We start from the raw sequence: 72,089 nt of genomic DNA, 5'->3' as shown, positions 1-72,089 counted from the left end.
CCGCGTCGAAATCATCTACCCACCGTCATCAAATAGATACCATCCAGATGTACACATTCTCATTTAAATCTTCAGTTCTCTATTTTCCCGTGTCGAAATCATCTACCCATCGTAATGAAATAGATACCCTCCAGATGTACACATTCTCATTTAAATCTTCAGTTATCTATTTTCCCGCGTCGAAATCATCTACCCACCGTCATCAAATAGATACCATCCAGATGTACACATTCTCATTTAAATCTTCAGTTCTCTATTTTCCCGTGTCGAAATCATCTACCCATCGTAATGAAATAGATACCCTCCAGATGTACACATTCTCATTTAAATCTTCAGTTCTCTATTTTCCCGCGTCGAAATCATCTACCCACCGTCATCAAATAGATACCATCCAGATGTACACATTCTCATTTAAATCTTCAGTTCTCTATTTTCCCGTGTCGAAATCATCTACCCATCGTAATGAAATAGATACCCTCCAGATGTACACATTCTCATTTAAATCTTCAGTTATCTATTTTCCCGTGTCGAAATCATCTACCCATCGTCATGAAATAGATACCCTCCAGATGTACACATTCTCATTTAAATCTTCAGTTCTCTATTTTCCCGCGTCGAAATCATCTACCCACCGTCATCAAATAGATACCATCCAGATGTACACATTCTCATTTAAATCTTCAGTTCTCTATTTCCCCGTGTCGAAATCATCTACCCACCGTCATCAAATAGATACCCTCCAGATGTACACCTTCTCATTTAAATCTTCAGTTCTCTATTTTCCCGCGTCGAAATCATCTACCCACCGTCATCAAATAGATACCAATTATTCTCTTTATACATGAAAACGAGACATTCAGCTCTTATTTCCATTCCCAAGCGTAAAGCAAGGCAATTATTACAGTTCCCTTTTTTTGGGTACATATTTCTTTTTTTTTTCACTACTCTGATGACCACTGACGTGCAAATAATAAATATAATGTGTCCAAATGCTATTTCGAATATATCTTATCGTCTTTATTCCCTTAAAAATTGCATTTTAATTATCTGCCAATAGTCCCTGTAATATGGTTAGATGTGTTGTACATGAAATTTTATTATGTTCTGTAAAAATATGTACTAATTAGCGTAGGCCTATATGTTATATTTGACCATATATTGTATCCATTAGTAGAATAGATATTACAATATAACCGAGGCAGGCTGAAAACGAGTAGTGTTAGTGGATAAGATATTGAAGATTTAACACTCAGGTTATAGAACCCGGTAATGAGATATCTCGTGTGTGTGTGTGTGCGTGCGTGTGTGTGTTTTTTTTTTCCAGGCGTAGATTACATTATTACAGATGGCATTCAATTACTTCAAGATTATAGTAAATACGCTTCCAAGCATTTATGACAATATTTGCAAAACACATTACTTGTAGGTCAAAATATCGTATTCTATTCTGGATGTAAATATCATTATTAAAACGTGTATATTTCCATGCTGTGGTTATATTGGAAGGTAGTTTTAAATTATATTATTAGTTTATAGTGGTTGTTGATTAGGAAGAATATAGGAATTCCGGTTATGATTATCAACAATATGTAAATCCATAACTTTAAGTAAAATGTTTCATCGTTTGTAATAGTCTCGTTTGAAAATATCTCTATTCTAAAAATAGTCTTGTTTTGGTCGTTTCATTTCAAAATTGATCCAAAGTCTTACTACCCACTTTGGTCTCTATTCTTAAAAGTGGCTCTTCATTGCCAATTTTCTTATATTTTGTTGCTTGGTTTAAAATGGTTCTGTAAAAAATTCCTGCGTCTTCACAGCTTAATACAGAAATTAATTTTGTAGAGCTTAAGTTTTTTTTATATTTCCGCTCGAAAACCTACTACAACTGTAATAGTTTCATTTTATTTTCACGTCCTGGAGGACCCTCATTCTTAATTGTAATGTTTTGGTCTTTGTAAGTTTATGAGATCCACAACTAATGTTAAACTTTTCGTTTTTTCTCTTACATACCGAATTGTGTTTTGTAGTTTAACTTAGGATAATACGTTTAACCTTTTGTTACAGTTCTTTACTTTGTTTTGTTGCGTATCTCAATTTCCCGTTATCACCCTTACGTCTTTAAAATTAACAACATTCGCTTATTTTTTGTAAAATATTCACTTTTTGTAGTGAACGATAATTCTGACAATTTTGGAAACGAAATTATATTAAACAAACTCATATTATTTCAAGAAATAAATGATTATGATATCTTGATCAGGAGTTTTAAATTTTATAGTGTAATATTGATGTTAAAATAACATAATTATTAAAATTTGGAAAGGTAAAAGGTCTTTAATACTAAGTTATGTATTTGTTTAATTTCATTTAAATAAATCCTAAACTACTGGACATACGAAAATCAATCTTTACTTAAAAACACATTGTTACGAATGTCAGTATGAGTATATATATATATATATATATATATAAAATAAATCAAGTCTCGAGCTTAAAAATATTTAAATTACACATTTCATTTATCGTTTCGCTTCATCTGCATTCTCGTGACTATTTCTTGAGATTGCCTTAAGACATCAAATCTATATCAGTCTTTCAGCAAAATATTTATTTTTTGCTCTTTCTTTGACTTACAACCAGCATCCTCCAGAATTACTAATTCCTCATTCTTATTTAAGTCTTCAGTTCTCTATATTTCCACGTCGAAACCCCCTTCCCAAAGTCATCAAAACGATATCAATTATTTACTACCCAGTATACAATAACAGTAATAATTTCAATTCTGATTTCCATTTTCCACTCGTATTGCAAAAAAATTATTTGCGAAGTCCTTTTTTGTTTTTATATCCATGTTTCCTATTTCTTCAGTACGTGAATGACCACTAACACGCTAATAATGCATCTAAAGTGTCCCAGTGCAATTTTGAACATATGTTATAGTCTGCTAACATTTGCCCAGTGCATCTCTATTATCTGTCCATCGCCCCTGTGATATTGTGAGATATGCCGTACGTGATAGTATTAGGTTCTATATCTGTACATATATCTAGTAAGAAGCCTATGTGTTCTGTTCTCCGTATATTGTGTTCATAATTATAATAAATATTAAAACGCGTCCTACAATACGTAATGACAAGTAGTGTTACTGGATAAGATACTGAAGAGTGTTCAACACTTAGGTTATCGAACCCAGTAATGAGATAGTTCAGTGTGTATGTGTATGTGTGTGTGAGTGCGCAAGCGTGCGCATGTTTCAGTGGTGTGCGTGTGCGTGTGCGTGTGTGTGTGTAAGAGAGAGAGATATTGTATATCCATATGAATGTGTATGTGTCATTAATTAGTTGCAAATAGATTACATTATTATAAAAGACATTCCATTATTTAGAGATTGTTGTAAATACGTTTTCAAGCATTTATTACAAAATTTGCAAACACGTTTTTCTTTTGGGTCCAAATATCGTGGTGTTCTACTCTGGATGTAAATATCATTATTGAAAGCTGTATATTTTCATGCTGTAGTTGTATTGGTAGGTAGTTCTGAATTATATTATTAGTTCTTTGTGGTTGTTCATTAGAAAGAATATAAGAATCCCGATTATGATTATCAAGAATATGTAAATCAACGACTATCAGTTTCTTGTTCCATCGTTTGTAATAGTCTCGTTTGAAAATGTATCTCTATCTTTGATTGTTTTGTTTTTGTTTCATGATTTCAAAATTGAACCCGAAGCCTTATTACCTACTTTGGTTGCTTTTCTTAAAAGTGGCTCTTCATTCTCAATTTTCTTGTATTTTAGTTCGTATTAATATGGATCCTGTAATTAATTACTGCGTCTTCACAGCTTAATATAGAAGTTCATTTCAAAAACCTAAAAAATTTGACAGTTTCGTTTCAAAACTGTAGCTTCACTTTATTTTATCGTCCGGAATGAGATCTCATTCTTAATTGTATGTTTGGTATATTGTAAGTTCACGTCCATCCAAATGTCAAGTTTTTCGTTCTTTCCTCTTAGTCGTCAAGTTACGCATTCTCGTTTTAATTAGGATAATATTTTTAATGTAATGTTGCTGTTCTTTAGCTTCCAAGAATATGTCGGTCACTAATTATTAGTATCAACTTCCTTCTGTAGTGTATCTCAATTTTCAGTTTGCGCACTTACGTCTTTACAACTGACTTCAATTGTTTGATCTTTGACAAAAAATTATATTTTGTAGTGAACAATTGTATCACAAATTTGAACATAAACTTTAATTAAATAGACTCTTATTAGTTCAACAAAAATAATTGTCAACTTTTCAGGAATCTTTAACTATTTATGGTAAAGTATTAATATTAAAATAATAATCTTATTAAAATTTGGGAAGATGAAACGTTTTTAAAAATATGTTAAATATTTTAATCTCATTTAAATAAATCCTCAATTACTGAACACATAAACATCAACCTTTTTTTAAACACATCGTTATATGTGTAGAATAAATCAAGTCTGGAGATTTAAAATATATAAATTAGACATTTCACTCATCACTTGACTTAACCTGCATTCTCCTGGCTATTTCTTTAGACTGTCCAAGCGAACACAACTACACAAGTCTTTCAGCAAGATATTTAAATTTTTCTTTTCCATTTGAATTACGACGTCCTTAATTCTGTGTTGCTATTCTCCAGAATTAATAATTCCTTATTCTTATTGAAATCCTCAGTTCTCTATTTTCCCTCATCGAAATCTTCTTCCCAAGGTCATCAAAACGAAACCATTTTACTAATATATACAGGAAAACAAGAATTTCACCACTGATTTTTCTTCCCACGCGTATTACAAACCAATTATTGCCAGGAATTTTTCTAGTTTCATATTTCCTATTTCTTCAGTGCATGGACGACCATTAACGTGCTAATAATACATCTAAAATGTCGCAATGCAAATTAGAATATATATCTTATAGTCTGCTTTCACTCAAATGCATGTCAGCTATCTTCATTTCGCCCTATGATATGGTGAGATGTAATGTAGTACCTGTCTTTTATTATGTTCTGTAAATATGTGTACTAAAAAGGGTATATGTTATATTTGTCCATATATTATATTCATTACTAGAATAAATATTTAAAAATAGGCAATGCATATTGAAAACGAGTAGTCTTACTGGATAAGATACTGAAGAATATTTAACTCCCAGGATATCGAACCTAGTAATGAGATGTGATTTGTGTTTCTGTGTGTGTGTGCGCGCGCGTGCGTGCGTGTTCTTGTGTGCGTGCGTGCGCGTTCTTGTGTGATTTGTGTTTCTGTGTGTGCGCGCGTGCGTGCGCGTTCTTGTGTGTGTGCGTGCGTGCGCGTTCTTGTGTGATTTGTGTTTCTGTGTGTGCGCGCGTGCGTGCGCGTTCTTGTGTGATTTGTGTTTCTGTGTGTGTGCGTGCGTGCGCGTTCTTGTGTGATTTGTGTTTCTGTGTGTGCGCGCGTGCGTGCGCGTTCTTGTGTGATTTGTGTTTCTGCGCGCGTGCGTGCGTGCGTGTTCTTGTGTGATTTGTGTTTCTGTGTGTGCGCGCGTGCGTGCGCGTTCTTGTGTGATTTGTGTTTCTGTGTGTGTGCGTGCGTGCGCGTTCTTGTGTGATTTGTGTTTCTGTGTGTGCGCGCGTGCGTGCGCGTTCTTGTGTGATTTGTGTTTCTGTGTGTGTGCGTGCGTGCGCGTTCTTGTGTGATTTGTGTTTCTGTGTGTGCGCGCGTGCGTGCGCGTTCTTGTGTGATTTGTGTTTCTGTGTGTGTGCGTGCGTGCGCGTTCTTGTGTGATTTGTGTTTCTGTGTGTGCGCGCGTGCGTGCGCGTTCTTGTGTGTGTGCGTGCGTGCGCGTTCTTGTGTGATTTGTGTTTCTGTGTGTGCGCGCGTGCGTGCGCGTTCTTGTGTGATTTGTGTTTCTGTGTGTGTGCGTGCGTGCGCGTTCTTGTGTGATTTGTGTTTCTGTGTGTGTGCGTGCGTGCGTGTTCTTGTGTGATTTGTGTTTCTGTGTGTGCGTGCGTGCGCGTTCTTGTGTGATTTGTGTTTCTGTGTGTGTGCGTGCGTGCGCGTTCTTGTGTGATTTGTGTTTCTGTGTGTGTGCGTGCGTGCGTGTTCTTGTGTGATTTGTGTTTCTGTGTGTGTGCGTGCGTGCGCGTTCTTGTGTGATTTGTGTTTGTGTGTGTGCGTGCGTGTTCTTGTGTGATTTGTGTTTCTGTGTGTGTGCGTGCGTGCGCGTTCTTGTGTGATTTGTGTTTCTGTGTGTGCGCGCGTGCGTGCGCGTTCTTGTGTGATTTGTGTTTCTGTGTGTGTGCGTGCGTGCGCGTTCTTGTGTGATTTGTGTTTCTGTGTGTGTGCGTGCGTGCGTGTTCTTGTGTGATTTGTGTTTCTGTGTGTGCGTGCGTGCGCGTTCTTGTGTGATTTGTGTTTCTGTGTGTGTGCACGCGTGCGTGCGCGTTCTTGTGTGATTTGTGTTTCTGTGTGTGTGCGTGCGTGCGTGTTCTTGTGTGATTTGTGTTTCTGTGTGTGTGCGTGCGTGCGCGTTCTTGTGTGATTTGTGTTTCTGTGTGTGTGCGTGCGTGTTCTTGTGTGATTTGTGTTTCTGTGTGTGTGCGTGCGTGCGCGTTCTTGTGTGATTTGTGTTTCTGTGTGTGCGTGCGTGCGCGTTCTTGTGTGATTTGTGTTTCTGTGTGCGTGCGTGCGCGTTCTTGTGTGATTTGTGTTTCTGTGTGTGTGCGTGCGTGCGTGCGCGTTCTTGTGTGATTTGTGTTTCTGTGTGTGCGTGCGTGCGCGTTCTTGTGTGATTTGTGTTTCTGTGTGTGTGCACGCGTGCGTGCGCGTTCTTGTGTGATTTGTGTTTCTGTGTGTGTGCGTGCGTGCGTGTTCTTGTGTGATTTGTGTTTCTGTGTGTGTGCGTGCGTGCGCGTTCTTGTGTGATTTGTGTTTCTGTGTGTGTGCGTGCGTGCGTGTTCTTGTGTGATTTGTGTTTCTGTGTGTGTGCGTGCGTGCGCGTTCTTGTGTGATTTGTGTTTCTGTGTGTGCGCGCGTGCGTGCGCGTTCTTGTGTGATTTGTGTTTCTGTGTGTGTGCGTGCGTGCGCGTTCTTGTGTGATTTGTGTTTCTGTGTGTGTGCGTGCGTGCGTGTTCTTGTGTGATTTGTGTTTCTGTGTGTGCGTGCGTGCGCGTTCTTGTGTGATTTGTGTTTCTGTGTGTGTGCACGCGTGCGTGCGCGTTCTTGTGTGATTTGTGTTTCTGTGTGTGTGCGTGCGTGCGTGTTCTTGTGTGATTTGTGTTTCTGTGTGTGTGCGTGCGTGCGCGTTCTTGTGTGATTTGTGTTTCTGTGTGTGTGCGTGCGTGTTCTTGTGTGATTTGTGTTTCTGTGTGTGTGCGTGCGTGCGCGTTCTTGTGTGATTTGTGTTTCTGTGTGTGCGTGCGTGCGCGTTCTTGTGTGATTTGTGTTTCTGTGTGCGTGCGTGCGCGTTCTTGTGTGATTTGTGTTTCTGTGTGTGTGCGTGCGTGCGTGCGCGTTCTTGTGTGATTTGTGTTTCTGTGTGTGCGTGCGTGCGCGTTCTTGTGTGATTTGTGTTTCTGTGTGTGTGCACGCGTGCGTGCGCGTTCTTGTGTGATTTGTGTTTCTGTGTGTGTGCGTGCGTGCGTGTTCTTGTGTGATTTGTGTTTCTGTGTGTGTGCGTGCGTGCGCGTTCTTGTGTGATTTGTGTTTCTGTGTGTGTGCGTGCGTGCGTGTTCTTGTGTGATTTGTGTTTCTGTGTGTGCGTGCGTGCGCGTTCTTGTGTGATTTGTGTTTCTGTGTGTGTGCGTGCGTGCGCGTTCTTGTGTGATTTGTGTTTCTGTGTGTGCGTGCGCGTTCTTGTGTGATTTGTTTCTGTGTGTGCGTGCGTGCGCGTTCTTGTGTGATTTGTGTTTCTGTGTGTGCGTGCGTGCGCGTTCTTGTGTGATTTGTGTTTCTGTGTGTGTGCGCGCGTGCGTGCGCGTTCTTGTGTGATTTGTGTTTCTGTGTGTGTGCGTGCGTGCGTGTTCTTGTGTGATTTGTGTTTCTGTGTGTGTGCGTGCGTGCGCGTTCTTGTGTGATTTGTGTTTCTGTGTGTGTGCGTGCGTGTTCTTGTGTGATTTGTGTTTCTGTGTGTGCGTGCGTGCGCGTTCTTGTGTGATTTGTGTTTCTGTGTGTGTGCGTGCGTGCGCGTTCTTGTGTGATTTGTGTTTCTGTGTGTGCGTGCGTGCGCGTTCTTGTGTGATTTGTGTTTCTGTGTGTGTGCGCGCGTGCGTGCGCGTTCTTGTGTGATTTGTGTTTCTGTGTGTGTGCGTGCGTGTTCTTGTGTGATTTGTGTTTCTGTGTGTGTGCGTGCGTGCGCGTTCTTGTGTGATTTGTGTTTCTGTGTGTGCGTGCGTGCGTGTTCTTGTGTGATTTGTGTTTCTGTGTGTGTGCGTGCGTGCGCGTTCTTGTGTGATTTGTGTTTCTGTGTGTGCGTGCGTGCGCGTTCTTGTGTGATTTGTGTTTCTGTGTGTGTGCGCGCGTGCGTGCGCGTTCTTGTGTGATTTGTGTTTCTGTGTGTGTGCGTGCGTGCGCGTTCTTGTGTGATTTGTGTTTCTGTGTGTGTGCGTGCGCGTTCTTGTGTGATTTGTTTCTGTGTGTGCGTGCGTGCGCGTTCTTGTGTGATTTGTGTTTCTGTGTGTGTGCGTGCGTGCGCGCGCGTTCTTGTGTGATTTGTGTTTGTTTGTGTGTGCGTGCGTGTTCTTGTGTGTGTGTGTGATTTTATTCATATTAATGTGTATGTATCATTAATTAGTTGCAAAAGTAGGTTACATTATTACAGAAGGTACTTCATTATTTTAAGATTGTCGTAAATATGCTCTCAAGCATTTATGACGAAATTTGCAAACAGATTTCTTGTAGGTCCAACTGTCGTTATGTTCTATTCTGCATGTAAATATCATTATCTAAATGTTTATATTGCCATGCTGTAAGTTGTATTGGTAGGTAGTTCTAAATTATATTATTACTTCTTAGTGGTTGTTCATTGGAAAGAATATAGGAATGTCGATTATGATTATCAAGAATGTGTAAATCTACAACTATCAGTTTCTTGTTCCATCGTTTGTAGTAGTCTCGGTTCGAAATACATGTCTATCCCTAATAGTCTAGCTTTGGTTGTTTCATTTCAAAATGGATCCGAAGCCTTATTACCCACTTTGGTTACTATTCTTAAAAGTGGCTCTTCATTCCCAATTTTCTTGTATTTTGTTGTCTGGTTTAAAACAGATCCTGTAATTAATTTTTCCATCTTCATAGCTTAATACAGAAATTCATTTTGGAAACCTTAAGATTTTGATAGTTCCGTTTGAAAACGTACTGCAAATTTAATACATTTTTATTTTACTGTATTTTCTCGTTCGGAACACCTATTCTTAATTGTCATTCTTTGGTATTCTGTAAGTTGACATCAATCCGTAATTAATCTTAAGTTTGTCGTTCTTTTCTCTCACTCATCAAGTTTTATTTTCTCGTTTTAATTAGTATAACATTTTTAATGTTTTGTTACAGTTCTTTCGTTTTCAACAATATTTCAGTCAATATTTAATTATCGAGTTGTAGTTACTTTGTTCCGTAGTGTACCTCAATTTTCAGTTATCACTCTTTCCTGTTTAAAATTGATATCAAATATTTGAACTTTGGCTGCAGAATATTTGTATTTTATAGTGAACAATATTTCTGACAATTTTGAAAATAAAGTCTGATTAAATAGACGCATATTACTTCAAGGAAAAAAATAATTGCAATATCATTCAGGAATCTTTAACTTTTTATAACAGAGTAATAATGTTAAATTGACATTATTATTAAAACTTTAGGATATCAAACACTTTTAAAAATATGTTAATTCTTTCCTTTTTCATTTAAATAAATCCTAAACTACTCAACATATAAACACCCATCTGCACTTAAAGACATCATTATTGATATCAGTAGGAGTTTGTGTATAATAAATCAAGTCTCGAGCTTAAAAATATATAAATTAGACATTTCAGCCAACTCTTGAATTTATCTGCATTCACCTGGCTATTTATTGAGATAACACTACAACAGTCTTTCAGACAAATATTTATATTTTTCTTCCTTTGACTTACGACCTTAATTCTGTATCAGCATTCTCCAGAATTACCAATTCCTCATTCTTATTTAAATGTTCATTTCTCTATTTTCGCGCGTCGAAATGTTCTTGCCCAAGTCATCAAAACGATACCAATTAATTAATTTATACCTTTAAATTAGAATTTCAACTCTGATTTCCCTTCCCACGCGTATTGCAATACAAATATTTATGCCCATGCTTCCCATTTCTTCAGTACGTGGACAGCCACTAACGTGCTAATAATAAATACAACAGTCCCAATGCAATTTGTTAGAGTCTGCTTTCATTTAACAAATGCATCTCAATTCTCTGCCCGTCTCCCCTTTAATATAGTTAGATGTCATGTGTTATAGGTCTACATGATTTTTACTCAGTTCTGTAAATATATATACTAAGAAGTGTATATGTTATATTTGTCGATATATTGTATCCATTATTATAAAAAATATTAAGAGAGAACCCAGGCTGTGTGATTACAAGTAATGTTACTGGATAAGATACTGAAGAGTACTTAGCTTTTAGGTTATCGAACCCTGTAATGAGAGTGAGAGAGAGAGAGTGTGTATGTGTGTTTTTTTTAATGTTCGTCTAAATGTCATTTACTTGTACTATGAAGAATGCAAATAAACTTACTAGAATGTTAACACCACTTAAGTTTAAGTGTTAAAATCATAAATATTTTATATAATACAGATTCTTGTCTCATATTAGGCTAATTAACAGAAAATGTAATTCAAAATTAACTTCCCATATTTGTGTCTGTGTATGGAACGGACACTACGTTAGAAAACTCTTCCATTACGGCATTATACAGAGTGATTTATATAGAACTGACACATTTCTTTCATTAATTGTTTCAAAACGAATTGTGCTAGCGACAACTTATTATACCTAAAATGTAGAGGAGTTTTGGGAGATTATTTATCTCTATAGCAAATGTTGTCCGGCGTTGTCAAATCCGGAGATCTCGGTGGCCACAGGTTCCTGGAAATTATTCGGTCGTCACATAAGCGGATAAATGGAACCATGCTTCACCTGTGAACCATGTGATGGACAATATGGCAGAATTTTTCACAATGAACGTCTGAAACCAACGACAATAATTCAATCTTTTATCCTTATCTGGTTCCTGTAGCTGATGAACAACCGTAACCCTATATGGCTTTAGGCTCTCTGACACATTGAGTAGGTGTACCCTGTCTCCTGCGACAAACGTCTTAATGATTTTTTGGGTGACTGCTCCAGTCGTGCTCTTACGTCAACAACAACCGCGGGAAGCCTAGATGAACGATGCTTGCCCTTTTCACTCACCAGAGATCCAGTTGTTTCCAATTTGTTTACCAGTCCCAGTATTGTGTTTCTTTTGGGAGGATTGCGAACACCAAATTCTCTCTGGTATGCCCTTTGAGTAGCTGTAATTGATGGAGCAGTCACCCAAAAAATCATTAAGTTTGTCGCAGGAGACAGGGTACACCTACTCAATGTGTCAGAGAGCCTAAAGCCATATAGGGTTACGGTTGTTCATCAGCTACAGGAACCAGATAAGGATAAAAGATTGAATTATTGTCGTTGGTTTCAGACGTTCATTGTGAAAAATCCTGCCATATTGTCCATCACATGGTTCAAAGATGAAGCATGGTTCCATTTATCCGGTTATGTGACGACCGAATAATTTCCAGGAACCTGTGGCCACCGAAATCTCCGGATTTGACAACGCCGGACAACATTTGCTATAGAGATAAATAATCTCCCAAAACTCCTCCACATTTTAGGTATAATAAGTTGTCGCTAGCACAATTCTTTTTGAAACAATTAATGAAAGAAATGTGTCAGTTCTATATAAATCACTCTGTAGAATATACCATACTCTATTTCTTGTAGAATATTTCGATTCCTTCCGTTATTTAGAATATTAGCGTCAAATATTACTTCACATTACCACAATAAATAATTGCTAGTTCATAATACAAGGGACATTAAGATTCTCCACAATCAAAACATACCAATTATAGTTGTAAACAAATTGAAATCAAGCACGGTATGTGGATTTCAATTTGAAACAAAGTTCCTGACGTTTCTACAGTACCTGTCAGTGTACTGAGAAGCTCTGCAACCTGAAACGTTTCACTGCCATCTCCTTCAACTTAAGTTAGTTTAAGGTCATTGTATAAAGACTGAGCAAGAAGTTGTAATATAGGATAATTAAGCAAATACTTTTCGTTTCAATTCTTACTTTTAAGTCTAGAAATGCTTATAAGAGTATTAAATTACAAACAATCTGGTTGTGATAAAGATAATCATAGTAATATGAAACATCAGATAATAAGTTCATAGGGTGATTTAATGTAAATAGTATTAAGATGTGTAATTCTTCATCTTCTATTCCGGAATTTTTATTAGAGTATTATATTACTAACAACCAGGATGTGACCAAGATTATTATTGTAACAACAGACTTTAGATAATAAGTGCATGTGGTGAATTAATGTAAATAGCACCCAGACGTGTAATTCTTACTCTTCTCTCCTGCATTGCTTATTACAATATTATCTTACTAACACTCTAGTTGCGATAATCATTGTAATATATAACATTAGATAATGAGTGCATATGGTGATTTAATGTAAGTAGTACGTAGATGTGTAATTCTTGTTCTTCTGTTCCTCAATTATTATTATAGTATTACCTTACTAATAATATGCTTGTGATAAAGATAATAATACCTAGATGTATAATGTACTTTTGTGTTCCGCCATTCTTATTATAGTAATACCTTACTAATAACCTGCTTGTAATAAAGATAATAGTACCTAGATGTATAATGTACTTTTCTGTTCCGCAATTATTATTATAGTATTATCTTACTAATAACCTGCTTGTAATAAAGATAAATAGTACCTAGATGTATAATGTACTTTTCTGTTCCGCAATTATTATTATAGTATTATCTTACTAATAACCTGCTTGTGATAAAGATAAATAGTACCTAGATGTATAATGTACTTTTCTGTTCCGCAATTATTATTATAGTATTATCTTACTAATAACCTGCTTGTGATAAAGATAATAGTACCTAGATGTATAATGTACTTTTCTGTTCCGCAATTATTATTATATTATTACCTTACTAATAATGTGCTTGTGATAAAGATAATAGTACCTAGATGTATAAAATACTTTTCTGTTCCGCAATTCTTATTATGTTATTATCTTACTAATAACCTGCTTGTGATAAAGATAAATAGTACCTAGATGTGTAATGTATTTTTGTGTTCCGCAATTCTTATTATGTTATTACCTTACTAATAACCTGCTTGTGATAAAGATAAATAGTACCTAGATGTATAATGTACTTTTCTGTTCCGCCATTCTTATTATGTTATTACCTTACTAATAATCTGCTTGTGATAAAGATAAATAGTACCTAGATGTATAATGTACTTTTCCGTTCCGCAATTCTTATTATATTATTATCTTACTAATAATCTGCTTGTGTTAAAGATAAATAGTACCTAGATGTATAATGTACTTTTTGTTCCGCAATTTTTATTATAGTATTAACTTACTAATAACCTGCTTGTGATAAAGATAAATAGTACCTAGATGTGTAATGTATTTTTGTGTTCCGCAATTCTTATTATGTTATTACCTTACTAATAACCTGCTTGTGATAAAGATAAATAGTACCTAGATATTGTATAATATACGTTTCTGTTCCGCAATTCTTATTATGTTATTACCTTACTAATAATCTGCTTGTGATAAAGATAAATAGTACCTAGATGTATAATGTACTTTTCTGTTCCGCAATTCTTATTATGTTATTACCTTACTAATAACCTGCTTGTGATAAAGATAAATAGTACCTAGATGTATAATGTACTTTTCTGTTCCGCAATTCTTATTATGTTATTACCTTACTAATAACCTGCTTGTGATAAAGATAAATAGTACCTAGATGTGTAATGTACTTTTCTGTTCCGCAATTCTTATTATGTTATTACCTTACTAATAACCTGCTTGTGATAAAGATAAATAGTACCTAGATGTATAATGTACTTTTCTGTTCCGCAATTCTTATTATGTTATTACCTTACTAATAACCTGCTTGTGATAAAGATAAATAGTACCTAGATGTATAATGTACTTTTCTGTTCCGCAATTCTTATTATGTTATTACCTTACTAATAACCTGCTTGTGATAAAGATAAATAGTACCTAGATGTATAATGTACTTTTCTGTTCCGCAATTCTTATTATGTTATTACCTTACTAATAACCTGCTTGTGATAAAGATAAATAGTACCTAGATGTATAATGTACTTTTCTGTTCCGCAATTCTTATTATGTTATTACCTTACTAATAACCTGCTTGTGATAAAGATAAATAGTACCTAGATATTGTATAATGTACGTTTCTGTTCCGCAATTCTTATTATGTTATTACCTTACTAATAATCTGCTTGTGATAAAGATAAATAGTACCTAGATGTATAATGTACTTTTCTGTTCCGCAATTCTTATTATGTTATTATCTTACTAATAACCTGCTTGTGATAAAGATAAATAGTACCTAGATGTATAATGTACTTTTCTGTTCCGCCATTCTTATTATAGTATTACCTTACTAATAACCTGCTTGTGATAAAGATAAATAGAACCTAGATGTGTAATGTATTTTTGTGTTCCGCAATTCTTATTATGTTATTACCTTACTAATAACCTGCTTGTGATAAAGATAAATAGTACCTAGATGTATAATGTACTTTTCTGTTCCGCAATTCTTATTATAGTATTACCTTACTAATAACCTGCTTGTGATAAAGATAAATAGAACCTAGATGTGTAATGTATTTTTGTGTTCCGCAATTCTTATTATGTTATTACCTTACTAATAACCTGCTTGTGATAAAGATAAATAGTACCTAGATGTATAATGTACTTCTCTGTTCCGCAATTCTTATTATATTACCTTACTAATAACCTGCTTGTGATAAAGATAAATAGTACCTAGATGTGTAATGTACTTTTCTGTTCCGCAATTCTTATTATAATATTGCCTTACTAATAACCTGCTTGTGATAAAGATAAATAGTTCCGAGATGTGTAATGCACTTTTCTGTTCCGCAATTCTTATTATATTATTACCTTACTAATAACCTGCTTGTGATAAAGATATATAATACCTAGATGTGTAATGTACTTTCCTGTTCCGCAATTTTTATTATGTTATTACGTTACTAATAAGCTGCTTGTGATAAAGATAAATAGTACCTAGATGTGTAATGTACTTTTCTGTTCCGCAATTCTTATTATAGTATTACCTTACTAATAACCTGCTTGTGATAAAGATATATAGTACCTAGATGTATAATGTACTTTTGTGTCCCGCAATTCTTATTATGTTAATTCCTTACTAATAACCTGCTTGTGATAAAGATAAATAGTACCTAGATGTGTAATATACTTTTTTGTTCCGCAATTCTTATTATAGTATTACATTACTAATAACCTGCTTGTGATAAAGATAAATAGTACCTAGATGTATAATGTACGTTTCTGTTCCGCAATTCTTGTTATAGTATTACCTTACTAATAACCTGCTTGTGATAAGGATAAATAGTACCTAGATGTATAATGTACTTTTCTGTTCCGCAATTCTTATTATAGTATTTGACGGAAATTGAGAAAATAACAGCTATTCAAATAGATTCATAGGGTAAGCATATTACACTTAAATGTACATATTATACATGTAAGAACCTGCAATGTATCTAAAGGTCAATGAAAGAATGTTCTAGTTGTGGTATAAATTTTCTGACAATTAGAACAGGAATTTCATTCGATTTTAAAATATAAGCAGGTGAATGAAAGAAGACAAGCATACATCACGCGCCTTTGTAAATATTTAGTTACTAAGAAAAGTTTCTTATTTGTGGCTAACGGTACCTAATAAAACGGACATATTGACCCACCTAATACTCTAGTTAATGTACAGACTTCTAGGTGCATGTAAATATAGTTTTCTAGCTATTACTTAAAGTAGTAAAGCTGCTGGAAGTATCTTTCCTTAAAAATAATTTCAATGATCTTTTTAAGAATTCTGTGATTCAATACTACGGTCATTGAAAAAAGAGCATGTACCTTCTCTGTATCTTTTCTGCATTAAATGCTTTCTTCCATACATTATCTTGTACTGGAATTCTTCTCAATAGTAAGTGCTCAAGAATTAAAACATTACAGTTGGTACAAGATCTAAATATTTTGCATCCCGTAACGAAAATTTTCTTTACAATTAGGATTTCTGTATTTCACAGTGTCCTAGAATATAACGGCATCTAGAAACGAAAGCATACAAATTTCTCTCTTTTCAAAAATAACTGTTTAAATTTTCTAACATTACTGTGTGTGTTTATTCCAATAGTCTGATTATGTGTTTTTAACTTTAGAAGTTAATGTGATCAGAGTTAGGCTATTTGGGTATTCCTCGGGTGGAATAGCCAGAAGTCTGAATCTGATCACATTTACCCCAAAGAATAGAAACATATAAACATTTCTTCCCTTTTATATCAGATATCAGTCCTGATCTAACGTTCACTGAAATTTCACTAGAAATCGGATTTTATGATCTTCCAGTGGCTATTATTTACGTATGTCTAAATTATGTACATAATATATATTCATTGTTTTATTAAGTAAATGTTAAATTCAGTTTTAATCAGTGATATATTTTCAAGGTCAAAGAGCGCGTAACAATTTCTCTCTTTTCAAACAACCGCTCAATGTTATAATATTACTGTTTGATTATTCCCATAGAGACTGATTATGTGTTTTTAACCTTTCAAGGTTAATGTGATGAGTGTTAGACTCTTTTGGTATTCCGCGGTGGAATATCCATAAGCCTAAATTTGATCACATTCACCGTGAAAGCTTAAAAGCACATAAAAATTTCTTCTTTTTATCTCACATATCACTCCTGATTTAATGTTCATTTCATTCTTATGTAAAATTTCACTAGAACTCAAACTTCATTATCTTTCAGTGGCTTTTATTCACATATGCCTAAATAATGTGTATACTATATTCGTTGTTTAAGTACATATTTAAAAATTAGTTTCAATCACTAATATATTTCCAAGGGCAAAGAGCGCGCAACAATTTCTCTCTTTTCAAAAACAGCCGTTCAAATTTTCTAATATTACTGTATGTTTACTCCCTATAAAGGATGATTTATTGTGTTTTTAGGCTTTCAAGGTGAATGTGATCAGAATTAGGATTTTGGGGTGGAAGATTTAAAGCCTTATCCTGAATATATTCACATTGAAATCCTAAAAGAAAATATAAAAATTTCTTCGTTTTTATCTCAGATATCAGTCCACGATTTAACGTTCACTTCATTCCTACCTAATATTTTTCACTAGATATCAATTTTTGTTAACATTCAGTGGCATTTATTTACATGTGCTTCAATAACGTATATACTATATTCAATGTTTAAGTCATATTTAATCACTGTTACATTTTCAAGAGCAAATACATTATTTTGTGGATATTACTGACGCACTAATCAAAAGTCATGCCTCTGCTTACAGTTACTGTATAAGAACTGGTTTCACAAATGTATCACATATAAGCTGATTCTTTTTGGATGTACATTTCCTTTTACTTAAGACAGATCGGGGAAATCAGTCCGAAATAGATATAAATACAGTAAATTACGATGTATTTCAATCGTCAGCAAGTTGTATATAACATGTGCTTCAATAATGTATATACTATAATTCAATGTTTAAGTACATATTTAATCACTGTTACATTTTCAAGAGCAAATATATCATTTTGTGGATATTGCTGACGCACTAATCAAAAGTCATGCCTCTGCTTACAGTTACTATTTAAGAAAATGTTTCACGAATGTATCACATAAGTTTGGATGTACATTTCCCTTTTACTTAAGGTAGATCAGGGAAATCAGTCCGAAACAGATATAAATACAGTAAATTACGATGTATTTCAATCATCAGCAAGTTGTATATAACAAAAAGTTATAACTTTAAGCATTTAACTCTTTCATACTGTAAATAAATGTAAATATTCTTAGTGTAGTGTAGCATCGTCGTCTATAGTTAGTTTTATGCTTCATTTTCTTCTACATGTATCTAATTTCTGTTGCGTCTATCTTCCGCAGGGCAATTCAGGTGATTTTTAATTTCTGGAGTAATGTCTAATTCTGTAATTTTCTTCGACATGTAACTAATTTGCTTCGTTTTGGCCTGTATTTTCCTCAGCAAAATTCAGATTCATTTTTAATTTATAGATTAATGTTTACTTCTGCCATATTCTTGAACATTTATCTAATTTCTTTTGTACATATTTTTCTCGAAACAATTCAGGTTCATTTTTAATTTCTAGAGTAGTATTTAATTCCTTCGTTTTCCTGCACATGTACCTCATTTCTTTCTATATAACTTTCTCTGGGTAATTAAGATTCATTTTTAATTTCTAGAGTAATGTTTAATTCGGACATTTTCTTGTACATTCATCTAATTTCTTTCGTATATATCTTTCTCAGTGCAAATTCAGGTTCATAATTTCTAGAGTTGCGTTTATTTCCTTCTTTTTCCTGTACATGTATCTAATTTCTTTCTTTTATATCTTTCTCAGAGCAATTAAAGATCAATTTTAATTTCTACAGTAATGTTTAATTGCGTTATTTTCTTGTACATTTGCCTAATTTCTTCTTATAACTCCCTCAGGGAAGTTTAGGTTCATGTTTAATTTATAGAGTAACGTTTACTTCTGTCATTTTCTTGAGCATTTATCTAATTTCTTTTGTATATATTTTTATCAGGATAATTCAGGTTCATTTTTAATTTCTAGAGTAGTATTTAATTCCTTTGTTTTCCTGTAAATGTACCTCATTTCTTTTTATATATCTTTCTCTGGGCAATTAAGGTCCATTTTTAATTTTTTCAGTAATGTTTAATTCTGACATTTTCTTGTACATTTATCTAATTTCTTTCGTATATATCTTTCTCAAAGAAATTCTGATTGATTTTCAATTCCTAGAGTAAAGTATAATTGTCATTTTCTTACACATTTATCTGATTTCTTTCATATATATCTTTCTCAGTGCAAACTAAGGTTCATTTGTAATTTCTAAAGTAGTGTTTATTTCCTTCTTTTTCTTGTACATGTATCTAATTTCTTTCGTTTATATCTTTCTCAGGGCAACTACAGGTCATTTTTAATTTCTACAGTAATGTTTAATTCCGTCATTTTCTTGTACATTTACCTAATTTCTTTTGTTGTAACTCCCTTAGGGAAATTCAGGTATTTTTAATTTACAGACTAACGTTTACTTGTCATTTTCTTGAGCATTTATCTCATTTATTTTGTATATATTTTTCCGAGGATAATTCAGGTTCATTTTTAATTTCTAGAATAGTATTTAATTCCTTTGTTTTCTTGTACATGTACCTCATTTCTTTCTATATGTCTTTCTTTGGGCAATTAAGGTTGAATTTTTAATTTCTAGAGTAATCTTTAATTCTGACATTTTCTTGTGCATTCATCTAATTTCTTTCATATATATCTTTCACAGAGCAATTTTGATTGATTTTCAATTTGTAGAGTAAAGTTTACTTGTCATTTTCTTATACAGTTATCCGATTTCTTTCGTTTGTATCTTTCTCCGTGCAAATTCAGGTTCATTTTTAATTTCTAAAGTAGTGTTTATTACCTTCTTTTTCTTGTACATGTATGCAATTTCTTTCGTTTATATCTTTCTTAGGGTAACTAAAAGTCATTTTTAATTTCTACAGTAATGTTTAATCCCGTCATTTTCTTGTACATATACCTAATTTCTTTTGTTATAACTTCCTCAGGGTAGTCAAGTTCATTTTTAATTTCTAGAGTACTGTTTAATTCTGTCATTTTCTTGTACATTTATCTAATTTCTTTTGTATATACCTTTCCCAGGGAAATCAAGGTTCATTTTTCATTTCTAGAGTAATGTTTAATTCTATTATTCTCTTGTATATTTATCTAATTTCGTATGTGTGTACATATCATGTCAATGCAGGTTCATATTCCATTTCTAGAGTAACATTTAATTCTGTCAATTTCTTATTTATTTATGTAATTTCTTTTGTATATATTTCCTAGGACAATCCAGGTTAATTTTTAGTTTATAGAGTAATATTTACTTCTGTCTTTTTCTTGTACTTTTATCTAATTTTTTTGTATATATCTTTCCCAGGGAATTCTGTTCCATTCTTAATTTCTAGAGTAATATTTAATTTTGTGTAACACCCTACATTAAGTGACATAGTATAGTGGATAGAAGAATGAAGATGAATTGCGGATAACTGTGTAATAATAAAATTATAACATATAATTTGCCAGATACGTATTATCCATCAACGGAAGTAAAGCAAAACTCCAAAATGCAGATGTATATTATTAGCTATAGCATTGATAACTGTATAAATTGAATTCCTATACGAAATATGGTTTAATATTCAGGATTTGTACATTAAAATATAGTCTATTCATAAGTATATAGTTATTTTATTCTCACCGATCACTTTTCTCTTTGTTTGCTGTAACAGTTTCCAGAAAGATCCAGTAACATTTACCTACAATATGGAACGTATTAATGGAATTATCAATTAGGATTTATCTGTACTCGACAGTCATTTTTTCACATGTCTCTCCTTCGTTCAGAAGTCACGACAATACGTGTCTGTGAATTTTAGTTTTTTTTCTTGTTGGCTAACGTTTAATCATTTTAGAAATTTCTATAATAGTTATCTAACGGAATTTTCCATGAGGTTGTTATTTATATCCCCTTTTTTTACCGGCCACCAAATTCAAAATTAATGACTAGAACTGTTCCTGGGAAACGTACTACTATTGTCAGCGCATTTCGAACTAGAGGCTCAAAGTGAAGAAATGGACTGCATTTGCCATGCGTGCTTACCTCATTTCTGGACCATTCTCAACTAAAGTCGGCTGGGACAGCCTTCAGTTCACAGTTTTCAGTTCAGTGGCTCGTGCGTGGTTTGTACGTGAACTTTATCAGTCAGTTCGAAATGCACTGAATATAGTGTGGTACATGCAGTTACACACCTGTATATGAATGTTTTTGCTCGGGTTTTCTGTTTTTGCAGAGTATCCTGAGTTATTTCTTTTTTATATTGATTAACTTCCTTTGTCAGTTTATTAATTATTCAAATATTCATATTATATTCACAGGATATGACATTTATTTTTCTTTTTACTTCCACAAAATTTTCAAGAGGAATATTTACATAGAACAAGTTTTCTGTAGTGCTTTTTAATACTAAGAGGTAACTTTATTTAACCAATATTTTCTTCATATTTACGCTATCTTAAAATTATGGCACTGGCTTATTAAACAAGAAATTGGATTTTTTTGCATCACCATGATAAGTTTGCTTCTTTCTGATTGTTCTAGTGCTCTGTTATCAGTAGCCACTTTCCCATAACTTGGACAGATTTAACCCAGTTGACTATTGCTTGTGGGGTTATCTGAAGTGAAGTGTGTTATTGAGCAAATGGGCACATACAATATCTACGACGAAGTTAAAACAAAGGGTGGTGATGCAAAAAATAAAATAAATAAATAAAATAAAAATAAAAATATTTTTCTTCTGTAATATCCAGTGCCACAATTTTTTAGACTGTGTACACAATGAAGGAGATATGAGCAATTACGTTTACCGCTTACTTTTGGAAAAAAGCTTTTCTTTTTAACGTCGTTCTTCAACCTGTTGTACTCGCGATCCGGCAAAAAAGCAAGGAAAATTTTTTCACGATGTTTGTAAATTATTTTTGACTTTCATTACTAGAATTTACAAACAAAATTTTACATTCCCGTCAGCAAACAGTTTATTTCCTTTCTGTCAAAATCACAGACATTTATCCATTACGGCATCTGCTATCTTTCTTTTCTCTTCTTTCCGATTTGTGTTCCAGAGTTGATACGAGGTTGTCCAGAAAGTTATTTTCCCTGGGGAGGTTTACAGAAAAAAAGCACAATTGCATGGAAAGATTTATTGAAAAAGATACAGCAATTGTTCCGCTATTTGTCAACATATCCTTCACTGGAACCGAGACATTTGTCATGCCATGGAACCAATTTTTGTATCCTTGTGTCATAGAAGTCAGCCGCCTGGGATCGAAACCAGCGTTTGACAGCGTCTGCACCTCTCGGTCGATCCCAGGATATGACAAATGTCTCAATTCCAGTGGGGAATATGTTTAAAAATAGCTCAACAATTGCTATGTGTGTTATAATAAATTTTTCCAATGAAATTGGGTTTTCTTTCTGTTAACGGTCCTTGGCGAACTTATTTTCTTACGGCCCTCGTAATTGCGGTCGAGTGGCCAAAATTTGTATAAGCACTTCTTTTGACATTATTAACATGGTGAAAGAATTTTTTTTTTTATCTGCCCCCATAAGAATGTTTGCTTGTTAGATATCATATGTCATTTCAGTTAGTTTTATTAATAACAATACAAATAATTCAATTTCTTTCGGAGCGGCTCTAGATAGTGTGAAAATAGCAATGCAAATACATTTTAAGGCAGTGAACACCAGTTTAGGCCTATATTATACCATCAGGGAAATCAGATAGTTGGCGGAACTGTCCTAAAAAGAAATAAAGTGATATTTCTATAACAAAACGAAATTCGTTCGGATAACAAACGACATTGAAGAGAAGAGTATGAGGCAGATTTTGAGGGGAAATTCTTGTTAAGTTATAAAGCAAAATTTCTCACAATCACATTACGAAATTTTCTGCTGCAATAGTCGTATTGTTTCAGATATCGCGTAGACTTAAGAAACGATTAGTCTCAGCGTTTACGCTATACGGAGTCCTTCATTTCATAAGCCAGCCATTTTCATAAATGTCATTTCTTACTTAGAAAATTTATATAATTATTTCACTGTTCATATGATAATTTTTAAATAATGTTACAATCAATTTAGCTGCAATTACATTTTTTTCCATTCACACAGGAAATGAATTTTTGTGAATAATAATATTTTAATTTCCTTTTCAAAATTTTCGTACAACTCTATTATCGTACCCGTTATTACACTTATTTCTCTCTTTATTTTTGACTACATTTCATGTTTATTAACAATTAAAATATTATAGGAACAATTAATGTATTTAATTGATTTTGTATGTTCAGTAACAGGGATAATAAATATATTATTTTAATGGTGTTATTAAAAATAATCATTTGAGATTACTTTATTGGTTACAATACTTCTTTTTCTCTTATATTTTCATATATTTGTTATCAACAATTATGTGAACAGTTAACATATTTAATGATTGTGCATGTTAAGTAACATAGTGAAAATCAATATATTATTTTAATGATATTATTAACGGGGTGATGGGTGAAATTTCTACTTTCTACATTTTTCAAGCTACGTCCTTAATTTTTTGTACACATAATCGCAGTGTGATTGATAATGACATGGTCAAGTTTCATTTCTGAGTCAATTAGTTTCTGAGTTACTAAAAAAAATATTTTGAAAAATTTCCATATTTCAAAGTGAAATGTATCGCTCAATTTTTCAGTAAAATTGTCTGATTTTTTTTTTTCGAAACCAGTGGCATATTTAGAAAACATTGCGTATTAGTTATTCTATATTTTTACTACAAGAGAGGGAAAATTATAACAACTGCATAACTAAAATAGTTTTTCGGATTAGTTTTCCTATAACTTTACCACAAAAGGAGAAAAATTATAACCATTGCATAACTAAAAATAAAAATTTTCCATTGCCGCTAGAAACATTTCACTTTTTATTTCAAAAAGTATTTACTTAATCATAAAAACCATGCGCTACTTCGTTAACCACATTATATAAAACATGCAGTAAAAATTTCATATTCCTGGCATCAAATTGTAAGAGCCTTTACACTACGAACCCGATGAAATGTGCTGGAAAAATTCTATATTTTTACTACAAGAGAGGGAAAATTATAACAACTGCATAACTAAAAATAGTTTTTCGGATTAGTTTTCCTATAACTTTACCACAAAAGAAGGAAAAAAATTATAACCACTGCATAACTAAGAATAAAATTTTTCCATTACCGCTATAAACATTTCACTTTTTATTTCAATAAGTATTTACTTGATCATAAAACACATGCGCTATTTTGTTAACCCCATTATATAAAACATGCAGTAAAAATTTCATGTTCCTAGCATCAAAATTGTAAGAGCCTTTACATTTCGAACCCGACGAAATGTACTGGAAAAAATGTGTGAGAACACAGCTTGTAAAATTTGCAATGAATTAGAGTTCAAGAGTCTAGCCATTTATATATTGCGTAATTTTTATGCTTTCGAGTGCCGCAGAGCATTGAAAGTTGCTCAACGTATAAATAAGAAATTGATTCATTTTTGACAAGAAAACGAAAATGCTATTTTTGACTGAAAATTACCAAAATTTCACCCATCTTCCCACTTTAAGGGGAGAGGATGGTATTTTTTTTAAATTGTTCCTATTTGGTGTAAATTATTAATTGTTTGTATGTAGAGAGCTCATAGCTGTGGCAACTCAACCAAATATAAATATTAAAAAAAAAATTATTTGGGGGCCCAAATTTGAAAAAAATATATACCCAATGCAGGATTGTACTAAAACCGATATATGTAAACCGTTTTTAAAGATAGATTCAAACAGTTTTTGCAATCTATTTGCAAAAGTATGTTCTACAAACTGTCTGTAACAGAATTATGTTATTAGTCCCTGCGTTTGTAAATTAAACAATTAAAATTTAGTAACAATTTTCTGATTTCCTTTCTTGCAAACAAACGGACGTATTTTTTAAATGAAATCAATTAACAAAATTCTGTTACAGAGAAAAGTTTCGTAATAGTCTAAAGAATGTGTATTCTAAATTTCTTGCATGTATCTTTAATAGTTCATAAATTATATCCATTTTGTCTGGCAATGTAGCAAAAAAAAAAAAATTAAGTTACTGGAAACCTATAAAAGCGGGCGTGTGATTTAAAAATCCATAGCGCAGGAAGTTTAAAAATGACGTCTCAACATCCGATAAGGGCACAAACACCCACAAAATGTAATGCAATGCATTCCACACATATCAAAGGGTATTTTAAAGAAAAAAACTTTTTTTTTTTTTTTTGAAAATTTGATTTACCGGAAACAACAATAAAAATGGGCGAGTAATTTAAAAATTCATAATGCAGGAAGTTTAAAAATGGCGATCTACACATATCACAGAGTATTTTAAAGAATTTTTTTTTTCGAAAATTTAGTCATTTTTCATCAAAAATACCATCCTGTCCCCTTAAAATAAACAACTTTACTTTAATCATTACAATACTTCTATTTCTCTCCTTATTCTTTAATATATTTCTATGAAAAATTAATAACGGGAGGTTATTACGCTGTGGAACGGAGCGCGCATGAAATGCAAGGCAGACGCTGATAAGCTACGGGCGAATGCTGCGCGACCTGCGCAGTGGAGTCCCGCAGTATAATAATATCCCTGTAGTATATTTAATTGATTGTGCATGTTCAGCAAGGTAGAGAAAACCAATATATTATTTTAATGACATTATTAAAAGTAAATAACTTTTATTACTTGAGCAATTACAATACTTCTATTTCACTTTTTAAATAAATATTGATTGTGCATGTTCAGTAACATAGGAAGAATTAATATATTATTCTATTCATTTTGCATGTTCTGAAACATCGCAAGATCCAACTTCAATAGGCGTCGGATGACATTGCAAAATAGTCTGCACCTCGTCTGAGTTGCATGAAGCGCGCCAATTCACTGAAATGGAAAGGATACTTGCAGGGTAAATGAAAAATCTAATTTTGTATGTAGAGTGCGAAAAAAATGCGTACAAAAGATTTGATAGTAAGAAGATGGCACAAAACTAAGTAGCCCTATTTTAAGAAGAGAAACAAGTAGTCTCAGATGCTTGACTGAGAAGCTGTGGGGGACACATCCAAAGCTAAAATTTTGTGATGTGTTTGTGGATCGTCAAGTGAAAAGAAAACTCATTCACATTAGGCAGTAAGATGTTAGTGACTCGTCAAGAAACAAACTCTCCTACTACTACGTTTAACAGAAATGCACTTCATAAAGAAATACAAGTTTAAGGGGAGGCAGAGGTGAAATTTTCGAACAAAACTAAAGAAAAAATGAAAATTTGGTTTTTTCCATTTTTATTATCTTTATTTTGATATTCCGATGTTAGTTTTTGATTTTGTACCCTTAAAAGTATGAAATTAAAACCAAGATAACTGTATTACTATATTATTCCCATAATAAACTAATACTTACCATTATTTATATACCTTCTCTGAACATATAAATAAAAAGAAATATTGAAAATTTCTTACAATATGGCGCATGGAGCATTTTATATCAAATGATATAAAGTTTTATAAAATTATTAATATTTAGAGAACTATTGTACTTAGAAAGTTGAAACTCGGTATGTCCATTACTAATAACATACTTAGTATCCATGATCAATTTCAAACAAATCGGATAAATTTTGTGGATTTTGAAATATTCACCTCTGTCTCCCCTTAACAGCTTTTTGGTTGCTTCAATCATTACAGTACAGTTGCCTTAAATCACTTCTTTTATCAAATGATGTAAGCTTAATGCAAAAAATTTCTTAAATGAGCCCTATTAATATTTTTGAAAGTTTATCTTCGAGACGTGTACTGTAAACCATGTTCTTCATGGTACCCAAATGAAAACCTAGCACGGCGTCAAGTCAGGGGAACGTGGAGGCCATGCTATTTCATCACCACATGCAATCAACCTCTCCCCAAATGTTACAGTTAGGTTATTTCTGGCTACACGAGTAAAATGTGGAGATGCGCCGTCATGTAGAAACCAAAGGTTTTGTCTAACAGAAAGTGGCACATCCTGCACTAACTCACGTAAAACTTCCCGTAAAAGTAAAAAGTACATGTGCGCATCCAGTCTTCGAGTATCATGTAGGAGTCTGACCAGAAAGTCATCCATATAATTACAGCAAATCGCTCTTGCACGAAAACCTGCACACCGATTGGCTATGGATGACTTGGGGTGCGTTTGAGGTTGAGTGTAGCCTGCCCCAGTTAGTTTTTGTTTACATTTGAGAAGTTATAAACACATTTCACAATAATCGCAGCTTAGCTTCAACGTTGACACAATATATCAATACGTACAGTTCCATACTGAAGCGTCTGAGAAGCTTGTTCCGATTCTTAAAATACTTAACTTTGTGCTCATTGTTACTCTCGAATTTATCTTGTCCGTACAGTACCTTGCATACATCTATGATTTTTCAACAACTGGTATTATAATTATAACTCATAAATTTGTGTAATTTACACGAAATATTATGCACTTGAACTGAAAGTACAAAGTTTTATCCCGACTAGTCCAAAACAAATTTTTGTACAAAATGAAAAGTATTATTATTATTAGTTTTCAACATGATTTATCGAAATTATTCTTGTTGACATTGTTATAAATTATGTTTTTATAAATCATGTTTTTCTGTAGAGGTTAAAACTATGTATTCCTGAAGAGACTAATTCCTACACGAATATGACATACATACGGGATTAACCGTTAGAAATGTCAATAATTTCAGGAGATTATTCTTTGAGATAAGCCAAACAAAAAAGTTTAACAGACTCTTGCTCGTGTTTGCTTCTTTTCAGAGATAAAAATTGTTTTGTATGAAACATTTCATAGCGTGGTTTGGGAAAACCGTTCATCCAGTTCTCAATATGCTTAGTCAATTTAACAGACAGTGTATTACGATAATATATAATTGAAATAACTTTAGTTTTATCTTTTGAATGTGCAAAAATTTGATCTGGACAAATCTAACTTTCCGTCCTCAAAAGCAATTTTAAATTATACATTTGTTCGGATCAGATTTCTGTATACTTAACCTTTGCATTATCAAGACTTTTTTGTGACGATTACCAAGGGTGGGCAAAATTACCCACACTATTAAATTTAAATATATTACTTGTAGTGTAATAAATCATTATATTACTGTATTATCGTCGAACAATTTACCTTCAATTTTAAATATTTGCAATATGTTCAATTCAATTTTATTACCGAAATTATTTACGTTACTTTCAAAAATGCACATCAGTTTTTCATTACCAGTGATTCTATTTTAATGCTCCAGCACACACAATTTTAGTATCCTAATGGTTTTCACACAAATCAAGTCAACATTTTCCACATGTGGCATTGATCAATCACAGAATTCAAACTTGAAAATGTTTAAAAATTTAGGTCACATGAAATACCAAGGGTGGGTAAAATCTGCCCACTAACAAATACTTCAATTATTAGTCTCATATATTTAAAATATGAAATAAAAGAAATGTGTGGACGTATGCTTTATCATGTTAGAGAAAAAATAGACGGAGGATGAAAACGGTCAGATTTCACTCATTGCAAAAAGTTTTAGATAATAAAAAGGGTGGGAAATTGTTGCCCAATCTTGGTAATGCAAGAGTTAAAGGACAAAACTAAAATTACTTCAATCACTCATTGAAAAATTCACTGCTCTCTTAAATTGACTGAGCGTAATGTTAATTCAATCAATGGCTTTCGTAAAACACGCTATGAAATGTTTCATACAAAACAATTTTATTTTCGAAAAGGAAGCAAAATCGTATTAAACTATTTTGTTTGGATTATCTCAAAGGATAACTCCCTGAAATTTATGACATTACTTACGGTTCAAACTGTATTTTATATAGGCAAATAAGAAAACATCCCAATGCAATTCCTGAAAATAACAACTGTGAAAGTCATTCATAATCTATGAATTCACTACAAGTAATCACAGAGCTTAGGGAAGTGCGTTCTGTTTGCTGCACCATTTTGTTATTAAATATGTAGCATTAGAAGCACTTCTTACAACGATTACACAGTTATGAATGAACATTTAACTCCGTCCTCATTGCAACATGTTTTGAAATCTCCCCAGACTTCAGAATATCGTTTTTCATTTGATCAGAGCGTGATATTCAAACATAATACAGGTTAACAGATTTAGGCCCGATTGTATAAACCATTTAATCTTAGATCAGAGGTTAAATTGATCCTTGTTTCAGCTGAACTTGGAATTTTGTGTTGTATAAAGTCTAATCTGAGATTAATTTGTCTCAAACTAAAGTCAACTTTGACTGAAGAAATTTCTCCGATTAAGTTAGATGATCCAAGTTCAGTTATTTCTTTTCTGTTTGAAATATACGAGTGACAGATTGTGCAAATAAAATATCCATTATTATTAATATTAATAGATATGATAGGTACATTTATATATATTTCTTTCAATTTCTTGCCTTAATACACAAACAATCTTATATTTTATAAGGCTCTATCGTGTTCAGCAGTATCAAATAACATAACCTATAATTATATTATGTTTATAACAACCATTAATTATTAACGGATATGATAGGTACATTCATAAATTTTCAATTAACTGTATTACTAAACGAAAATTGTCGTTTTATAAAGCTTTATTATGTTTAGCAGTATCAAACACCATAACATGATAACAACTCGGAGAACAGTAACCTTCTTCTTATTGTCCGCCATTATTTACATTGCACAAAAAACCAGTGTCTCCAACAGAGTTTACGGAAAGTCGTCAAAAAGTAGTTGTAAAGTCGCTAGATTTCTCATTATCGACAAAGAAAGATTAAATTTTGTCAGTATGGGGTGCTAAAAAGGTCGCTAAATTCCTATTTAAGCAATATAAAAGTTAAAAGAAATTGTTGTTGAAAAAGAGTTGAAGTCGCTAGATTGGCAACACTGAACAAACCTGTCCGCGCATCACGTTTTTCACCTGTTTATGCGATGTTGCCAAATCCTTTTCACGTGAACTTAGATTTCATTTGAACCAAGGTAATTTGATCGCAGGAAAGTTTTATACAATAGAAGAAGTGTCTGAACTCGGTTCACTTTTCGATCTTCGATCAAAGTTGATCTTTAGTCAGGGAGATTTATACAATTGGGCCTTAAACTTGTGGATTTGGATATCTACATATTTTTACAGACTGGAAGAAAGTGTGAAGAAGATTAGATTAAGATGATAGAATACTTCAAATGTCTTTATTAAATATACGCTGTAGTTGACTGTTTAAACAGGGGAGAAGTGTATGTTTTACCATTCTTCCTCTGTGCCTTCTTAGTTCTTCTTTCCACCTTTAATTAATGAACAGGGAAGAAGTGTATATTTTACCATTCTTCCTCTGTGCCTTCTAAGTTCTTCTTTCCAACTTTAATTAATGAACAGGGAAGAAGTATATATTTTACTATTCTTCCTCTGCGCCTTCTTGGTTCTTCTTTCCAACTTTAATTAATGAACAGAGGAGAAGTGTATATTTTACCACTCTTCCTCTGTGGCTTCTTAGTTCTTATTTCCAACTTTAATTAATAAACAGGGGAGAAGTGTATATTTTACATTCTTCCTCTGTGCCTTCTTAGTTCTTCTTTCCAACTTTAATTAATAAACAGGGGAGACGTGTATATTTTACATTCTTCCTCTGTGCCTTCTTAGTTCTTATTTCCAAATTTAATTAATAAGCAGGGGAGAAGTGTAAATTTTACATTCTTCCTCTGTGCCTTCTTAGTTCTTCTTTCCAAATTTAATTAATAAGCAGGGGAGACGTGTATATTTTACATTCTTCCTCTGTGCCTTCTTAGTTCTTCTTTCCAACTTTAATTAATAAGCAGGGGAGAAGTGTATATTTTACATTCTTCCTCTGTGCCTTCTTAGTTCTTCTTTCCAACTTTAATTAATAAGCAGGGGAGAAGTGTAAATTTTACATTCTTCCTCTGTCCCTTCTCTTTCCAAATTTAATTAATAAACAGGGGAGAAGTGTATATTTTACATTCTTCCTCTGTGCCTTCTTAATTCTTATTTCCAACTTTAATTAATAAGCAGGGGAGAAGTGTAAATTTTACATTCTTCCTCTGTCCCTTCTCTTTCCAAATTTAATTAATAATCAGGGGAGACGTGTATATTTTACATTCTTCCTCTGTGCCTTCTTAGTTCTTCTTTCCAACTTTAATTAATAAGCAGGGGAAAAGTGTATATTTTACATTCTTCCTCTGTGCCTTCTTAGTTCTTCTTTCCAACTTTAATTAATAAGCAGGGGAGAAGTGTAAATTTTACATTCTTCCTCTGTCCCTTCTCTTTCCAAATTTAATTAATAAACAGGGGAGAAGTGTATATTTTACATTCTTCCTCTGTGCCTTCTTAATTCTTATTTCCAAATTTAATTAATAAACAGGGGAGAAGTGTATATTTTACATTCTTCCTCTGTGCCTTCTTGGTTCTTATTTCCAACTTTAATTAATAAACAGGGGAAAAGTGTATATTTTACATTCTTCCTCTGTGCCTTCTTAATTCTTATTTCCAAATTTAATTAATAAACAGGGGAGAAGTGTATATTTTACCACTCTTCCTTTGTGCCTTCTTAGTTCTTATTTCCAACATTAATTAATAAACAGGGGAGAAGTATATATTTTACCACTCTTCCTCTGTGGCTTCTTAGTTCTTATTTCCAACTTCAATTAAAAATCAACTAATTAAGTTCATTTTATATCTATAATGGAATGATTTGTTTTAAATCAACAAATAAAATTGGTTACAAAGTATTATGTCTTTAGGGACAGACTGAAGTGAAACCATGACATTTTTCTCATAAATGTATTTTTTACTCTTAAAAATATTTTTTATACTTACTGATGTTCCTTGCAAAATTTCAGATTTGCACCCCCCAAAACATTTCTTTTCGTTGCCATTTTAAAGGTGTGCACGGCTTAAATACATTGAAGTTTCTGATGTTTAACTCCATTTTTCCCACAGTTTTCATTTTTGGCCATGGTAAAAATATATATCCTACAAAATTTTGAGATAACTGCATGAATTCTTCCCGTTCTACAACAATCGACATTGAATGAAAAGTGTCATGGATATCTCAGTAGGATTTCAAAAGCATTTGAATAAATAATTTTTGTGATATTGGCATTTATTTTTTGGATTTGAAATACGATAATGTACATACTTTTTTAGACAAAACTAACTAGCACACTTAAAATTTACATTCCAGCACATGAATGGCCTGTTTTTAGAATCAGCTATTTCACTTTACGTAATTTTTACAGGAAATAGCTTAAAATAAATGAGCCAATTTTTAAATACGTGTTTATTCTTATCGTAATTATATTTTACACCATTCTCTGTACCTAATGTACTAGAATGCTTCATAGTTTCTAAATTAAACTATAAGATAGTATCTTTTGGCCTGAAAACATAAAATAGAAGGATTTTGAATAAAAAATATCATACTTTTAAATATAATTTTCTGTGACATATAGCAGGAATTGGCAAAAAATAACTTTACCATTCGATTCACAGTTCAAGATATATGCATATTATATTAGGACAAAATCGGTTTTTGAGCAAAATAGGAGGTTTTGGAATCAAGCCATTCAAATATTACTTAGAGTATATTGAAAATAATAGTGATATTTCAGTTTCAAATTTTTTTATGAGATGGAAAAAGAAAACATAAATTAATTTGTTTATGAAACACGTTGAAGTGTGCAAAATATTTACCGATTAAGTTGAAAATGTGTGTATTTTATATCAAATGATGTGTGCGCAAAAAAAAAAAAATGAAAAATGGAGTACCAGTACTTTAAAATTCTGAAATTTCACTTCAGTGCAGGCCTTGTACATAAAAGGTTACTGTGCTAGAGAGATGTAATATGTGTAAAATAATATAACTATAATAATATTATTGTTATTATTATTTTGTAGTTTCAAGTCTTGTATTATTTTACAGTTATATAATATCTTGCACAACCAGGTGATAGGAACTTTTGCATTTACAGTATATTGTTACCATTTTTATATTATTTGGACAACAATAATTGCTAATTTCACATAATTTTTTGCAACATTTATACCTTTCCTTCAAAGAGGAAAGACAAAAAAGTAATTAATAATAGTCGAATATTCCTAGCACAGTAGCTCTAGAAATAAGTTTTCATGTATTGTTTTACACTTATATAATATCTTTAACAACCAGGTGATGGGAACTTTTGCATTTATATTTTTGTTATCATTTTTATATTATTAGGGCAGCAATTGCTAATTTCACAGAATTCCTTGTAACATTTGTATGTTTACTTCAAAGAAGAAAAACAAAACAGACTGATTAATTAATAATAGTCAAGTGTTCTTAGCACATTAGCTCTAGAAATTAATTTTTCATGTATTGTTTTACAACATATGTTAATGGGAATGTTCATGCATTACTAACAGTGAAGTATTCTTAGCACAGTAGCTGTAGAAATAAGTTTTTCATGTATTGTTTTACAACATATGTTAATGGGAATGTTCATGCATTACTAACAGTGAAGTATTCTTAGCACAGTAGCTCTAGAAATAAGTTTTTCATGTCTTGTTTTACAACATATGTTAATGGGAATGTTCATGCATTACTAACAGTGAAGTATTCTTAGCACAGTAGCTCTAGAAATAAGTTTTTCATGTATTGTTTTACAACATATGTTAATGGGAATGTTCATGCATTACTAACAGTGAAGTATTCTTAGCACAGTAGCTCTAGAAAGAAGTTTTTCATGTATTGTTTTACAACATATGTTAATGGGAATGTTCATGCATTACTAACAGTGAAGTATTCTTAGCACAGTAGCTCTAGAAAGAAGTTTTTCATGTATTGTTTTACAACATATGTTAATGGGAATGTTCATGCATTACTAACAGTGAAGTATTCTTAGCACAGTAGCTCTAGAAATAAGTTTTTCATGTATTGTTTTACAACATATGTTAATGGGAATGTTCATGCATTACTAACAGTGAAGTATTCTTAGCACAGTAGCTCTAGAAATAAGTTTTCATGTATTGTTTTACAGTTATATAATATCTTTCACAACCAGGTGATGGGAACTTTTGCATTTATATTTTTGTTATCATTTTTATATTATTAGGGCAGCAATTGCTAATTTCACAGAATTCCTTGTAACATTTGTACGTTTACTTCAAAGAAGAAAAAAAAACAGACTGATTAATTAATAATAGTCAAGTGTTCTTAGCACATTAGCTCTAGAAATTAATTTTTCATGTATTGTTTTACAACATATGTTACTGGGAATGTTCATGCATTACTAACAGTGAAGTATTCTTAGCAGAGTAGCTCTAGAAATAAGTTTTTCATGTATTGTTTTACAACTTATGTTATTGGGAAATTTTCAGCTTTACTAATGCGCTTCTGTTAGTAGTCCACGCTCACATTTACATTCTTAACAAGTTTTATTTTATTTAGAATCTGCTATTTCACATTACGTAATTTTTACAGGAAATAGCTTAAAATAAATGAGCCAACTTTTAAATACGTTTTTATTCTTATCGTAATTATATTTTACACCATTCTATGTACCTAATGTACTAGAATGATTCATAGTTTCTAAATTAAACTATAAGATAGTATCTTTTGGCCTGGAAAACATAAAATAGAAGGATTTTGAATAAAAAATATCATACTTTTAAATATAATTTTCTGTGACATATAGCAGGAATTGGCAAAAAATAACTTTACCATTCGAGTCACAGTTCAAGATATATGCATATTATGTTATTAGGACGAAATCGGCTTTTGAGCAAAATAGGAGGTTTTGGAATCAAGCCATTCAAATATTACTTAGAGCATATTGAAAATAATAGTGATATTTTAGTTTCAAAATTTTTTATGAGATGGAAAATGAAAACATAAATTAATTTGTTTATGAGACACGTTGAAGTGTGGAAAATATTTTACCGATTAAATTGAAAATGTGTGTATTTTATATCAAATGATATGTGAGCAAAAAAAAAAAAAGGAGTAGTACAAGTACTTTAAAATTCTGAAATTTCACTTCAGTGCAGGCCTTGTCCATAAAAAGTTACTGTGCTAGAGAGATGTAATATGTGTAAAATAATAATGACTATAATAATATTATTGTTATTATTATTATTATTATTATTTTGTAGTTTCAAGTCTTGTATTATTTTATAGTTACATAATATCTTGCACAACCAGGTGATAGGAACTTTTGCATTTATATTGTTATCATTTTTATATTATTTAGACAACAATTATTGCTAATTTCACATAATTGTTTGCAACATTTATACCTTTACTTCAAAGAAGAAAGACAAAAATTGAGTAATTAATAATAGTCGAATATTGCTAGCACAGTAGCTCTAGAAATAAGTTTTCATGTATTGTTTTACAGTTATATAATATCTTTCAAAATCAGGTGATGGGAACTTTTGCATTTATATTTTTCTTATCATTTTTATATTATTAGGGCAGCAATTGCTAATTTCACAGAATTCCTTATAACATTGTACGTTTACTTCAAAGAAGAAAGACAAAACAGACTGATTAATTAATAATAGTCAAGTGTTCTTAGCACATTAGCTCTAGAAATTAATTTTTCATGTATTGTTTTACAACATATGTTACTGGGAATGTTCATGCATTACTTACAGTGAAGTATTCTTAGCACAGTTGCTCTAGAAATAAGTTTTTCATGTATTGCTTTACAACTTATGTTATTGGGAATGTTTCAGCTTTACTAATGCGCTTCTGTTACTAGTCCACGCTCACATTTACATTCTTAACAAGTTCTATTTTATTGTTTAAAACCTAAAACAATGTTCGTCACTCTTATTTTCCCTGTCAGAGAGCAAATATGTAAGTTTTCCATACATATATATTTTTTTTTAATTGATGATAGTTAAATTATCTTTTAAAAATAAAAGTGTAATTGAATTGGTGAGTCGAGAAAGTAACTAACTACACTATGTGTTGTTTTCTATAAATTGAAAAAAAAGTGTCGGAAGCTAGGTTTGTAATGTTTGCGTTTAGTTTATTTTCAAGGTACAGAATGGGTCACTAATGTTAAAAATTGAATGTAAATATTAATTTTGTATTTTACTGTAGTAGAGAAAAAATTAATTCATTGCAGTTAGTTACTTTCAATTCTACATTAAAATACCAGACAATAAATTGACACTTGATATTACTTTATTCTTAATTTTGCAAGCATAAAATTAAATTGTAAACTCTGAAATAATAACTGAACATAAGGCTATAAACAGATTAGCCATCATTATCATCATTACAGAAATAAATGAATGTATTGTACCTAGTTCCTTTCAGTTCTACTTAAATATCAGACAATAAATTAGCACATCAGATTAATTTATTGCTATTTTTACGATCATAAAATTATAGCGTATTGTAAGGCCAAAATTACTATCGCAATCAAAGAACAAACGTCCCCTACCAGAAAAAACAGCCTGAGACCAAAAGTAAAAACCCTTTCCTGTGGTATAAAGTGAAAGTTTATGAAAGATTTTCTATAAAATTTTAAGCGTTTTATTTTTACCAAGAAAGTCTTAACTGATCTTGTTCTTCTTCAGAATCCATTCCAAACTACTGCTTTGCTAAATAATTCCTCACAAATCTTGAAAAGCTATAACTTTCAAAGGGTACAAAGGTTTACACCATGCAGATACATATTAATTTGTCACATAAATGCAGCCAGTGTCAAGTCAGGTGATGCAACTTTTGGAGTTGAAGGGAGCTAAGTATAACAGATAGTTTTTTTCTTCACCAACTCTAAAAAATAAATTGTTGTCGGTAGTTCCTTTCATTAGCAATCGATAGAGCTATCTTTAAAATATAAGAAACAATGTATAACTCACTTTACTAAAAAAAAAAGTCACTTAGTGCCTTTTAATTCTCACCGATTCAATTATAATTTAGTGTAACATTTCATGAAAGTGAACTATTTTGATTAAAAGCCCCTGGTATACAGCACACAGGAATACAGATGAGTTTGAGTTGGTTACAATATTAACATAATTTTAGAAAGATAGTTTAAGAGTGGCTTGAACATTTATAACATTATTTTAAGCATTAATCTCTAATTAAATAATAATTATATTATAATTATTATTTACTCCTACATAAACATTCCTTCAGATGTTAATTTTGTTCTGAGAATTACTTATATGGTAATATAATATTGATTTTTCATGATATAAGTAATTTGCTTTTGCTATTTTTGTAACAATTAAAGAAACTGCTCAGAAGTTTTATGATTTTTTTGTAATACTTTGAAATCTATGTTACTAAATAGATAACTTAATGTATGATTGGTTAGTAACTCTATTTAAGGGGTGTTTAGCAAAAACGTCAGTTGTCCAACATAATATCTTTGTGGGAATCTTGAAAAAACTACACAGCATCAACAATAATTAGCATTCGGCGTTGGTAATTTGTATGAACACACTTCTTAGTTATTGGATTATCTGCAGTACATTGTTCACACACAACGCATAATATTTGGATAATAGGAGCAAAAAATCCTTTGGACAAATGACATTTTTACTTAAGTCCAAATTTACAAAAATGCAAAATTCAACAAAACGTACTAGCGCAAGCAGCTGTTGCTCTGTTGCAATGGTGCTGCAAACACTGTATAGATAAATGAAATCTGGACAACTGACATTCTTACAAGAGATATTGTGGACTACTGACGTTTTAACAAAAAAAAACAATGTCTTAAAAGCCATTCGGCACTACTATTAACGCTTTTAAAGAACTGAATGCGTGTGATCTTGCATGTCCCAAAGAAGAATCAGATGGCTGCTCTAACTAAAATTCCGTATTTTGGACTACTGACGTTTTTGCTAATCATCCCTCAATTTATCTGTGTCTACAATTGTATGTTTTGGGTATGATAAAAATGTACTTTTAAGTATTTTGTCAACAGTTTCGTGCAAAATCATATGCCATGTAATAAAATGTGAATTAACAATGCCTGTTTTACAGAAGTTATAAAACTTAACTGTGCTTTTCAATTGCTTAAGTATGCTTTTTTTCTTAATAGCAAAATGTATTTTAAAATATACGTAATAAATAATGCTATTTTTAGTGGCACTTCTCTGGTACTTCATTTATTTATTTATCACATATTTACAAATATTCCTTTCCCTAACAACCTTTATTTTAGAGAAGATAGGCCGATTTACTTACTTACAAATGACTTTTAAGGAACCCGGAGGTTCATTGCCGCCCTCACATAAGCCCGCCATCGGTCCCTATCCTGAGCAAGATTAAACCAGTCCCTACAATCATATCCCACCTCCCTCAAATCCATTTTAATATTATCTTCCCATCTACGTCTCGGCCTCCCCAAAGGTCTTTTTCCCTCCGGTCTCCCAACTAACACTCTATATGCATTTCTGGATTCGCCCATACGTGCTACATGCCCTGCCCATCTCAAACGTCTGGATTTAATGTTCCTAATTATGTCAGGTGAAGAATACAATGCATGCAGTTCTGCGTTGTGTAACTTTCTCCATTTTCCTGTAACTTCATCCCTCTTAGACCCAAATATTTTCCTAAGAACCTTAAGATTGGCCTATTTATAATGTATAAATTGGATTGGTATTCAAATAAATAGAAAATGAAATAAAGACGTGTTTTACTCTCAAGTAATTTTGTGGTGTTTGGTCTGAACATGGTAACTCCAAAAATGACCTTTTTACCTGAAAGTACAGCCCTATATAAAAAGTTCTCTTTCGTTTGGTATAGCCGTGATATCTCCATCTAATCTTATGTTACTTTCATTCACATGTGTATAGAAACTATAATATGATATGTATATGAGAAATAAAATTAAAAATGCATCTCAAAACAGGTTTTCATTTTGGAGTTATCATATTTTGACCAAACACCACAGAATTCTATACCTAAACGGCTGTGTTCATTTTCAAGTAATTATCCTATTTCACTCTTTTGAATTGCTTCATTTTGAAATTATGTGTAACATAAATCACCCTTAATACATCTTAAATTCCTGAACTTCTCAATTATCCAAATAAATTAAACCCCTAATCCATAAAGGTTATTTCAGAAATTATTCCAAGTGTATTTTTTATTCCAAATAAAGCCATCTTCCTTCACCTAGCATTTTAAGAATTCCTTTTGAATCACCCCACATATCAACTGGTCCCACGGGACAGTGCATTTTGAATTTGTAACATGTCCTAATAAATTCCCAGCTCACTTTTATGTTTCATCAGGTTGTACCTAGAGACAACGTAGTACTTCGGAACACATCCCTAATTTAGCAGCATTCCTTAGGTTTAACAAAAAAGGATAGATACACGTCATGAACATGTATGGGTAGCATGGTTTCATTACCTATGCACTAGAATTAGGTGCTGGAATCGGCACCACGCTCCTACAGTCTTTTATCCCAAGGAAAGACTCGATACCCAATTTGACAGAAGGACGAGTGGACCACGGAGCCTTTCTGGAAATTTTGGCAACAATAAAAATCCCGGCACTACCAGAGATTCAACTTTCTGACACCCGTCGCTGGAAGTTTGTAACAACCATACAAACAACCTGTATATCTATGGTGATCATAATTCGTTTGGGTGAAAGTGGGACTTTAATCACTTTCTTTATGGAAAAGCTGGGACACCATGTTTTTTCTAAAATTCATTATTTATTTGAAATAAATTTAATCATAAGACGGATACACACACCAAAATGAAACGTAAATAACACTAAATGAAGGAACAAATGTTAATAATTTCAAATTATGCTAGTTAAAAACAGTATTATAGCAATAAAAAGAAATTAAATGCACTTTCAAATTTATTAGTATTTAGCTCAAGTCAGACCTTAGGCTTCTAAAGAGGTTTATTTACTTTCTTCACTCCAATCATACTTATCACAAGTTTCTATTGCATTCAACAACTCAGGTTTTTCAAACAAATAAGAATAAATATCACTGCAGTTATATTCAGCTGAATAGTTATTTTTTTCCGTGGCTCTAAAACAAGGAAATTTATTTTCAAGCTCTTCTGTACATTTACATTGCCTCTTTGACATTGTTATTAGTAAAAAACAGTTCTACTGTTCACTGTAAAAACGGATTACATTTATTAAAATCCTAGCTGAATTTGGCAACTGAACAAAAAACGGTAAAAATCCTCGAATGATATCGTTCTATCGATAAACAATACAGGTAGTACTAACCTAAAAATTGCTATCATTAATAGATACAATCTATAGTACAGATAAACATGTTCCTTGTCGACAGTATGCACAGTACACACACACACAGTACAGTACACACTTGTAAAAAGTTTATAACTAGCAAACGTACGACAAAAATTGGAACAAAAGCCTATTTATTGAAAAAGAAATCGCGATAGGATATTTATGGCTCAAAAACGGAACAGTCCGGATTAATCGGGACGTATGGTGACCCTAAGTATATTCCTTTATGTCTAGTTAATTTACGTTTCCCTTAATTTAAAAAGGACCTTCTTTGATAGTCATAAAATTAGTTTTGATTAGTTAGTATAGGCCAAATTGAAAGAGACACTGTTAAAAGTAATAATGTAGCCTAGAGTTGCATTAAATACAATTGAAAACACACAAAAAATACAAACTTTATGAAAGTATCGAATTTATGAACAGAATAGAATGAGTTCTAAAATCGAATGACCCGAAGCTTTGGATGTGAACAAAACCCTCTCTTCAGATTGCTATCCTGCAATAATTCTTTCACAGCTGTGACACATGGTACACTTCACCGGGATGGGTGGAGACTACAGCACACGAAGTCACATCGCGAATCAAGTCGTGCAATTTCTTGATAAATTCAACATAACATGTGTACCAAATCCCCCCCGATATCGCTTCCTGCGACTTTTTTTATTCTCGTCACTAAAGGCAAAGCTCCGGGGCATTCGATTTGAGAACTCTGAAGCAATGCTCAAGAAATGTTAGGTGATTCTCAAGGACCTGACAAAGAATGGTCTGCATCATGTGATCGAGGACTGGAAGAAGCGCTGTAACTAGTGCATTCAAGTAGAAGAAAACTACTTTGGAAAAGATCATGTGAACACTGAAGTAGAATAATAAACATCTGTGGCAAAAAATAAAATCAGTCACAGTCTTTCTTGATCGGCCTCCATACATTTAGAAACAGAACTCACGCTTATTATCTTGTATCATCCTTCTGTACATCAGATTTCAAAACATGAACACGGTAAGTATTTCTCGTTGTAGGCTATTAGATAGGCCTATGATATATTTATTCGTTAACCAACTTTACAATTTAAGTTTTTTTAAGGGGACACGCTACTGAGTTTTCGTCAATTTTGGTCAATGTTAAAAGTTATTATTTTTTTTTTTTACTGATGAACTCTATTGACTAGGAACAAACCCATGCACCATTTCATTGTAGGTAGTCTTAGCATCATTTTAAAAGTTTAAGAAACAAATTATCTTTATATGAGACACAGATATTTGCTTACTAAAATTATAAACACTTTTTTTATATTTTATTTTTTTCCGAGTACATTTTTCAACATAAATTTTTGAAAATAATTGTGCACATGTAACTCATCAACATCTATTCGATTTTAAAATTTCAAAAACTTACAATCAAAATTGTGGCGATTAGAAATCTCAATAGCGTGTCCCCTTAAGAAACTTGATGGATTTTCACAACGATTTTTCCCCTATACGTTCCATTTGAAATCTCCATATAGGCCTAAATTTCTACATCCGGAGAAGGCCTAGTCTTCGAGACATAATAATAATCCGTGGCGCTACAGCCCGTGAAGGGCCTAGACCGACCAGCCGGCTGCTGGCCTCACGCCCACATGCCGAAGCAGAGGTGGATGATCATCCAACCAGAATGGAGGTATCGTGTGGTTAGCACGGCTGGGGGAGCCGTTATAGCTGGTATTCGCAACCGGATTTCGCTACCTATTGTAGCTCCCCAAGTGCATCACGATGCTGGGTGGGCACCGGTCCCATGCAATGGCCGAAATTTCATGAGACAATTTCTTCCCCCATGAGGACTCGAACCAGCGCGCATTCCGTAACGCGAATCCCAGGCGGGATGCCTTAAGGTACGGTCACACGTCGCTACTTTTGCAGCGCTACTTTTACACTGCAGCTGCAAAAGTTGCGTGTCGTGTTCTCACGTAAGCCAAAAGTAGCGCGCTGCACGCTACTTTTCGTGCTGCGCAACCCGAGTGCTGCAAAAGTTGCAACTGGAGGTTGCGAGTCTGTTCACACGCAAGGCGCTACTTTTGCAGCCGCAGTCATGCTGCAGGTTCCCATCTCCGTGTTGACTTCTCAATATACATTTTGTGGTTATGTTCGCATTATTAAGAAAGTCATGCGAAAGCTTCCTTATCTATTATTGCTTTTCTGTCGTATCTAGTATTCAGAAATTGACATTATTTTTACTATAGTAAGCGCCTATATACTTAAATGATAACCAACAGTATATTCACGTAATCAATGTTGGCAACCCTCCTGTTTGGAACTGCGCTACGGAAAATTTAAAAAAATGAATTATATCGTCACCAATTATGCTCAGACTGTGTTGTGTATTTAATAACTGTTACAAATAATTTATTTTCATCACATTTAACATTAAAATATATCCAAACAATAAAAGTATCATTGACACATTTGAGTGGTAACACTGGTTGCAACCGCAGCAAAAGTTTCAACAAAACCGATATAAAAAATGCTGCGGCTGCAACCCAGAGAACCCTGTTCACACGTCGCTACTTTTAAGTTGCGCGCAGCATGGAAAAGTAGCGGGCAGCAGGTTCGGCAGCCGCTACTTTTCGGGTTGCACCGTTGTTCACACGTCGCAGTACGAGAGTTGCGCAGTTTCTTGTACTGCAGCGCTGCAAAAGTAGCGACGTGTGATCGTACCTTTAGACCGCGACGCCACGGCGCGGGACCTTCGAGATATGGCTTTTCAAAATAATCGCTTGACACTCGTATAAGTCTCATATCGCCATTGCCATTGGGAAGAAGAAATTGTTTAAGGCTCCAAATGTTTATTAATTGCCCTCAAAATCTGCTTATGAAAACACCTCTTCAAAAAGAACACTTTCCATCTGTCAATGATGATAGCATTCTTTTGGTAGACTCTTGGACCAGTTACCGAAGTAGACAGAGTAACTCCAGAAGGTAAAACGGTGGAAGTGTTAACAATTCCAAAGCACACAACTCCCATTGTTCAGCCTCTTTAAGTTTATCACTTTTATTGGAGTGTAGGCTTTCACGGCCGGCGTCAATAGTAGAAAAGTTTTCCGGGCTATGAGGCCGTGGTCTGTTGGTTGTGAGACCAAACGTTTCGTTCATTGCTGCGGTGAACATCTTCAGCCAGCGCAGACTGTAATCGGCACACGCAGTAGAACCAGCCGCACCACTGAAGATGTTCACCGCAGCAGTGAACGAAACGTTTGGTCTCACAACCAACAGACCACGGCCTCATAGCCCGGAAAACTTTTCTACTATTTTATCACCTTTCTTCGCCATCTTCGTGTATAAATCTTAACGTCTGTTTGTACATTGTTTTGTATTAATATATTTCCCGTTTAATTAATATTATTCCGTTCTAAATGGATTGTTATCTATCCTCTTATATTCTCTTTCTCCTAACTAGACTGTCTCCCTTCCTTTTCCCTCTTTCCTGTTAAATATTGCATATTCCTTTCATTAATTATTTGTATTATTATTTTTTTCTCACTCTATTTTCAACTCCACTTACTCTTATCCCTTCTTTCTCAGCTATTTCCCATAAATTTATTGTATATATTTTCATTTTCTCTGTTTTACAAAACATCATTTATTTCCATACTATTCTCTTCTATATTTATTTAGTCCACATAATATCCCTTTCTCTTCGTTTCTACTCCATTTCTTCTCTTACTGGTTCTTTCCGTATACTTACATCTAGGATACTACTACGCTTTTAATACCCATGTTGCTACTCCCAACTCCATAACACTGCTTCATATTAGTTTCCAAGTCGACCTGGTTGGCAAGTTGGTATAGCACTGGCCTTCTATGCCCAAGGTTGTGGGTTCGATCCCGGGCCAGGTCGATGGCATTTAAGTGTGCTTAAATGCGACAGGCTCATGTCAGTAGATTTACTGGCATGTAAAAGAACTCCTGCGGGACAAAATTCCGGCACATCCGGCGACGCTGATATAACCTCTGCAGTTGCGAGCGTCGTTAAATAAAACATAACATTTTTTAGTTTCCAATCCACTTAACTTAAATATACACGTTGACAGTTAAAATATTAAAATTGACAAAATAGAATCCACAGTGCTTTTATTAATATCTTAGTCATTATTCCTAATGTCTTCTATTATGAAATCAGAATTTCTAAATATGAAGAGCTCCCTGCAAAAAGGGGGAAGCTCCACTTTTTGGCGAAATTAATTTTTCGCTTGTTTCTTACGTAAAAAAAAATATGCCTGCCCGTTTAGTGCAAGAACGGTGTGATTCCGAACATTTGGTGGTAAGTTACAGTGGAACTGAAGTTGAGCTCCCAATCGCTTCGTTGTAGTAGAAAGGGGCAGCAGCTCCTGGAGCTACTGTATATACAGATTGAAGAGTAAGTAGTGTTATTAATTCAGGGGGTTATTCTTTGAGATATTTCAAACAAAAATGGTTAATACAATTTGCCTCTTCTTTGCTTCATTTTTTATATAACAATTGTTTTATAAAAAGCATACCATAGCGTATTTTGGAAAAGTCATTGATTTAATTCCTAATGTGTTCAATTATTTTAAGAGAGTAGTATATTATGATAATAAATGATTGAAAGAATTTTAGTTTTGTTCTTTAAATGTGCAGAAAATTGATCCCAACAAATGTAACTTCTCATTCTGCAAAGGAATTTTACAATGTTATATTTGTCGGATCAAATTTCTCCGCATTTTAAGGATATAACTAAAATTCTTTCAATAATTTATTGTCATTTTTTGTAGGTTATTTTACGACGCTTTATCAACATCTAGGTTATTTAGCGTCTGAATGAGATGAAGATGATAATGCCGGTGAAATGAGTCCGGGGTCCAGCACCGAAAGTTACCCAGCATTTGCTCATATTGGATTCAGGGAAAACCCCGGAAAAACCTCAACCAGGTAACCTGTCCCGACCGGGAATCGAACCCGGGCCACCTGGTTTCGCGGCCAAACGCGCTAACCGTTACTCCACAGGTGTGGATAATTTATTGTCATAATACACTGCTCTCTTAAAATTACCGAGCATAATTATTGGAGATTAAATGAATGGCTTTCCCAAAACACGCTGTGAAATGTTTTATAAGTATAAAACAATATTTATCTCGAAAAGGAAAACGCAAAATTGTATTAAACTTTGTCTGAAGTATCTCAAAGAATAACTCATTGAAATTAATGACATTACTTACGGTTCAATATATATATATATATATATATATATATATATATATATATATATATATATATATATATATATATCTGCTATGTCTTGTGTTGTAAAGCAGTGGCGTAGCCTGGTTTTCAGACAGGGGTATGTAACCCAGTTAATATAGTTTGAAAATGGAATTTCCCATATCTGTATCCAGCATAGCGTATATACCGAATACAGTTGTATCATGTAGTAGACCTATAAACACTGCATATATCTTCCTTGCTAATACAAATTTACAAGTATATTACGTATATTACGTACCTAGTAAAACATCGACAAATCGACAAATAATGGACACACTGAAAAGTGTTTTAATAAACTTAGTTTAGGACTATGCAGTAAAAATAAAATTAATAAACTCACGTTTACTATCCTTGGAGTTTTTTTACTTGGTTATATAACGACGCTGTATCAACTACGAGGTTATTTAGCGTTGCTGAAGTTGGTGATAGTGCAATGATATTTGGCGAGATGAGGCCGAGAATTCGCCGTAGATTACCTGACATTTACCTTACGGTTGGGGAAAACCACGGAAAAATCCCAACCAGGTAATCAGCGCAAGCGGGGATCAAACCCACGCCCGATTGCAACTCTGGATCGGCAAGCAAGCACCTTAGCCGACCGAGTTACGCCAGTGACTCTCCTTGGAGTTTCCCCGAATATTTTTAGTCGTTTTTTTTTTTTCAAATATTATATGGTAACAAAAATAGTTATGTTTCTTGGCTGCCTTATAAATATTATTTAAATCTTCATAGCCATTGGTATTATAAACTGACTTTTCATTAGAAAAGAGAAGACAAGACCAGTAAAACAGTTTGTTTAAAGTCTTACAACCTCACAGCCACGACTCACTTTTATAAATCTTTACATTAAAATGTCTTACACACTTTTTTATGTTCCTAGTGATATTCAGTACTGGTTTTGAAGAGCCTGCTTTAATTACGTCTTCTTTTTCACAGAACGTTAAAGTCTGGAAGCTCCTTACCTTCAATTTGTCGATTATACAACAATTTGTTTCCATATTTGATGCATTGCGACAATGAACACGAAACAATTTCCCTTTCACTCACTGCGTGACCTCTTGGATGTATATTGTCAGCGTACATATCTCGAGCCCATAAGCGCGTAACACAAAGATCTTAACCTAAATAATTTATTTCAACACTAAACAATCAAGCGTTCAAAACAGTCTTCAGTGTTCACAAATGAAAAGAGTAACATTTTGGAACAAATAACTCACTCATCATTCTTTGTAAGTCACTGGAAATAATATTATAACACAAGCATGACTATACGACAATATGTATTACAACGCTATACATCCCCGGGGTCATGAGCATGCTCACTGCACGAGTATCCTCGGGCTGACGACAGATGCCGTTGAGACGTTGCGAAGTGTTTTTAAACATCAAGCGGGCCGTGCCCATAGAGTTACAGTATAATTCTTACTAATGGTCGCGCCTTCTGTTCAAGAAGATTAAAACATACCTAGTGCGAATTCAAAATCAAACATTCTGGGAAAACTTGATCTGTCCGAAAACGATCATATGTTACAATATTATAATTCATAATTCAGAGTCATCTTGAAGGAAATTGCAGGGTATGTAACACATCTCCCACATCCTTGGACGCTACGCCCCTGTTGTAAAGTTTATGATATTGACATAGTACTTGTGTGTTCAGTGCAAAACGTGGCTAATGATATCCAATTTTATTGCAGAAAGGGGGTACCTTCATTATTTGTTTATATTTTACCGCTCTAAATTGCTCATTGTAATAAATGAGTGAGTGCTGAAGTGCCTACATACCGGTACCTAGAACATACTCTGAAAAAGGAAAGCAGTCATTTAAAATTTGAATTTTTTTACGTTTTTTGTGCTTTTCTATGGGCTATACTACACGAACGTTAAAAATGTTGCGTTGACAGGCGTTGGTAACGTGTGAAAAATGTGTAAACTACACGTTGCGTTAGGGACGCTGTGTTTGGTTTCAGAACTGCAATGAATGTTATGCAAGTTGCACATGTAATTATCTTTGCTATGTGTTAAGTCTGTCTCAAAAAAAAAAAAGAGGAAAAGGAGATGGCGAATTCATCCCCAAACATTAAGAGACTTTCGACTGGAAATTTTTATACTGTACTGCATTTGAAAATCACCGACAGTATCCCGACAAGTTTTTTCTCTATTACAAAATGTCAATAAAAAGTTTTTTATGGTCTTTTGAATTTAATTTCTCATAAAATTAGGAGAACTGATACTGTAATGAGGAAATCAATTCATCCTGTCGAAAAGTTGGTTGTAACATTAAGATAAGTAATAAAATTTGTCTTAATTTGTAATGATTATATTTTTATTTTATGCATAATATGTTGAAAATTAAGAACATTACAAGCTGCAGAAAATGATTATATTTTTATTTTATGCATAATATGTTGAAAATTAAGAACATTACAAGCTGCAGAAAATGATTATATTTTTATTTTATGCATAATATGTTGAAAATTAAGAACATTACAAGCTGCAGAAAATGATTATATTTTTATTTTATGCATAATATGTTGAAAATTAAGAACATTACAAGCTGCAGAAAATGATTATATTTTTATTTTATGCATAATATGTTAAAAATTAAGAACATTACAAGCTGCAGAAAATGATTATATTTTTATTTTATGCATAATATGTTGAAAATTAAGAACATTACAAGCTGCAGAAAATGATTATATTTTTATTTTATGCATAATATGTTGAAAATTAAGAACATTACAAGCTGCAGAAAATGATTATATTTTTATTTTATGCATAATATGTTGAAAATTAAGAACATTACAAGCTGCAGAAATCAGTACTGACTGAAATTAATGAACTCAGAATCATTTGAACCATCGACAATAACACTCAACGGCGACATATCTGACAATTGGGATATTCTTAATGTTGCCCGTTGCACGACAAGCAGGTTTCTGAACACTTCAGAAACTTTGAAACGGGCTTCAATTGCAAGCTCTGGAGGTAAATGGTCCATGATTTTGATAAATGATAATAGGAAAGCTTAGTTTCCATCCTTGTCATTCTCTCTGTCTTGTCTTTGTATGCCCACGCTCTCAGATAATATATTTGTAATATCCCTTGTTGCAGTTACTAGAATATTTTCAGATTTTTCTTTTCTTCCTGTCCCTGTCGAGCGAAGAGATGGTCCCAATTTTGTTTGGGTATCGTTTACATTACTCTCATGACCCGAAGTAGCCTGAGAAATAATACCATCCGGTATGTCTTCTTGTTTAGGTGGAGGTATATACGAAATGGTTTCATTCTCACAAAGAGTAGGTAGTAAAAACTGCATTTGCTTGACAATATCCAGTCTGTTGTTGACGTTGCGTTGGTGACGCACATGTAGTATGAATACGTTTGCAAAAGATGGCGTTGCCAACGCAGAACTCTGCGTTGAAACTTCTCAACGTCGAAGCAACGCAACCAAACGCAGCATTTTTAACGCTTGTGTAGTATAGTCATGCAATTATACAAGCGATCATATTACCAAAAACTAAGTTCCTATAAAAGAACGTTGACAACGCAAAGTTTTTAACGTTCGTGTAGTATAGCCCTATAACTTTGTAAAAGTGTAGCTGCCTCGTTTTTGCAGGGAGCCCTTCATATGACAACTGACACCGAGTGAAAACCCATTCGTAGTTAATATTCATTCTTTCATCAAATGTTACCTCATATCAAAATGCCGTAACAAATTACACTATGGAATAAAGGAAAATACGCAGTTATAAAAAGTGCAGCCATATAGTACAGAGTTAATTAATTTCTTCAACATATGGGCCTAAATAACCCTAGATCACATTTCACATGCGAGATCCCCCACTACCCACGGCTGAAGATTTTAATACTCTCTGCCATCGCTGAAAATAACTATACAGTGCATAGGTCAAGGCAATTACGTCGGATCGAAACTCAACTACCTACTCCAAGTGCGCCCCGTAATTTGTTCATGCGATACTTGAAGCATTCAGTATCTTCACATCCTTTTAACAGGTGAATAAAAAGATGTATAATTGTTTCTAGCTTTCTTCTTTTTAATTTTACGAAGAAACTATATGTACCAAAATTACGTACGTAATAAAAGCAATATTTCTCGCCCGAGTGGCCGAGAGGTTAACCTGTATGCCTTCCACCATGGCGACCCGGGTTCGATCCCCGTTTTGTGGTGGACAAAGCTGGAAGTCAGGTTTCTCTCGGGGTTCTCCCATTTCCCCTGACTATTATAATTAATAGGCCTCCACAAATATTCCACAATCACCTCCACTCTCCGAAGTTCCGACTCAGGACTCCAGAACAAATAAACAATGGCTAAACATTCGTGTTTACAAAAAAAACATTAAAATTCCAATTATTGTGTACTAGTTTAGGCCTAATAGAAGCGGAGAACCAACTGAATTTCTTTTCAGAATCGATATGTACTCACTGTTGCGTTGTTTACTCTGTGATGCGCATCTCTATTTTGATAAAAGCACAGATCAAAATTTTCTCAAAATTGAATTAATGCGTCATATTGTTCCCGCTACTGAACACATGTGTACAGAGTGTTTAAAAATCGTTCATTATTTCGAGGAGCCATAGTATTCATCAAAACAAATGTCTCCTAATATACAGTATCTTAATGTCGTCTATCATCTGATATTCAGTATATTCAGTGTTATACAGTCAGAGCACACAACATAGTGCAATTGACAAAGTCAGTAATAAAAAGTAAACAACAAAACAATAAATTAATTCAAAAACTCTCAACAACGTTGATATTAAAAAATCATTAATTTCATAAAATGGTTTGTTGATTAACCAACCAGAGACAAGTCTGTTAAAAGACTTCCTTTCCAGATTAAAAAGATATCTCGGAAATTTATTTGCTATTTTTAAAGACATAATAAAATAATTATTCATTGTTTTAGTTAGCCTACATTTAGGTATGTCAAAAAGGTCACGGTTTCTGGTATTGTATATATGAACATCATTCCTATGTGTCAACATAAGTTATGTGAATTTTCTTTGACGTAATTTAGGGCTTGATAAATATACAGTGATGTTACAGTCATAATTTTTTCATTTACAAATAACGGTCTGCAGTGTGCCTTCATTGATGAATTAGTTATAATTCTAAGAGCTTTTTTTGTAACATAAGTACCTTGTTAGTATGAGAACTATTACCCCATAAAAGTAGTCCATAAGAAAGTATACTATGAAAATAAGAAAAATAAACAACTCTAATGTAATTCTTCGGAACATAAGTTACATTTTCAAATTTCGCTGAAGAAATATTACTCTTGACAATTTTTTACACACAGAATCAACATGGTCTGCCCAAGTAAGTGTGCTGTCCACAAAATACCAAGAAGTTTAAATTATTATTTTCCATGACTGTACTACTAAACAACAAAGATGCAGTTTTACTTTCATTTAAAAGAAATTTATTAGAACTAAACCATTTCTTGGCTTTATTAAAAACGGAATTACTAAGAGTTTTCAATTCATTAATATCACTATGACTTGTCAAGAAAGTGGCGTCATCAGCGATATCTTCTTCTGCCCCGAACTCTTCTTCCGCTTACCATTCCTTCCAGTTTTTTCAACTTAAATAAACCTTAATTATTCCGTACGCAACAAGCACACATTATTGAAACTTGATGCTTTATCAGTTTTATGTAAAACTGTAACCTAATACTCGTTAATAAAATGTAACCCAGAAAATTAAAATAAAACTTTCTCCAGCAAAATTTGTGTTTTTTTTTTTTAACTTGAACTGTTATTTTATTAGGGACCACAATCATTATTATTAGTGGTAAACTAATTTCACTGAACCAAGCTCGTTAAGATGTCGAATGGTTCGGATGTAGCACTACAAAACGATTTAACAGTCGCTGGACTGCCAAGGTTCCTGGAAGCAATAAAAAATTTCCCTTCGTGGGCGTGTTCTTCGAGGGAAGCGGCTCATTGGTGGATTCGTTCGGGTAGCAACGAAGGTGTATTTTTGTGGTCCTCTTGAAGTCCATTTCTTGGAATTTCGCAACAAGAGCTGTGGGTTGGTCAGTTTGTGCCTACGTGACAGTGTCTGTTGCAATGTTGCCAACCCATGAGTTACTCCTCACAACGTGGAAAAAATTTGTATAAAATATTAAGCTGCGGAGGAGTGTACAAAAAAATTGTAAAAGTTCACAAATTGAGGGAAATGTCGTTGGTTTTCTATCTACCGGTACTTTTTGTTTCATGATGTTAATATAAACCACAATTAGTTCAGAGGTTGAACGCATGTGAGATAGATTGCTCCGCTATTGATACCTGCGTCATTACACAGTAGTACGGTATGGTGATTACAGCTAACGGTAATCCATACTGGTTATCCGTATCTACTCCTAAAATAAGAATAGGTCTACTACTCTCATCGTTCAAGGAAATGAAAATGGAGCGCAACAAGCCACAAGGTAGCACGTTACATGGAAAGTATGCAAAGAAAGAATTTTTCTTTCAGAAGAAAGTTCTATGACGTGTCCGTGTTCACTTCAGTTTCTGTCAATAGATGACATCATAATCATAAAATTTTCAGATGAAGTGAGCTGTTCAAATTCCAGAGCAACGGTCAGTGTCGCATATCGAATATTATCGCCGCGCCAGCCACAGTAACGACCGGCAGATCAAAGAAAAGGTTAACAACAATAACAGACCTGTCGATTGCATACTGTTCTAAAGCGATGTTGTCGCGTCTTTTTCAAACTGCAGGGCGTAGGCCTACAAACGAGAAACTCGACTACTTTATAACTAATATATAATAATAATAATAATAATAATAATAATAATAATAATAATAATAATAATAATAATACTTTCACGCTAGCTAACTACATTAATTAAATAAATATCTAAATTACAGTTATTAATTACCTGACATCCTAGCTCTCATCTGAACTGCTTCCTTCACTGTCACTGTCACCTACGCTTATAATGAACGAGTCTCTGTCGTTTTCAGAATCGCGAACAATATATTGGCGTTCTATTTCTCTTGTCCTGTTAACACACTTTGTCCACAATTCCGAATTTATTAGTTCAACACATTCTCGTATAGTTCTGCATACACTGTCACTACGTGATGGAGTCACATTTCGTTTTCGAACTTCATGTTTTAAGCGTACCCAAATAAGTTCAATAGCATTTAAATTACAGTGATATGGGGGCAACCGCAAAACCTCATGGCCGAAATGTCTTGCAATTTTGTCAATGACAAACTCTCTACTGATATTAGCTTCTTTTATGAGTTCAAGCAATACAGATATAGTGGGGAGTGGATTGGGTACTTCTAGATTGTGTTGTACCATGAAGCTAATAATATCATCCTTTCTTGTGGATCTATTTGGTAGCCTAAACTGTAGCCTGGAATGATAAGCAGCGTTATCCGTTACAATTATACACGGAGGGCTTGTTGGAAGATTTTTCATTAATTTGTTTGCAAACCAGTCCTCGAAAATTTCAGAATTCATTTCATCATGTGAATCTGCTTTGGAGTCACCTATATTTCTAGCTGAAAGGAACAAACAATTTGGAACCCAGCCGTCGCTACTACCTGCGTGCAAAACCATAATTCGTTTCCCACGAGATACAGGGGCATTGAAGGCACATGAGCAACTCCCATCATCCCAACCTGTTTTGGGGACATCATATGTGCCATACCATGTCTCGTCCAAAAATATAATTTTATGGCCTGCCGATCTTTTAGAACGAAGTGTGTTCAAATATTTGTACCTCCACGTTACTATTCTCGACGACTCCATTATCACGCGTCTTTTGTTAAGAACTCGGAACCTGTATCCTAACTTTTTCAATAATTCTCTCAGTGTTGTTTCTTTGTATGGGAATTCACACTTTTTTTTTAAGTTCTATTAATATTTCACTAACTGTTGGCGACTGTCCATTTTAAAAAAAATCATACACCGTTCGACTAATCAGATCGCAGGTAAAGTTATCAACTTTTTCAAATTTATTTTTTTTATTTTTACATTTTTTGGGTGTTTTAGGACCTCTTTCTACAACTCTGCTTACGGCTTGCCTACTTAATCCAACAGCTTTTGCGGTCTCTGTAATCTGTCCCTTGCCCAATTTATTACTTTTGACGTAGGCATACACATTACAAATTATTTTCTGAGACTGTTTATTCAATGTCCCCATACATTTTCTACCTGTAATTGTCTTACTTCTACTAGTTGAAGGAACACACGCATTTACATTACTTTCAACTTCATCATCGCCTTCCCACGGCCTCCACATCTTAAATATTAACACCAACTTATAACTTCCACTTGAAGTGCTTTACTAAACTGAACGAACATTTGTTATTAAAAATGGCAACCTTGGTTCTTACTCCACGTGGACTTGATATGTACACGTCAAAATTCAATCCTGGATTGCCATTGGCGGCAACCGCTTTTTTGTAGAATATGATTGGAGCGGTGGGACTAAAAGAAAAGCAATCACAAGCGACAAACAATGATATATAAATACCAACATGCTGCGTTTCCCAAGCGAGCTACAACAATGTGATATAATAATAATAATAATAATAATAATAATAATAATAATAATAATAATAATAATAATAATAATAATAATAATATGCCTCTGATTGAGGTTCTGGCTGATATGTACATCTATTACCAGGCAGTGTAACTCCATTGACTATAGGCCTATATTTTATTTAGTAGGTTATTGACGTCCCGCGCCGTGGCGTCGTGGTCTAAGTGTAAAAACATGTTGGAGTTGTTCATCTCGCCTCTCCGAGTAGCGCTTCTCGCCGTTCACCTCGCCGTGCATCTCGCATCTCGCCTCAGCAGAACATAGTGAAGCAATTCACCTCGCCATGATTCTCGCCGTTACGCGGACAATGAGTACAGATGTGAGATTCTCCATGAACACAACGTGGTAAATACTAATAAATTTATTGGTCATTCCTATTAGTACTTAAAAATGTTTACAAATTCTGAGAGTGATGGCGATTTATCTACGAGTACTGCAATGAAGTGGTGGTTACTTTCCAACAGAAGAAGAAAATACAGCGTGCATCCAATCAATAAGGAACGCACTAAACTTGGTGAATTCTATAAATTATATCAGCAGCTTAAGGCATTTCCAGACAGATTTTACGAATATTTAAGGATGTCTCAGTCAACGTTCAATTACATCTTGATGCTAATAGAACCTAAAATCCAAAAAGTGTGCACTAACATATATAAACAACCAATCAGTGCTGAAGAGAGGTCGGTAGTGACTCTCAGGTAATTAATAATTATACAGTATATAATAATGTACTATTATCAAAATTTATTACTTATTATTAGCAAAAATCTTTCACTGTCAATCACAATAAGAAACACATATTCTTTGAAAATATTGTACAAAAGTTTGACGTCGGTATAAACACTTTTTGTTCTGAAAACGAAATGAGTAACAATAATAATAATAATAATAATAATAATAATAATAATAATAATAATAATAATAATAATAATAATGGCTTTAAAAATGAACATACTGTAATATAATAAGCAATTAAGAACTGCAAGATTAAAAAAAAATAAGAAAAGAAACTGCCCAACAAATTAACAGAAAATGAACTGATTACTGCCACTGAAAGTCTTTATTTATCTCATTCACATTAACACTTTTCAAGTTTTGGTACGACTTATTTCCTTATTAATTCCTCCTTATCCATGGCTGTAAATCTACACGGCAATATTAATAAATAACAATGTACACGGCCATCAGTATCACAACTGTGCATTTACATTGAGAGGATGGATGGAGAGAATCATGACGTTCCGTTGCGACAACCGACCAATCAGAACGCTAGTTTCAGGCAGCTGCATCTTGAAAATCAAACCAGTTTGATTCCTGCTGAACGGCGAGATGTGCGGCGAGGTGCGTGGCGAGATGAACTACTCCAGCATGTTTGTACCCATTATATATCGTTGGTTTGTTTCCTAATCGCCACACGGCGAGATGCGCGGCGATATGCGTGGCGAGATGAACAACTCCAACATGTTTTTACCCTAAGGCACCCTGCCAAGAACTCGCGTTACGGAAAGCGCGCTGGTTCGAGTCCTCATAGCGGAAGAAATTTTCCCATGAAATAATGGGAGATAATGGGGTAGAGTGGCCAGATCGTTTCCCCCTCCATTGCATACATCGCTGACTAGATATTATAGGCCTAGTACACTAATCGGACTTGAGATGTAATTATCAGTAATAAAGCGTAATATCTGTTATTCAATTAGTGTCCACACCTGCGGAGTAACGGCTAGAGCGTCTGGCCGTGAAACCAGGTGGCCCGGGTTCGATTCCCGGTCGGGGCAAGTTACCTGGTTGAGGTTTTTTCCGGGGTTTTCCCTCAACCCAATATGAGCAAATGCTGGGTAACTTTAGGTGCTGGACCCCGGACTCATTTCACCGGCATTATCACCTTCATCTCATTCAGACGCTAAATAACCTAAGATGTTGATAAAGCGTCGTTAAATAACCTACTAAAATAAAAAAAAATATTCAATAAGTGACTAGTTTTGGACTCAATCCAATGCTTTCTTACGTAAAATACAGTACATAAAATGAGAAAATTGCTGTTGGAGTAGCGGTACATTCGTAAACATGCCGCCGATTCCACCCCAATGTTGCCTCTCTGAAGCCGGCGTATTGTGACGAAATAACAGGAAATAGAACTATCAACCTAACAAATGTTTTAATATTGCATTGGCAGTCCCATTCGTGTTTATGAAGCTCAAGTTTTGATCTAAGTATTCGCATCTCATAATTAGCACTTCCACGAGTGCGAATGAATATGTTCTTTGCAAGATTCATTTTTAGTAGGTTATTTTACGACGTTTTATCAACAGCTTTGGTTATTTAGCGTCTGAACGAGATGAAGGTGATAATGCCGGTGAAATGAGTCCGGGGTCCAACACCGAAAGTTACCCAGCATTTGCTCATATTGGGTTGAGGGAAAACCCCGGAACAAATCCCAACCAGGTAACTGGCCCCGACCGGGAATCGAACCCGGGCCACCTGGTTTCGTGGCTAGACGTGCTAACCGTTACTCCACAGGCGTGGACTGCAAGATTCATAAGGAGTTGATTTTCGTCTGGTGAAGAATACGTGTAGGCCTATATAATACTATAGTATTATACTTTTTAGTAACTGTACTTCAGTGGTTGAGAATACTGGATGTTCAGTTCAAAGTGTGTCTTGGCTCGCTGTATGCCGTCATGTGGCTAGCTGATGAGCCTAGAGAATTCAATCTTCCTACACTTCCGCAGCTCAGGTGTATAATCTAAGAGGCAGAGAAGTTGGCTAGCAAGTACGGCGTTCATTCTGAAGAGTACGTGCCGATACGTACGGTAACGCCGGTAGTGGCAGGAATGTGAACTGTTTGGAAATACGTACTGTCGGGATATGGGGAGAGGGTTAAGACGATTACTTACGTATTTGTTGACATTAACTTCGACGGTCAACATGGACACGGAGCATTTGATTTGTGTTGTGGAATGTTACCGTACGCAACCGATGATAACAAATACCCTGCGTACGACTTGCCGGCGCAAAACACAGTTCGAAAGAGGTTATGGTAGCACACAGACCGTACAGACCGCCATCTGTTGCTACGACGTTCAAGTTATACCGTACACGTTCTCAAGTTCAGATTGAAGAACGCCTTAAATAATAAGCAACTTCTCTAACATATAAACTGAAACTCGCTTCAAATCGGTGACCCAATAACAGTGACGTCATGACACACTTTGAAATGAACACCCAGTAGATCTCACAAATGTTGGAAAAAAATATTAACGAAAATATTACTTACTAAAAAAATCAATAACGTTAATCCACAACACTTAAATATTTAGAATCTTAGGCCTACTGTTTTGTGATACCTATTGCACTTTTGTACCGACTCGTTATGATGCTTAAAATATATTGCTAAGGATTACAATTACATATCACACAACCAAATCATTTTCCATGCATATTAAGGAAATATAAAACTTATCCCCCTCAGTCTTTTTAGGTATGTCACCATATCCAGTCTTCCTAGTGTTAGGCCCTAAATGATGACACATAACACTTGACATGGGTATAACTTCTCTGTGAAATTAGTAGATGCATTTATATTTTATTCACTTTAAGTTGATTATAGTATTAATTCTATATAAAGAGCTGGCTTTTAAAATTACGTATATGACGCGCCATCGGTTTAGTTGGCTCTGATTGGCCAGTTCCGAACGCTCTTATTATTAAATTGTTCGTTCAGTGTAGCCAACACAAGTGGCGCCTTGGACACCTAGAGCCAACATTTAGTTTAAACGTGTGGGCTGACGTAAAAATTAAATTAGTGCCAGACATTTGTTCAGAAAATGAAAGCACGTTTAAATTGAATATCAAAGTTGAACGTTTTTAATTTATGTCAAGTTTAATTTAATTTGGAGAAAATGACTCTTACTCCTAGTTAGTTAGGTCTACAATTGGCAGGCCTACACTTAGATGTTACATCGAAAACATATTATGTTTAATTAATGGGTTACCTTAAATTCTTGTTTATTAAATATTTCGGTATACACCATTATTCCCCAAATGTTATTTTACAATAATTACGATCCAAGACGAAATTAAGAGTTCAGAGCCATAGTGGCCAAGCACCATCTATTAAAAACGGACAAAGTAAGAGTTAAAGTTAAGTGAATAGGCTACCATAGTTTAATGAAGATTGCCATATCGTAGGCCTATAGCACAGTCTAGTATATACAGTCGCGAAGCTCAATACGTAGTAAATATGCAAACAGATAGTTGCTCACCACTAGGATCGCTAACATCGCCTTTTACAGGCAATGCAAAATAGTACAGTCACAGTCTATTGTTTCTAGCACCCTCAAAACTCAAGCTTCGTGACTGTATAGCTATAGTAGACTGTGCCTATAGTTTGAATGTGTATAATTTACATTACTTGCTCTATGTTTCCATTAAATTATGGTGTAACTTCATTTTAACCCTTGTTTTCTACGGTTTTAGTAAATGGCGCTTGGCCCGCTATGGTTCTGAACCCTTCAAATACAATGGATACGGTCAGAATAAAGATTTATGTCGCACTTGATTAATGCTGTATTTCATTTAAATGATAAGCATTAGAATTTCATACGTATTTTGTAAGAAGAAAGTGAACTTTAATTAGGGCTACATATTAAGTCACAAATAGGCCTATCGCTATTGCACAAAGGAGTATCACAATCATTACATAAATTTTAATTTGCAAGTTCAACAAATTTAGACAGCTGATTTCTAAAAACAAATGACAGCTGTGCCGATAGTAGCGACATAGTTGGATTCATTGAAAACGAACCGAATAGGCCTATCTGTAAGTCCTTATGTTATAGCTGATAAGTTCCCTATCACACTTGAGAGTTGTTCTGTGTTGAGAAACAGTGTTTTACAATTTATTTTTATTTCCAAAATATTGTGATAAAATATTTAGCAATCCGCAGTTTCATCTACGGAACCAGTGGTGCCAACTTATATGGGCCCGTGGGGCCCGAGCCCAACTAATAATTTGTTGCATTATTATTAAAGGGGGACAAAACCAACTGTGGTAACTTTCGAGGAATATCACTTTTGTTGACGTCGTACAAAATTTTGTCCAATATTCTTTTGAGGAGATTAACTACGTACGTAGATGAAATTATTGGGGATCATCAGTGCGGTTTTCGGCGTAATAGATCGACTATTGATCAGATTTTTTGTATTCGGCAGATAATGGAGAAAAATGGGAGTATAAGGGTACAGTACATCAGTTATTCATAGATTTCAAAAAGGCATATGACTCGGTTAAGAGGGAAGTATTATATGATATTCTTATTGAATTTGGTATTCCCAAGAAACTAGTTCGATTAATTAAAATGTGTCTCAGTGAAACATACAGTAGAGTCCGTATAGGTCAGTTTCTATCTGATCCTTTTCCAATTCACTGCGGGCTAAAGCAGGGAGATGCACTATCACCTTTACTTTTTAACTTCGCTTTAGAATATGCCATTAGGAAAGTTCAGGATAACAGGCAGGGTTTGGAGTTGAACGGGCTACATCAGCTTCTTGTCTATGCAGATGACGTGAATATGTTAGGAGAAAATACACAAACGGTTAGGGAAAACACGGAAATTTTACTTGAAGCAAGTAAAGCGATCGGTTTGGAAGTAAATCCCGAAAAGACAAAGTATATGATTATGTCTCGTGACGGGAATATTGTACGAAATGGAAATATAAATATTGGAGATTTATCCTTCGAAGAGGTGGAAAAATTCAAATATCTTGGAGCAACAGTAACAAATATAAATGACACTCTGGAGGAAATTAAACGCAGAATAAATATGGGAAATGCGTGTTATTATTCGGTTGAGAAGCTCTTATCATCCAGTCTGCTGTCCAAAAATCTGAAAGTTAGAATTTATAAAACAGTTATATTACCGGTTCTTCTATATGGCTGTGAAACTTGGACTCTCACTCTGAGAAAGAAACATAGGTTAAGGGTGTTTGAGAATAAGGTGCTTAGGAAAATATTTGGGGCTAAGCGGGATGAAGTTACAGGAGAATGGAGAAAGTTACACAACACAGAACTGCACGCATTGTATTCTTCACCTGACATAATTAGGAACTTGAAATCCAGACGTTTGAGATGGGCAGGGCATGTAGCACGTATGGGCGAATCCAGAAATGCATATAGAGTGTTAGTTGGGAGACCGGAGGGAAAAAGACCTTTAGAGAGGCCGAGACGTAGATGGGAGGATAATATTAAAATGGATTTGAGGGAGGTGGGGTATGATGATAGAGACTGGCTTAATCTTGCACAGGATAGGGACCGATGGCGGGCTTATGTGAGGGCGGCAATGAACCTTCGGGTTCCTTAAAAGCCATTTGTAAGTAAGTATTATTATTAGACCTATTATTAGAATCACAATCATCATTATGAGATTTATTTTAACTTATAGGCCTACCTCAAGTTTTTGAAACCACCCAACGTTTTACACAAGTTGACACCACTGTACAGAAGAAAGATCTGACGGTACTTATCCCACTTCTGCACTTCAGAATGTACGGTACTTCAGTGCCTTTTCTCAAAACGTGTGAAAAGTAACACACACCCTTGTTCGCGGTTACACCACAATGTTCGGGTCCTAAAGCAGTCACAAGAGTCTAGTCTAGCGAAACCATAATAAAATGATTAGTTTAGAAGGTCACTTCGGTAACCAAGATGGCTTCAGTGAGTTATCACCAGGGACAGGCAAAATACGAATTTTCATATTGTAAACAATGATCACTTGCGTTATGGGAACAAGAATTTTCAATATTCACGATATGTAGAATATATTTAAAGCATTTTTTGGTCCATATTTTATAATATTCTCATAAAATGTTCAAACTTATTCCATGGAAATCTTGATATTTCTTTCGCTTCGTGCTATAGGCACATGATAGTGTTCATGATCAGCCACTAGATGGCAGTATGGGAACAAGGATTTTCTATATCCACGACGTGTAAAATGTATTTAAAGCATTTTTTTTTTTTTTTTTTCATATTTTATAATATTTTTATAAAATTTTCAAACTCATTTCATGAAAATCTTCATATTTCTTTCGCTTCTTTGCATTAGGCACATGTTGCTGTTCATGTTCAGCCACTAGATGGCAACATCAGTTAACTTACACCGAAAGTGGACATGAAGCGTCCCCTCTCCTTGGCCTTCATAAAGTTTTCCAGGAAACAGTGCCGTTCTAACGCATGTACGAACACGGCGATCGCGCGCCGTGGGCTTTGAGCAACGAAGTAAGAATACAGAGTTGCATCGCGCCGCCATCTTTGATACATTTGAACCTATGCCCGCCATTTTTAACTTGTCAACAAGTGGGTGTGGTTCCTATAGGATGAAGAGGATTGTTTAAAAGAAGCTGCATCTTGTAAATCATGTTTTATATCGCAACAATTCATATATCCCGTTTTTACTAACGCTTCTTTAGTTTTAACAATAGTCAGAAAACCCTGCGGCAACATTTTATTCCATACATCTTACATTAACATCGAAGCTTTAAGATGTGGAACAAGCATACAATTGGGTGTGGTTTCTATATTATGAGAAAAGGGAAAGGACTATGAATAATATGTATCTTGTGAATCGTACTTTATTTCGCTGTAACTCATATATACCATTTTTGTCAGTGGTCAGAAAACCCATGCTGTAACATTTTATTCCATACATCTTAGGCCCGTAACACACTTGAAGAGTTTTTGCTAGCGAGAAATGTGTTGCGAGAAAATTAAAAAATTGATAACATGGATTCAAATGGACGTCCACACACTGGAAGAGATTCTCGTTCGAGGCAAAAACCTCGCGCGAGTTTCTCGCTGGAATCGGGAGCTCAGCGAATTTTCATGACACATTTATCAAAGATGTTTGACATTTATATTCTTTATGGCGATTGAATGTAGAAAAAGATATCACAGGTGACGATGAATTGTATTGTTTTTATTTGAAAATGAGGAAAGATGGCTGATAATTGCAGTCAGAAACTTATCGAACTTGTACGATGTGACCCGTAGGCCTATTTATATGATACACGGGATGAAAACTATAAAAACACGAAACTTAAAGAAGAAATCTGGAGACAAATATCAGATTATTTGAAAATAAATAGGGCTATATTTTATTTTGATGAGATTTTGATGAATCCAGTGTCCAAAACTCGCCCTTATTTTCATAAGATACAGTGTGATTTTCAGAGATTTCTGGCTTTAATTTTAGGCCTACTCTTTCTTTCCACTAACAACATATGTTCATGTAACTCCATTTCCTCATCATCTGAATACTCAGATTCAACATAGCGTTCGTACGTAATTTGTAAATTACGACAATATACTTACAGGTTATATATTTAAGTACGACAATATAACTTACGTAAATACATAACCTATAATATTTCCCCCAACGAGTGATTACTATAATCAGAAAAATGCTTTCTACATGAAGGCAGTGCGTAGATGATCATAGCGGTGTGATCTGTGATAACGAGAACTCTCCAAGTGCGTGGAGGAGGGCTCTAAAGGCTGGTTCACAATAAACCGGGAACGGAAACGACAACGGGAACGAGAAAGGAAATAATGTTAAAATAAATGTATTTAAATGTGAGCATTCCCAAGATTTAATTGTGAATGCTGACATTTAAATACATTTATTTTAACAATACTTCCGTTGTCGTTCTCGTTGTCGTTTCGGTTCCCGGTTTATTGTGAACCAGCCTTTAGCCTCTTTCTCGCAACACATTTCTCGCCAGCGAAAACTCTGCAAGTGTGTTACGGGCCTTACATCGACATTGAAACTTTAACATGTGGAACAAGTCGACAGGTGGGCGTGATCCGTATAGGATGAGACGGAAAGTGACTATACAGTATAACATAAACTTATTGCAACTTTGAATCTTATTTTATATACCAATAACTCATATCAACTTTGAATCTTGTTTTATATCCCAATAACTCATATCCCATTTTTATCAGTGATCAGAAAACCCATGCAGCAAAATTTTATTTCATATACAGCAGTCCACGAATTTTTTCATTTGAGAATAAAATTCACCTATAGTTTTATATTAATAGCTTATACTGCTTTATGTAACATAAGTTTAGAATTGTAATTCAATTTCCGTGTAGATCGTACAGTATTTCATCTTTGCCGCAACATAAACGAAATCTCAGTTATTATTTCCTACCACGTCCTTGTAAATTATTTGTAGGTTACGCAAGTTTTTTGATGTAGTTCTATATCTTCATCTGCGATTCTTTTCATTTCAATGGATTTTTTAATAACAGGGTTGAAATGAAATGTAGCTAGTAACGAGTGAATGATTTAGGCACTTCCCGCACAGAGCAGTTTTGAGCTGGAACCACTATGTAATTATATGATGACATCGAAAAAACTTCCCTTCCTTTTTACCTACGTTTTAATAAGTTATGTCAAGAGAAAGTAAAATATTGTCTCTATGGATTCGGCATTTTACATGACCTAACTTCTGACTTGAGGAACTCAAGAAGAAGTGAAGTTAAAGTAGAGATGGCCGATATTTCACAAACCGATATTTTGTCACAGGTATTTTTTTTGTTACAGATAAACCTGTGACTGATGACACGAATATCTGTGACAAAATATCGCTATCGAAATCATCTCCGCATTCAGTACTCTGTGACTGATATTTTCTCCTCTACGTCGTAGATTTGCGCGTGCGCATGATACAATAACAGCAATCTGGCGGTAGTTCCTCCATCTTATTATAAATGATGTAGTTATTACACGATTTAAATAATAACACCATTGGTTACCAGTACTTAATCTTGTATAAAATCCTGTCTGAACAACTGTTTTGTTTTGTAATTATTTTCCAATGTTTTTCCGAATACTTATGTTTCATTAATTTTTATTCTATGACTCAATATTGTAATGTTAATGCACGTCTTAAAATAATTTATCCATTATATTAGGCCTATATACAATAAAAAGGACCAATTTTTAAAACGATTAGGATAATCATATAATCTCAATTTCTCCATACCCAACTACATTTAAAAATGATCAACTGGTTCAATATCTATACTAATAATAAATCTGTAGCCGAAATATTGCTGGTAATTTTCGATTTTCCAAAAATAATTGGTCCTAACATATATAATTAACCACCCTGAAACCGAAAATCGCTTTTTTTATTTTTGTTTGTATGTCTGTCTGTCTGTCTGTCTGTTTGTTACCTTTTCACGCGATAATGGATGAACGGATTTCGATGAAAATTGGAATAAAATTATGTTCGTTGTAACTTAGATTTTAGGTTATATGGCATTCAAAATACATTATTTAAAAGGGGGGTTATAAGGGGGCCTGAATTAAATAAATCGAAATATCTCGCTTATTATTGATTTTTGTGAAAAATATTACATAACAAAAGTTTCTTTAAAAATAATTTTCGATAAGTTTTATTCCTTAAAAAATTTTGATAGGACTGATATTTAATGAGATAAATGAGTTTTAAAATTAAAATAACTGCCATCTAAGGCCGTATAATGAAATAAAAAAATGACTTCGTCTATAAGGGGCCTTGGACAGCAACAATCCAAAGCTACGTATGAAAGATAGCCTACAGAGAATGTTTCTGTGTTTGTATGAAGTAATATCGGAAGCTAAATTAACCGATTTGTCTAATTAATTATTATTTCACCATTGGAAAGTGTAGTTTCTATTGATGGACATAATGCTATAATGTTATTACAGTAACTTCTGATATAATATAATATAATATAATATAATATAATATAATATAATATAATATAATATAATATAATATAATATAATATAATATATGTAATGTAATATTATATAATATAATTTAAGTTATTTGAAGGGTTCAGAACCATAGTGAGCCAAATGCCATTTACTGAATACGTAGAAAACAAGGGTTAAAATTAAGTTATTACCATAATTCAATGCAAACCTATAACAAGTAAAATAAAGTATACACATTAAATCTAAATGATGTCAATGTTCATTAAACTATGGTTGCATGTAATAAAAATTAGAAACATGTTAAAGGAATTGTCATTGCACCAATGAGTGGTCTATGGACCAAAATGATCGCATTTTAATTATTTGGATGCAATTTAAATTAAGTAACATATTAAACGATTTATCCTTCTATGAAACACGAATGTTCCCTGGATCAAATGTCCTATTTTAATTATGTAATTAATTACTTTATATTTATTTCTAACGGGTGCAGCGGAGCGCACGGGTACGGCTAGTCTATAATATAACCTCTTTGTACATGAGGTTAACTTTTGACATGTTACTGTTGAGTTAGGTAAGTGGACTATTTATTTGTTAATGGTACATGTACATCTTTGTTGGATTTTCCCATATAAATCACTGATGAGTGGTGTGTATAGAGAAATCGTATTCATATTTCAGTGCTCTTCAATATTTCCTGCTAATTTTTAACGGTGTGACAAAATATCGGTGTAATTCATGCTACGTATCGATATAAAATATCGGTGTGACAAAATCACCGATAAAAGTCACAGATATTTAATTGTCACAGTCACAGTTGTCACAGATACTTGAAAATATCGTTTAAGCTCATCTCTAAGTTAAAGTGACGTTCTTGAATACGAACTAAAAAATTTCGAAATTTAGTCGTTGCACAAACCGCGGCATTTCTAAACAAAAGATGTCTCATACCCCTCGCTGTATACCGCCATGTTTGCTGAATTACCTTGAACCTTTGATCCTCACTGCAATATATTTGGCCAGTGCATGTCGCTGTCACAGTCGTCTTGCGTTCTTAGAATGCCTAGACCTAAGAAAGGTCAGCCGGGTCAAGAAATAAAAACTAAAAAGCGAAGGGCAAACGGCAGATTGGAAGAGAAATAAAATAGAAAACATTTTCCTTTGTCTAACCATGTACATGTTCCATTTGCAATTAGGTAGACTACAAGTGGTTTTGAACAGCTCAGAACTGACATTTATAGCCCCTCGAGAATTTTACCCTTCCACCCAGCAACGCTTTCGCAGAGCAAATTATGTAAGACCAGGGTTGCCAGATAAAGGAATCGAAACCGTCGTATTAACTTATGAAAATTGTCGTACTTCAGCATAAAATTGTCGTACATTTCTCAACTTCCTAATGTATTTCTAGTCCACCGCTGTGTAGTAATGGTTAGCATGTCTGACTATGAAACGAGCGGGCCGGCGTTCAAATCCTGATTGAGACGAGTTTTCTGGTTGAGATTATTTCCAGGTTTTCCCTCAACCCATTAAGAGCAAATGCTGGGTAACTTTCGACGCTGGAGTCATGTCGCTGGCCCTATTACCTTCATGTCATTACGCAATTGATAAATAATCGCAAAATAAACCTATATACAGGGACATCACTTTATTTTTACCGACATTTTTAACATTAACCCGGCTATACTCGGAAACTCTGTTGCCCCCTTCCATTACAGGAGTTTGATGTTACTAGTGCAATACGTAAACAAATCATTTTACTAGGTATAGGAGGAGAGAAAAGTAGTGTATCCATTTATGTTGTAGGGAAATACGATATTACGATTTTCAGTTTGATTATTACTTTTACGGAATTTATCAAAATACAGTAGAATAGTAACATTTTTTTTTTCAAAAACTCAACTTTTCAGGCGGCTATGTTCGTTATGTAATGTCTACTTTATTTAGCATATTAATTATTGGTGTTAACATACAATATAGAGTGTGCATTTAAATTGAAGGGGTCATAAGTGCACTTAAGTTACATTTGAGAAAATGGGGTTTAAATATTTAAGCTTTCGTAAAATCGGTGAAATTTTTATTTAAATTTTAATGTGTGATGCGATTAAAATATCCCTTTGCCACTAAAATTTTAGATAGTTTAGCTTACACTGGATGCACTTAACTCATGTTATTACAAATGTCACTAGCATTCCTTTGCTTCTAGCCACCTCAATTCAAAATAAGCTAATCTGAATTTTTAAACAAATTGCTGAAAATGGTTGCCGTTCATTACAATGCAGGCTTCAATTCTTTTAATAATTTATTTATTTAATCTGGCAGAGCTAAGGCCAGTAGGCCTTCTCTTCCGCCCAGCCAGACTCTAATTCTAATTAAATACATTTGCTTACATAGTTATTACATTAATATCTAGATCATAAAACAACATGAAAGTAAATGATAAAAATTGGATAACTAATGTTAGTGTGACAATAATAAACACTGGTAAGAAATAGTTATAATAATAATGATAATAATAATAATAATAACAATAATAATAATAATAATGGTAATTATAATAGTAATAATAATAATAATAATAATAATAATAATAATAATAATAATGAGATAATTTATATATTTATCTGTGATATATATATAAAACCATTAAACACTGAGAAACCTGAAACAGCTATTATTGTTGACAATAATTGTTAGAAAAATATCTCGTTAACCTATTCTTAAATTGATTTGATGTCTGACAGTCCCTGACATTACTCGGTAGGGAATTCCAAAGTCGAGGAACAGCCACAGTGAAAGAAGATGAATATGAGGATGTTCGGTGGGAGGGAATGGATAATATTGAGGAGTGTTGTGATCGTGTGTCTAGGTTATGATGGGTGGATAAATTTTGAAAACGAGACGCAAGATAGACAGGAGTGGAGAAATGTAATATGTGAAAGAGAAGGGAAAGACAGTGGATTTTCCTACGATCTTCTAGACGGAGCCAGGACAACATTTCGAGGGATGGTGTTACGTGATCAGCCCGGCGAATATTGCAGACGAAACGGACGCACATATTATGAACACGTTGTAGTCTCTGCGCCGAAGTAACGCTTAGGTCAGTAAGCAGAATATCACAGTAATCGAAGTGGGGCATCACGAGTGTTTGCACTAACATTTTTTTCATGGAAAGGGGTAGAAAATTCTTCAATCGTCTAAACGAGTGGATTAATGAAAATACCTTTTTGCAGGTTTCTGCAACTTGAATGTTCCAATTTAAACTTTTATCCATATAAATACCTAGATTCTTTACTGATTCACTGAACGGAATTTCGGTGCCGTGTATTTTAATCGGGGACAAATTTGGTATGGTAATAGTGCTTAACAAACGTGAATGGCCCACAATGATTGACTGTGATTTTTCTGGATTTAGTTTAAGTCGGAATTTCCGTATCCATGTGCAGATTGAGTTCAGGTTTATGCATATTATTTAAAACATTTTGAAGCATATTCTCTGAAAATGAATTTATCGTTTCTTGAATATAATTTTTAGTACGATATTATTAATATAGGTTCTTTCTTCTATAGAAAACGCAACCATATTTCTGAAACACACTATACACTGCAGTGTTTACTTCAGTGCTTGAAGACTTCGAATGCAACAGCGGCCGTAAGTTTGTGTGTCTGACGGGAGCAAGGACATTAGTGAAGGGGTGGGAGTGAAGTACATTCAGAAATGCAGGTACAATAAAAATGCAAGTAAAAATAAAATGATGTCCCTGTATAACCTATTTGTCGAACAAACAAGGAATTGCCACCGGTGTAGCTTACTTGGCTAAGGCGCTTGCTTGCCGATCCAGAGTTGCACTCGGGCGCGGGTTCGATTCCCGCTTGGGCTAATTACCTGGTTGGGTTTTTCCGAGGTTTTCCCCAACCGTAAGTCAAATGTCAGGTAATCTATGGCGAATCATCGGCCTCTTCTCGCCAAATACCATCTCGCTATCACCAATTTCATCAACGCTATATAACTTCGCAGTTGATACAGCGTCGTTAAATAACCAAGTAAAAAAACAACGAAGTTAATAAAATTAAACTCATATTACTTTGTTATAACCGCGCCGTATATGTGGAACCTAGAGCTCAAGATGAAAAATTATGATTTTCATGGCAAGTATAGTTACCAGATCGATTTTCAAAGCTTCCCCCCCCCCTTAAAAACATGTTTATTTCATATTAGTCCAGGACCATAACAAATGACGAAAAACTTGTCTAAAAGGGACGAATTAACCATTAATTTTATTTTAATTATAAAGCTACATTATAATGTTTTCAATTATTTTCCCCTTCAGTGAAATAGTCGTACAAAATTGCATACGACATACAGTGCGGTCGTACCTCGTACAATTAGTCAAAATAGTCGTATGCGTACGACTATAGTCGTACGTATGGCAACCCTGTGTAAGACGCTTGGGTAGTTATGTAATGCAGAACTACGACCCGCCATTGTCTGGAGTGCCAGAGCGCTGTGTTCCATACGGGTGACACGAATTCAATCCTCGGCCAAGTCATGATAGAACTTGTGTTGGTCAAAACAGACGTTATACAGGATTTTTGGGATACTCCGTTTGCCTCTATCATTCCACAAACACTCTTCACTTCCACCTCATTTATCTATCACCTGGAATGGTAAAAATAGTTTGGGGGTGAATTCTCGCGGGTAGTACGGATTTCCGAAAGAAAGGGCTGGGGTTTTCGAGCCCCTGGAGCCCAGAGACGTAGACGAGGGTGTAGGCCTAATATTAAAATGGATTTGATGGAGATGGGATATGATTCTAGGGACTGAATTAATCTTGGTCAGGATAGGGACCGATGGCAGGCTTATGTGAGGGCGGTAATGAATCTCCGGGTTCCTTAAAAGTATTTTGTAAATGAGTACCCCAATATGGTAGGCTACCTCTGATTGAGATTCTGGATGATAGGTACAGTACCTCTATTATCAGGCAATACAGCTCACTTGAAAGACTACGTGTCAGAGGAAGAAAAATTTAATAGCCGCCCAGAACAAGGTTGTAACCAGCAAATACGAAATTCTTCAAAAATGGGGAAAAACACATTGTACTGTACAGTAATGGCAAAAAAAAAAACGCACCGACGGAATAATCAAAGTCCCCGAAATGAGCCACTGCGCATGCCACGCCCGCATTCACAAGATAGCGAGTAATCTATTGAAACTGTTGTAGTTTCGACTGCTGACGTAGCCCATTTCGAAAGCCATTAGAAAATAAGCGGGTAAAATTCATGTTCTGGGAATAATAAGTTAATTAAGTAGTAAAATATCGCTGCAATCGAAACTTATTGGGAATAAATTTGAATAAGGAACAAAAAAAAAGTTTCTTCCCAGACAGGATTCGAGCCATGAAAGTCATAGTTAACAGTCTATCGTGCTCTGGAGTGAACAAGGCTCTGAAATCAGCTACAAGGATCGGTCCGGTTTTTTTGTCACTACTGTACACACTTTTAATTTTTTAGAGCCAGGTTGACAGTCTGACACGTGTGCTGATTTTAATATGAATACTAGCATTACACATAGCTCATCATTAATAAGTATTATTCGCGAAATAATCTACTTATGAGAAATGAGGGTTTCAACGTTGTTCTGGGCGGCTATTATATTGTTTGTACAGGTACATCATTTTATTTTTACTTCAATTTTTATTGTACCTGAGTTTTTGAATGTACTTCACTCCCACCCCCTCCACTAGTAAACTTCCAACCGTTCACCACACATGCAGTACTGAGTTAGTGAGTATAGTACGTTCCAGAAATATATTTGCGTTTTCCAGTGACGAAAGAGCTTTCAATATTGAATCAAATTTTCGCACAGGTACTGTCGTCCGTTTGCCTACGTCGCATCCCGGTTTCCCCCACTTGCTTACTGTTCGCCCCTCTGTAAAATCTAGTAGCTGGGCTGTCTTAGCTCTTTTCTGAAAACATTAATTTCTGTTAGGAATTGGACGTCTACGTAATATTATACAACTGTTTAAAATAACTTAAATAAAAGGGCATCGTTAAGTAATTAACTGTCACGTGATTCCCCCCCCTTTCCACGACCCTGCGACATAACCACTTGAACGGACAGTAGATACCATTTCTGAGTAATTTTATCTTTTCGGATCGGGCAGAAGTGAAGATTAAATTTACAGTACGTAAGATACTCTTTTATAGGGTAGGTACAGAATTATTTCAACATGAGTTACTAGTACGAAGGACGAAACTGCTAATTGGAATTAGGTACAATAGTCTATAGTGCGATAATATGCACAGAAGAACTGAAGCCTGTATCGAAATAAACGGACACCATTTTCAAAAATGTGTTTAAATATCCATATTATGATTATTTTTCAATTTAACTTCATTCTCTATATTGTACTCTAATGTGCTGTAACAGTACAAAATACACTGCATAATTAATACGTCCGAATGGATAGCTCAGTTCGTGAGTAAAAACACTAAGTGCTAATACAGTACTGTATTTTGATTAAACAAAAACCAAATGAAAATTATCAAACTCAAAATTGCGATATTTCCTAGTTTACATAAATGGATGAACTACTTTTCTTTCCTCCTATACCTAGTAAAGTGATTTGTATTTTATACCAGTATCATCAAACTCCAGTCTTGGAAGGAGGAGCAAGCCGTGTTTCCGGTTCTAGACCTTTAATCCAAAGATATAGCCAGGTTAATATTAAAAATGTTAGTAAAAATAAAATGATGTCCCTGTATATATCTGAAGTATGATTAATGTAATAGCCTATGTAAGGCCCGTAACACACTTGAAGAGTTTCGCTAGCGAGAAATGTGTTGCGAGAAAGAGGCGAAGAGCCTTCCTCCACACACTTAGCGATTTCTCGTTATCACAGATCACACCTCGCTATCATCATCTATGCACTGCCTTCATGCAGAAAGCATTTTTCTGATTATAGTAATGACTTGTTGTGGGAAATATTATAGGTTATGTATTTACGTACTGTATATTGTCGTACTTAAATATATAACCTGTAAGTATATTGTCGTACTTT

The sequence above is a fragment of the Periplaneta americana genome, chromosome 10 (assembly GCF_040183065.1).
Source record: "Periplaneta americana isolate PAMFEO1 chromosome 10, P.americana_PAMFEO1_priV1, whole genome shotgun sequence".
Taxonomy (NCBI): domain Eukaryota; kingdom Metazoa; phylum Arthropoda; class Insecta; order Blattodea; family Blattidae; genus Periplaneta; species Periplaneta americana.
This window is presented reverse-complemented; position numbering follows the sequence as displayed.